General features: G+C 41.2%; 1 protein-coding gene across 2 annotated transcripts; it reads right to left on the bottom strand.

Annotated features, from left to right (window-relative positions):
- Window positions 1-15,997: 15,997 nt before the first annotated feature.
- Window positions 15,998-29,689, bottom strand: BLACAT1 (BLACAT1 overlapping LEMD1 locus). 2 transcript variants are annotated; one of them, XM_051998532.1, is made up of 2 exons: window positions 29,498-29,689; window positions 15,998-23,087 (listed from the first exon to the last, which is right to left on the bottom strand). In XM_051998532.1, exon 2 carries the CDS (start codon window positions 23,047-23,049, stop codon window positions 22,948-22,950), a length of 102 nt encoding a protein of 33 aa, XP_051854492.1. In that variant the 5' UTR covers window positions 23,050-23,087; window positions 29,498-29,689; the 3' UTR covers window positions 15,998-22,947. The 2 variants fall into 2 exon arrangements, with proteins under 2 accessions (XP_051854492.1, XP_051854493.1); XM_051998533.1 differs by having other exon boundaries at window positions 29,523-29,689.
- Window positions 29,690-60,948: the final 31,259 nt, after the last annotated feature.

Genomic DNA, 60,948 nt, shown 5'->3' with positions numbered 1-60,948 from the left:
TTGCATTAGAGCATGATATAAACGCTAGCAAATATTATTACTAAGACTGTGAGCCTTTCTACCTGAAGTCACTCCCTCTCCTGGGCCCGTTTCCTCCTCTGTAAAATGAGGGGGTTGGAGTGAGAGGTGGACCGGGCACTTTCCCAGACCCCTCCTAGCTTTAAAGCCGTGCCGCCAGCACTCGACAGACTAAGCGGGAAAACAGAGTCCGATACCGGGGTCTGAGAGCCCACGCCCCAGGAGCGGAAACAGCTGCCGCCCACCGTGCGCCGCCGCAGCCAATCACGTCACGTTTCCTGCGAATCTTGGTCCAGCCAACTGGGACTCAGTTTCCGGGGGTAGCGAGGAGAGAGCGACTCTTTTTCCTCAGACCACATGCCCCTCCCCTTTTACCCCCGTCTTAGGCCGTACCAAGTCACCGCTGTGGGATGAACGATTCCTCACAAAAGAGCGCTCCTTAATTCTAGGGGACGCTGCCACTAGGGTCAATCCTAAGGGGGGGGATAGAATAGAAAGGCATACTCTTACCACCAACTCACTAAAAATTTATTAGTTGAAGAAGATATATCTTTATCTTTATTTTATTGGAAAACTTAGGAATCATTACCACTGTACGTTTATTAATCAAAGCAAAACAAGAATCTTCGGAATCACGTTGTGTCCTCCCTATTTTAAACTTGGTATGTCTCACTTCCCTATAGCCGCCCTTTAGGAGTGCCCTAAATTTAAAGAGGCAGTACTAGGTTTCCAACGCTAGCCCTTGAATTTCCCACTAGGGGGAAAGAGAGAAGGGGCGGGTGCGTGCGTACGTATTTACGTTCCGCGTGCGTGGGGGAATATCCGATATGAGGAGGGCCTCTCAGGAGACTTGTACCTCGCATCCTTTTACTTCGAATTGTCCCCTTTTCCTTTCAGAATCTGAATGCTGGATAGGATTATTAGAAAGAGTGAAAAGGGTCATGGACTCCGATAGTCATCAAGCATTTATTAAGTCTTTGCTGTATCAAAAACACCAAGGAAACTCTGAGAATAAAAAGAAATGCAAAAACCAAAACAAAACGGGCCCTGCTCTGGAGGGGCTCATGTCGTAAGGAGATAGCCCATAAATAACTGGTACATACAAGTTAGACACGCCCAAAAGGGAGAAAATTAGCAGCTGTGGGGAACGCTGGAGTCCACCGATATTTATTAAGCACCTACTATGTGTCTGGGCTAAGCACTGGGCATCCTAAAAAAGGCATGACAGCCTGCTGCAAGGAACTTGTAGTCTAATGGGGGAGAGCACGCTGAGAAAGCGGGGAGGGGTTCCACGAAGTCCTGCACCGAGGTGGGAAATGATCTGACGAGGGGCGAGTTGCAGCTGATTTTGTCGTGCACAACGATGAGCGTCCAGGAAAGCAGCCTCTTGGAAAATGATGAGAAGTCTCTGGGTGTCCTCCCCTGGTGGAGAAGCTGGCTGTAACTCTCCAGAAAGAAAAGGTGGACATTTGAGCTGAGTCTGGTAGGATTCAGAGGAAGACGTGGAGGGGAAATCTCGTAGGCAGAGGGAATAGTCCTCAAAATGAGGGCTCCTTGTGACCTGGGACTGTTTCTTTGTATACCCTGCACTTTGCACAATGTCTAACACATAGTAGCCTCCCTTTAAGTTCCAACAAAATGCCATCTTCAACCGGAAGCGTTCCTCCCTCTTAATTCTAATGTCTTCCTTCTATTAGTTATCTCTTACTCATCCGAGGATTTTTTAGAATCATGCAATATTCTGCTCTTCTCCTCCCTCTTCTGTCCAATTTTAAACTTAGTATGTCTCACTTTATTGTAGTCACAAATTTATAAGCAAGTAGCTTGTTTTATGAGTATTTTCATAATTGCTTTTAATTAGATAGTAGGTGCTTAATCAATATTTATTGATTGATTGGTTATCCTGCATATTTTCTCCACTATTAGATTGTAAGCACCCTGAGGACTGTGCTTGTCTTTTCCTTCTTTTTGTGTCTCTGGTGCTTAGCACAGTGCCTGGCACATAGTAGGTGCTTAATCAATATTTATTGATTGATTGGTTATCCTGCATATTTTCTCCACTATTAGCTTGTAAGCATCTTGAGGACTGTGATTGTCTTTTCCTTCTTTTTGTGTCTCTGGTGCTTAGCACAGTGCCTGGCACATAGTAGGTGCTTAATCAATATTTATTGATTGGTTGGTTATCCTGCATATTTTCTCCACTATTAGATTGTAAGCACCCTGAGGACTGTGATTGTCTTTTCCCTCTTTTTGTGTCTCTGGTGCTTAGCACAGTGCCTGGCACATAGTAGGTGCTTAATCAATATTTATTGATTGATTGGTTATCTTGCATATTTTCTCCACTATTAGCTTGTAAGCATCTTGAGGACTGTGATTGTCTTTTCTCTCTTTTTTTTTGTCTCTGGTGTTTAGCACAGTGCCTGGGACATAGTAGGTGCTTAATCAATATTTGATTGATTGGTTATCCTGCATATTTTCTTTGTAAGCACCCTGAGGACTGTGATTGTCTTTTCCCTCTTTTTGTACCCCATAGTGATGAGAGTAAAACTCTGCTTCATCTGAGTGAACCCTGTAAAATTATGTAAAATCAAAATGTCTCCTTTGATCTATAAACTCAAATGGTCTTGTATCCTCTTGGAGCAAGATAAGCCTTCTTGGAGGAAGCCATGAGACCTGGCAGTATTTCACATCCACTTGAGACTTTCCTTAGACTCATACATAAAATGGATCTTCAGAAAATGACTGCAGATCACTTCTCTCTTGAGAATGATATGCCCTCTAAGAGAATCCCTCTTGGTGTTTCTTTAACAATAAGCTTTTTGCCATAGTCTTTGGGTTTAGCAAAATTCCTTCGCCCTAAGTCGTGCCTTGGATAGCTGAACCTCACCCATTTCTGCCAAACCTCTTCTTCAGTACCCTCAACCCTCATCAATAACACTTAGCACAGTGCCAGGCACATGGTAAGTGCTTAGTAAATGCTTATTGATTGACAGTAAACTGACAGTTCAAAAGCACAGAGATGGAAGATGGGATTTGTGAAGGACATTAGTTCAGTGTGAAATGATTGAATGGAAGGGAATAAAGAGTAAGAAGACTAAAGAAGTAGGAAGAAGCCAGATTTTGTAGAGCTTTAAATGCCAAAGGAAACCATTTGCAGGGGTCCTCAAACTTTTAAAATAGGGGGCCAGTTCACTGCCCCTCAGACTGTTGGAGGGCCAGACTATACAAAAACTAAAACAAAAACTTTGTTTTGTGGGCCTTTAAATAAAGAAACTTCATAGCCCTGGATAAGGAGGATAATTGTCCTCAGCTGCTGTATCTGGCCCTCGGCTGTAGTTTGAGGACCCCTGCTAGAGTTTATGTAGGAGGGGACATGTGACATGAGTAGAACAATGTTTTAGGAAATTTCCTTTGGTACTTGTTCAAAGGATAGCTTAAACTAAGAAGGACTTGGGAAAATCAGTTAGAAAGCCATTTCTTTGTTTTCTATTTTTAAATTTTTATACTTGGGTCAGTTAGGTGGTGCAGTGGATAGAGAACCAGCCCTGAAGTCAGGAGAACCTGCTTTCAAATGTTCCTCAGACAAGTAACACATCCTAGCTTTGAGACCCTGGGCAAGTCACTTAACTCCAATTGCCTCAAGAAAAAAAAATTACACTTAAATATAAAATTGGGGGGGAGGGGAGAAGCATTAGCAGACCATAAAAGAGGAATCTAAAAGGCCATTTCAATAATTTAGGCAAGAGTTGATAAAGGCTTAAAATAGGGTGATGGCTATGAGTGGAGATATTATGAAACCTGAAACAAAAAGACCTGGCAAAAGACTGAACATGTATGAGAGGGAGTGAGGAGTGCTGAATGATACAAAGGTGTCTGGAAGGATGATGGGGTTCTTGACCGTAACTGGGAAATTTGGAAGAGATTTAAAACTAGAAAGGACCTTAAAGATCATTTAGATCAACCTCTTTGTAATGTTGCTGTTCAGTTGATTTAGTCAGGTCCAACTCTTTGTGACCCCATTTGGAGTTTTCTTAGCAGTAGGAATAGTTTGACTTTTCCTTCTCCAAATCCCCTCCTTATACAGATGAGGAAACTGAGGTCCAGAGAGATTATGAAGGATTTATTCACGGTCAAGGGTTCTCATTTTAAGTTTGAGGTGAATGAGTAGAAGGGAAAAAGGAAAAAGGGGTCACACAATTCAAGACAACACTAGTAGAGACTGGTGTCTGTTCCTGGAAAATAAAATTTATTTATGTGCCCTCCTGGCTGTGTTTTTATCTGTTTTTTTTAATCTGTCATTCTGTGTTTTATCCTCAAAGGGCACTTTCCTAAACAGTGTTTTTTGATGGTGGGTGTCGGGTCATTGCTTGGGATTGAAGCCTGAGGAGAGAACGGTGGGATAGTGATCACTCTTCAATGGGAATCATCTGTTACCCAGCGTGGGAGGAAAAGCAGTCAGGGCTGTTACTGGCTTAATGAAGACGGAGAGGCGTTTCTAGCTGTGCACAGTTGCATCTTCCCCCATTAACAGAGGTGACATTCCCACTCACTGCTCATTACCCAGAAAAGATTGGACAGGAAAGGGGAGACATATTGATTACACCAGAGCCCTCCAGCTTCTGTCTTCAGTTAGATTGCCACTAGTATCAGAAGCCCCCTCACCCTCTCTGATTTTGTAAAAGAAAATAATAACTCTGACATCTGAGGTCATCTCTTTCCTACCCCTGCTTTCAGACCCTAATAGCCTTTGCAGACAGACTTCAATATTTTTAGGATGATCAAAATATTGACAAGCCCATGAAATGTTTTCAAAGCCTTACCAAGCTTCCCAGTACTCTGGAAATGAGGACTCGAAAGGCAGGTAATGTGTGTGGGGAGGGGGCAGAGGGTAAGGAGAGACTGTTAAAATGGGCAGTGACCCTCACTTCCAGGCACTGTCTGGAATCTTTCCTATAGATTCAAGAGAAAAAATAGATATAAGGTGCAACAAGAAATATTTGAGTTCCAATAAGAAATTCCTGAGTTCTACTGTTGTAGGATTAAGGTAAATTGTGGAATTTTCTTCCCTAGAAATCTTTTTAAATAGGACAGAAGTCTCTACTCTCAACCACCAAGACATATTTGTGTAGATCAAGTCAACATTTAAGCATTTATGTGCTAAGTACTGTGTTAAAGACATAAGAGGGTATACAAAGAAAGGCAAAAGACAGCTCCTGCTCTCTAATTAGGGAGACAACATGCAAACAGTTATGTTAAAAAAAAATGTGTTTGGTGTGTGTATGTGTGTGTGTGTGTGTAAAATTGAACGATTAAGGGGCTAAAGAAAGAACATAGGATTAGAGCTGAGATTTGAAGGAAGCCAGGAGGCAAGAGATGAGAAGGAAAGAGCATCCCAGAAATAGGGAGACCCGGTAAAAATACCTAAAGCTAGGAAATGAGGAATAAACAGGAAACCAGTGGCACTGGATTATAGAGCCTGTGGAACATGGTAAGGTGTGAGGTGATTGAAAAGTAGGGAAGAGGCCAGGTCACAAAGGGCTTTAATAGACAAATGGAGTCGTTTGTATCTGATTGTGGAAGTGTTGGGAGTTATTGGAGCTTAATGAATAGTTTGGCAGTGGATGATCTTGGCGTCTTCAATGTCCAACCAGCACCCATTCTATCAGGAAGAATGGCAGTTATTTGGGGTAGACATCCCCCTAATTGACCAACATTCTGACCTGTTCAGTACTTCTATTTTTTGCTGAGGCAATTGGGGTTAAATGACTTGCCCAGGGTCACACAGCTAGGAAGTGTTAGGTATCTGAGGCTGGATTTGAACTCAGCTCTACATACTGCACCATGCCCCCCAGTCAATACTTTAGAAAGATCACATTAGCTGAGTAGAGGAAGACCCGGACACTTTGAGAGGCCACTTTGCCTGAAAGCAGAAGAATGAACTTGACTCCCTGAGTCCCCTTATTCAATTAGGTGAACCAGACAAATCAGAAAGTTCTCCAACTCCAGAAGTTTCAGTAGCCTAAAATGACAACACACACACACACACACACACACCCCACATGTTCACATGCATGCATACGTACAGAAGCCCAAGAATACACGTGCAGAGAACCGGCTCACGGATATCCTCCCATGCAGGCGTATTCCAGCAGCCGCTGGCTCTCTGTGACTCCTCCAGCCCTCACGTCTCAGCAGGCGCCCCCGCTGTCGCTCTACTTAATTTTAAACTGGCAGCAGACGGGACTCCACTTAAAAATAACTATTTTGACAGTTCAGATGTAAATATGTGAGTGGTGTGTGGGGCTGTTTTTCCTTCACATTCCCCCCCGCCACTCACCACCCTTCTCCAGCCCCTCATGTGCCAAAGCTGAGTTGGTGGGAGAGATTGCCATCTGCAGGGTGCTCCCTTAATCAGAGTTTCAATCAGTTATTCCCCACTTGGTTTCATCCAGTTTTCCTGGGGAACAGCCAGCCAGGCCCAGTCAGCTTTATTTCATAGTTTCTTGCCTATTTTAGGAAAGGGGGATCATGGAGAAATCTTCTTCTAGGACATGGATGATTTTTAAGATCCTTTTCTAGCCTTTACATCCAGTGACTAGGGTTCTAAAATAGAGATTGGGGACTGAATCTGTGATTTCAGTGGTAAAAGGAATTTTCCAGTGAAGAACAATACAGGTCAGCACCTCAGCAACTTAGACTGTTAGAGAGTTATCCACAAGAATTCCTTTTTATTCCATGGTATGTTCAGTTCAATTAATCAATTACTGCCCAGTATAGTGAGGGTTACAAATACTTTTCTATCTCTTACCTGTTCTAATGTGAAAAAAGATTTCCCACATGTTGTAAATAGAAAAACCAAGATAAAAGGGCAACAGAGAAATCAACAAAAATCAAGCAGCATGAATTTATTCATCACCTGCTATCTGCCAGGAAGGAATCCCATATAGATTGTAAGAAGGACCTGGGTTCAAATTTTGGCTGTGATCTATCTTCCCCATGACTTTAAGCAAATCATTTTACCTTCCATGTCTTGTTCTGGGAAATGAAAATCTAGGACTGGATATCAGCATTAGGTCCCTTTGAACTCTTAATGATCCTACCTTTTTAGCTCAGGAAAGGACAATGATGAATCTAAGAGCCCAAGGCAAATCAGTATAGAAGTTGAGACTGATCTTGGAGGTCTTTTTTCTATTGGAACCTCTCTTGTACCCAGCGTTTCAGGGTACGAATTCCAACAATACCTTTATCATGCCCTGATGTCCTGTGTCCTGACCCTCTGCAATTACAACAAGGAATCTAGCCCCTAAGCCTTAGACCATATCAGTTTTTCCAGGCCCCAGGTTCCCTCTTTCTTATGGAGGGAATTATTGCCCTTTGTCCCCAGGTTCACTACTTTTTAAACTGCTGATCTCTGCACCTTGGCTCCAGAAACTAAGATTCTTAGATTTACTTAGTCTCACACAGGCAACAAGGTGAATATAACAAATGCTGGGGACTCTAATTTAATATCCTAGTTCTGCAATTCACTTACCCATATGACACTTCATATTTCTGAATTTTGATTTCCTCATCTATAAAATGAGAGATTAGACTACCTGACTTCTAAAATACTCTTTTAAACTAAAGAATAGTAAACTAAAGAGTTTAGTTTGTGGTTTTATGATTTCTGCTTTCATAAATGTACTGCATCTGATTCTTGATTATTTGTTTGGTTTTTTTTTTAATGATTCAATTCGTTTTTTTAGAGATAGCATAGCCTTGAAGTCAGGAACCCTAAGTTTAAAACCTCTGTTTGACACTAGCTATGTGACCAAGAGAGGGGGGAGAAAGGAGGAGAGGAGAAGAAACTGGGAGAGAAGGGGAGAGGGGGAGGAGAGGTGGGAAGAAGGGGAAGAGATTGACTTAACTTCTCTAATCTTCAGTTTCTTCATCTGTAAAACAGGGATAAGAATATTCTTAATCCTATCTCAAAGGCTGTTGTGAAGCTCATAGGAAATAATGTATATAATGTACTTTATAAACTTTAAAGCACATTGTAAATGTCAGTTACTGTTATTATTAGTTTTGCTACCTTCTATTGCCCCTCTCACTAATTCTCACTTTTATTACCCATTTTCTTTCCACCTCCAAGCAACCTTAGTCTAAAGCAGGGGTGGGGAACATCCGGCCAGTGGACATATAAAGTCTGCAAAATCATTTGCTAAGGTGATGATGAGCTGAAAGCTAAGTATAATAACCTCCCACTGCTTGAATTCTACAAGTTGATAAATTTGTATGGCTCATGAATGATGTTATAAACATCCAAATGACCCTTGGAAGAAAAAAGGTTCCTCATCCTTGGTCTAAAGCAAAGATAGTTATTTAAATAGTAAAAGAGAATATCAGTTCAGAAAAGGGTAATTAGAAATGCATGTGGAAGATTTTATTTAGCTCAGACTGGAGAGTACTGACTGAATGGAAAAATTCCTAAACTACTCTATTTAGTTATGGATCTCCTGGATTTAACTTGCATCCATAGACCTTACAATCCCCCCAAAAGGGTGATAGTTCATACCTTGAAGTACCACTTACACAGAGGCCTTAAGGACCTAGTTTATTCTGTTTACACTTGACTCATTTTCAGCCAATTAGGAATGAGTACAGCATTTATGTAGCCCTTCAAAAATTTTCAGTAGGGGGGCGCAGCTTTGTCATGCAGCAGATATCATACTGGCCCTGGAATCAGGAGGACCTGTGTTCAAATGTGGCTTCAGATGGCCACTTATTAGCTGTGTGACCCTGGTTAAGTTACTTATTCCTGATTGCCATTTAAAAAAAACTAAAATTAACAACACTTTTCATACCTTATCTGACTGGTAAGAACCCTACAAAGTAAGAACTAGAGGGATTATTATCTCCATTTTACAAACAAGGGACACCGATTTGTCCATGGTGAGACTTAAATCACATTTCCTAACTCAAACACTGGATCCTAGACTTTAGCCAGAAGGAGTCTAAGAGGCTGAAAATGCAAAATCAGAGAAATTAAGTGATTTGCTTAAGGTCACAGCTAGGAAATGTCTAAGCTGGGGAGTGAGAACAGGTTCTAGCCCTCTATCTGACCAAGTCATGATGCATTTTTCCTTGATGATCCATGTTTCAAATCCCATGCTCACTTCTTACTTATCTAACTAAGTACCTCCCTTTCCTCCTTCCAAAGGGATAGAAGAGATAAAAATAGCTATTGCAGAGCACCTTTGATTAATTAGAAAACAGAATGAATCATGACACTTAATTCACCCCTAAAGTTCAGATATTGTCCTTCATTGTATTTTACCTTTGGCAACACTGAAAAGGAGTTTTTGGAGAATTTGGGGAGGACATGGCTTTAACTGTGCCCAAGAGTAGGGGAGGATGGGTGGAGTGAGTGTACATCTGTGTTCTGTAAAGACTGGTCTTGGACAAAATTTCAAAGACGGCAGTTGTACTGGATAAACCTTGAATTGTAGATCTCCAGACTTTTGATTGTGCATGCAAATATGTATATATTTGTTTATTTATAAATTTTATTATTTATTTATTTATTATAAATTATATATGTGGAGAGGAATAATGGATAGAGAGCCAATCCTGAAACAATGTTTTGAGTTCAAATTTCACTTCTGGCATATATTAGTTGTGTGACTGGGCAAGTCTCTCAAGTTTCCACTAATCTAAGAATCTAGCTTGCAGAGAATTCTCCATACAAAAGGAATTCCAGGAATTCCAGTTCCTATCACTATCCCTATAAATGTGTTATCATATTAATCATTTATGGAAATTATAAACTTTGTACATTTTTTTTCAAAAAAGAAATAAAGAAGAAATCATATTTGATCCTATGCTTAGTAAGGAACTAATGCAATTTATTGAGTAATGTAGTAAAATAGTCAGCCCTGCGATTCAGGAAAATCATTTTGATAGCTATGTAGAAGATAGATTGGAAAGGAGGAGAAAAAGGAAGGGAGACCAATTTGGGGGCCAACTAAAGGGTGATACTATTTGAGGGAAGAAGAGGTAATTTGTGAAGACTCTGGGTGGAACGTTCCATCCATTCTAAGATTCATTCTGCTCCCCTCAAATTTAAAAGGAGGAGAATCTCTGCCATCTGAGCTAAGATATGATCAGGAGGGGTAAGAATAGAGGGTAGAATTTTCCCAGTGTACGGGGCAGCTATTGCTATGAGTACCTGTCAGCAATTCCAGGCTCAAAAGAAGGGGGGCTGAAAACTTGTGCATTGAAGGAAAGGGGCAAAGTAAAAGAATATTAAAAGTTGTATTGGCTTATGTGAGGAAAGTGGATGCTGCTTATCTTCCTACTTTTTTCCACCTACCTCTTGTCAGGACTCCCTAGTGGGGCTCATTCCTACTTTGTGGGCCATATGGTTAATGGTCGGTTTGTAGGGCTTAAATTTGAGAAGACTTGAGTTTGAATCTGCCTCAGGGACTAGCTGTGTGGCCCTGGGAATTCGTAGGCTCTCTGAGTTTTGGTTTCCACATCCAGAAAACGAATAAAAATAGTATGGACTTCACAGGATTATGAGATAACATATGTAAAAGGGTTTTTTTGGGGATTTTTTTTTTTACAAACCTTAAAGTGTTATATAAATGTGAGCTGGTTATTATTACTTGTTTGATGTAATATAATGAACAGTCACTGGGGAGACAGAAAATTTGGGTTCCAGGCCCAACTAAGCTCCTGACTGACCTTGGAACAGTTACACCACATCTCTAAATTATAAAATGAGACAATTACTACCTACTCTAGGCATATTGCAGTATTGTTGTGAGAATCAAATGAGATAATGAATATGGAAATTCTTTATCATTATTCAAATCTCCACTTTCCTTCTTCAACCTTTGCCTGTTTCAATATGCCTGCTCTTTCGATTTCTACTGTGCCCAGTATCTTTCTATTTCTCTCTCTTTTACCTATCAAAATCTATATTCAGGAGAAAGTGTGATGAGTTCATTCGCACTAAAATATATATGACAGAAAAAGGTTAAAATGGTACTCTTGTCTAAGAAATTAAGCTCTAATTGTGGGATCTCAGCATAAGACAGTTGGGTGATTAAGGGGTTTGAGCAAAGGACACTTCCAGGTATCTCTGAAAGCATGCTACCTATGGCACCACATTAGCCTACCTAGCACAAGGTTGTCACATATAGGTAAGGATGTGTATCTGAATGTGTGTTTGCATGTACATGTGTATATATGTACTTTGGGGTAGTCTACACCCGTGATTCCTCTATGGGAAACACCCTCAAAAAATACAGATCAAATAAATCACATTTTTTAACCTTACCTGTGATTTCTTTGCAGATTTTCCTGGGGGCACTGAGAGGGTTAATGAGTTGCCCATGGTCAAATAGACAGTGTGTATGTGCCTGCCTCTAAAGCGGGTTCCTCTATCCCCCTATGTCATGTTGCATCTCATTTGTATATACATGTCTACACTTGGTCTATTTTAAATTCTTTTAGCCCATCTGGCCAAGCAAAAAATGAGCATTTATCAAACTCCAAGTGAGCAAAGGTGAAAGACAGCCTGGAATTGTGCATAATGAGTTGGTCTCTAAGTCAACAACTAGATTCAAGTCCTTCCTCAGGTACAGACTGCCTGAAGGATCCCAAACACTTTCTGACTACCTTTTTCACACTTCTGGTATTCTGAGCATCTTCCTCTTCCCCTCACAAGAATTTTGTTTTCTACTCTGGGATCCACCTAGGGCTCTGGGTCTTCTACATCACTTCCTAGCTACTATTTCCAAATTGTGTCACTGTCTGCATACTCTCTCCTACCTTACATTTCCAGTTTCCCTTTGTGTGTTCTTATCTGTCTGTTAGAATGCAAGCTGCTTTATGAATGCAAGCTTACTTATATTTGTATCCCCATCACTTAGCACAGTGCCTTGTACATAGTACTCCTAGTAAATTCTATTTCTTTGGGTCTGTTCTACCTATTTATGTCCTAGGCAACTTTCTAAAACTATAAGGTACAGAAGCGATGTCAATCTATATTGATAAAAGAAATTCTTCAATATGAGCTCCATTCCTTGATGAAATAATAAGTTGCTTTAAAAACTATATCTGATTCTGCCCACATATATTGTATCTAGGATATATTATAACATGTTTAACATGTATAAGATTGCCTGCCATCTAAGGGAAAGGTTGAAAGGAGGGAAGAGAAAAGTTGGAATAGAAGTGAGTACAAGAGATAATGTTGTAAAAAATTACTGTTCTGTCAATAAAAAGCTTTAAGAATAATAATAATAATAAAAACTGTACCTGATATATGAATGTTATAGAATATTATTGTTCTATAATAAACAATCAACAGGATGATTTTAGTGAGGCCTAGAAACACTTGAAATGAGCAGAACCAGGAGATCTTGATACACGGCAACAAGATTATACGATGATTAATTCTGGCCAGTTCCAGTGGTCTTCTGATGAAGAGAGCCATCTACATCCAGAGAGAGAACTGTGAGAACTGAGTGTGGATCACAACATAGCATTCTCACTCTTTTTATTGTTGTTTGTTTGCATTGTGTTCTCTTTCTCATTTTTTTCGTTTTTGATCTGATTTTTCTTGTGCAACAAGATAATTGTACAAATATGTATGCATGTATTGGATTTAACATATATTTTTACCATGTTTAACATATATTGCCATCTAGGAGAGGGGATGGGAGGAAGGAGGGGAAATTTTGGAACACAAGGTCAAAACCTTGTCAAAATAAGGGTCAGTGTTGAAAATTATCTTTGCATATGCTTTGAAAATAAAAAGCTTTAATTAAAAAAAAATGTACCTGATACTAGACTATACCCTAGGGTTATGAAGATTTTTCTCTCCTCTTAAGGAACCTACAATCTGCTTAGTTTCATTTCTTTCCTAAATTTTATAATCAAACTTAGAAAAAAAATGCAATCTATACCCAGTGTCTCTAATTCTTCATCATCTACTCTCTCTTCAACCCCATGTGACCTAGTTTCCATCCTCACCAGACACTGCCTTCTTAAAGGTCATAGAGAAGCTTCTAATCATAAAACTGGTGGCCAAATTTCATCCTTCTTGACCTTTCTGAATCATTTGAAAGTGCTGAGGACTCCTGCCTTATAGATAGTCTCCTTCTGAGGTTCCGGAGATACCAAACTCATTCTTTCTCTGCTTCTTAACCTCTTCCCCACTCCTTACAGAGAATATTACCCAAGATTCCCTCCTTAACCTTTTTTCTTCCCTTTCTTGGACATTTTACCACCCTTAGGGTTTCAATTATAACTTCTATGTTGATGATTTCAGTTCTCATCTCTCTCTCATACTCCAGACATGTATCTTAAGCTGTCTATAGAAATTTCTCTTTTTCTCTAGAAATTCTACCCATTGACATCTTAAATGAAATATGTCTAAATCTAATATTTCTACCCCAGATCCTGTTCCTTTATTTGTCTTCCCCCGTGCTCTTATTCTTTCAGTCTCACATTTTAAAGCTCAGTCCTCTCTTTAACTCTTCCCTGTCCCTCACCTCTCATATTTAAGCAGAGATTCTACCTCTATTTTATGTCTACTAGCCATCCTCCCCTTTCTATTTCCATTGCCACCCACCCAATCTATGCTTTCTCCCCGGCTCTCCCCTTCCCTCCTTTCCTTCTGCTGCCAGACTTGGAGCTCTGAGCCTGAGAGAAAGATCTGAATGTGAATCTTGACTCAGATGAAATGAGTGTGACCTGAGCAAGTTGCATTACCTCTGAAAGTCAAGCCAATGAAGGGAGGTTGAATTTAATCTCCAGTCTCTTTTAGCTCTAAATCTAGGTCTAATCATGTTAATCCTCCACTCAAAACCTTTAAGTGACTGTTCTCTGTATACTCACATTCAAATTCCTTAGCTAAGTATTCAAAGGGAAAGGAGGGGAAGAAGCATTTATTAAACACCTAGTATGGGCTAGATACAGGGCTAAGTGATTTACAAGTATCTCCTTTGAGCATCCTCACTGCAACTAGGGGGAAGTAGATGCTATTATTATCCTCATGTTATAACTGAGCAAACTGAGGCAGAGAGAAATTAAGTAACGCTCAGAGATACAAACTAATAAGTGTCTGGGGCCAGATTTGAATTCATTTTTTTCTGACTCTGGACACATCACTCTATCCCCTGGACCTGAGCAGCCTAACTTTCCGTAATTGAAACCCTCCCCCCTCCCCAATTTCTTAGTTAATCCTTAGTGGCTTACAAGCCTAGGTCTCTCTTACCTTTAAATCAAACAAAACCCCTCATTTCATCCTACAGTTCTTTCAAATTTTCATACTATATCTCTTCTCTTTCATAACTAAATTTCTAGGAAAAGTTATAAGCACCTTTTGTCTCTACTTACTTTCTCTTCTCTCACTAACTCCTCTACCCCTTGCAAATTGATTTGTGATTTGCCTATTCAAGTGAAACTTGTCTCTCCAAAATTACCAAGGGTCTCTTAATTGATGATTCTAATCAATTTTCCAAAACTCAACACTTCCTTACAAATACTGTAAGCTCCAGTTAAACTAGACTGCTTTCCCATACAAATACTACACTTTCTTACCTGCAAACCTTTACTCACAGCAGTTCTCTATGCCTGAAATAGACTCCCTGGGGCCATTTATGTCACTTGTACTGGAATGATAGGTTTGAATGAGTTGATTTTATGGCCTTGTTTAACTTCAAATGCTTCTTTCTCTTGGAAATGTCTTCCCATCCTCCCAGTTGCTGGAGATTTCTTGTCCCATCCTCCACCCTATGACTTCAAATAATCTTTTGTTTGCATGTCCCTTATGCATTTATTCTGTATTACTTTATACTTTTCTTAGCAATGTCTAGTATCTCCCATTTTATGTCCTCCTCTGATTGTGGCATAGAAATAGTTCTGTATCCTAGAAGGCTGTGTGCCTGCTGAGTGAGGGCCCGCCTAATGGACTAGACTAACTAAGTTCAAAAAGCTTCAAAGGTTAGCTGCTAGGTTAATTTATTTAATTTAATTTTACAGTTTGGGTCAGTGAAATTCATTAAACCACCTACCAAGACATAGGAAGATTGGGATCTATGTTAATGGAAGGAATATTCATTTTAATAAAATAATAGATTAACTCAAGTCATACTTCCTTGCTGAACTATACACTCATAGATATGAACTTACTGACTGATCTCTGTCTCTGTTTCATGACTTATTCAGGGGAAAAGAATTTGATATTGGCCCATATTTGACATTTCAAGTGATCTCAAACTCTTCCTGAAGGATTAACAGATGCTGGATTAGGAGAAGGAACTGTGTGTGTGTGTGTGTGTGTGTGTGTGTGTGTGTGTGTGTGCTTGTGTAGACTGGGTGCCTTATTTCCTGTCATGGTTTTTAACATGTATTATATTCAGTTCTTTATCCTATATTGTCCCCAAAACTTTCCAATTTACTTTCTCTGAAACTCTTTTCAATTAGAAACATCTTCCCTTTTCTGTCTTTTTAACTCTGGGTCTGAAAATCTCCATTTCTAGACCCTTGTGCTATTCATACTTGGAATACCTTAGCCTAGAGTCTTTTCTTTTTTATGAAAATAAAGGATCTTTCATTATTACAGGCAATCATGTCCTGTAAGATGCCTTTCTTCCCCAGAGCAGTCAATTCCATCCAGCTGCTCCTCTCTGTGAAGAAAGGAGACAGAAAGATTGATTCTCCTCCAATCAAAGATAAGAGAGGATGAGGCTTGTAAAGGGGAAGGCCCCCCAAGGCCACACAGAGGGCAGGTCTCTTGGCACCTCAGCTAAGGCTTCAATTCAACTACCTCTTGGATTCTTCCAATTCTTTTTTCCCCCCTCCCTTCTCCAATAGCATTGGTGGCTTGTAATATTATGCTCTTCCTGCTGCAAAGGGTCGCCCTGTATAATAAACATGGAGGCCCCATCCACAATGACACCATAATCCATTTACTGCAAAGGGATATAATAAAGTCCATTTATTACAGCAATTAACAGAGCAGCATTTACAGGCATGTTTTTCAGCATGAATGAGAAAAGTGCTTACTCCAGGTGCATAGGTTCAGGAAAGGGACAACTTGAGCCAGAAGGAAACCAATTATTTGCCAAGTAAATGGGTCCCTGCTACCTCAGGAAAATGAATAATCAGAGACAGTTTGATAGAGGAAGATTTCAGTGCAAGAGACAGATCCAGTTTATTACTTTACTGGCTCAGGAACTGTCTCTGAGGTTGTGGCTTCACAGAAATGCCGGATTTGAGAGGGTTTGCATAAGAGCATCCTCACCCCAGCTCCATGTGCTGGGTTCAAGGGCTACTGACTAATATTGGAATAAATAATGAGGGGAAATAGTAGCACCATTGTCTCCCTAAGGTTTCCCTGCCATCTTGGAAGAAAGAGTAAGGGAAAGTAGAGAAAGATGGGGTCTAGGAAGAGATGAAGAGAGTGAGAGGGTGAATGGGAAGACGAAGAATACCTTTAGTACTGAGGAGGAAAGGGAAATGGAAGCATGGTTATTCTTGTGAAGGAGAGGAACCCATGATTCCATTTCCTAGCCCGAAGGGTGACTTCAAGCTTCATCTTGGGTTTTAGAATCCAACGTCTTCTTTGTTACCTGTTTTTAATTCTGGAGGACTAACAAATATATGTTCCCAGTAACAACCTACTTGACTACTAATCCAAATTAATTTCTCTATGTCCTTTCAGGACATGGACAATGTATTCCCTAGGGATGGCAACAAACTCCCTCAGAATTTGCTTGTTTAAGCATCAGGGAAAAGATTCCTCAGATTCACTACCCCAAATGATAACTCTCCTAGAGTGACAGCTGTTTTTCTCTGGGGTAACTGCCTAGAGAGAGGAGAAAACGTTTGATCACTTAGGAACTAGATTTCTAAGACAGACACAAAACCAAAGGTGTGGGGGCTGACAGTCCTCAGAACTGTGTCCCTCTGGAGTAGGATGCCCAGCTGAGAGGTCACCTAGCAGGCCTCCTGTCCCTCCATTTGTCTCCTCCACTTCAGGTCTCTGAAAGGAGGGACAACACAGAAGGATGAGGGCAGAGGCCAGTCTGGCCTCTCTGGAGCAGAGAGAGTCAGTGCTCCTAGCATCATGAGTAACTGGCTAAAAATAACTACGTTGCCATGGTGACGGAGGCTGGGAGAGTCCTGAGGATCTCGCCTGAGTCCAGCCATCTCTCTCTGACAACTGTTTTCTTCTGCCTCTTCCTCCCCCCTGCACTTTGAATCTTAGATGGAATATAAAAAGTGGTTGCCATAGAGGGGACTGCCTCAAAAGGGGGCAGGGAGTGGCCAGGTGCCCCACTAGGAAGACTGGGGAAAATTCACAGGATTTTTGCAAAATACAAAAGCTTCCTGAGGAAATAGTATATAGGAACAGTAAGATTATCCTTACTCAGAAAGAGACCATTAGGTCTAAATAGGCTTCACAGACCCTAGTCAGGATAAAGACTCTGAACTCATGCCTCCACCATTTGCCACCCAGTGCCTTGCTGATACCATCAGTCAGGGCTGCAACTCTGTACTTCACAGAATAATCTGTCTCTATTCCTCATGTTTCAGACCTATAGCTCCTAAAATTAAGAGCATGAAAAAGCAATTTAGAGAAGAGGACTCAGGTATAGGTAGCACATAAGAAGTCCAAGATAGAATTTTCTTCAAAAGATCAAAGCTCTAGTCCTGAATCTTTAACAAGCAGTGGGTTATTACATTTTCTTTTCCTTTTTTAACCCTCTTTCTTTTCCCAAAGTTGGCAAGGATGGGGGTGTAGAATGGGGAATCAGAGGATTTCAGTAGGCAAGGAGATGTGACTAACCCTTGCTCCATGGCTCAAGAAACTGAGCATTTCTTGAATCAGTCACATCAAGTTAATTATCTTACATGTAATTGATATATATTTTGCTATAAAAAGTTACTTCTCCTATGAATATTAAGACTTCATGAACTAGTAAAATAGCTCAAAGAATGCACTTAACCCACTCGAAGAGAAGGTCTTAGTAGCCATTTGCAAGATTATAAATTGGGGTGTATTCCATTGTTATGGGGGGAAAGACTGGATTTAGATTTGAAACACTTGCTGCAAGTCCTTGGTCTGCTACTTAACTTGGATTTCAGTTTCTTTATCTGTAAAATTAGAGGACTTCAAAGGTCCAATTTATCCTCTATGTGGCAAGTTACTCATTGTCCTTACCTATATATAAGGTATATGGTTCAAATCCCCCAAATCTAAATTTCTATGAACTGGGTTCCTGTAAACTTCCCACAAAATTATCTGGGTCATTTTGGTTATACTCTCTACATGTAAAATGAGGAATTTAGACTAGATGGTTTCCAACGTCCCATCTTGTACTAAATCCAATGATAGGCTATGGATTATTTCATACTCTTACTTTTAGACTCTTAATTCATACTATTTTAAATAATCTGTTCAAATTCAGTCTCACCACCCTTGCCTGGTAAAGGAGGGAATGAGAATCATTCCCCCCATTCTATAGATGGGGAAAACTGAGGCAGAGAAATGACTTTCCCAGACTCCACAGGAGAGTCACGAATAGTATCGCCTTGGAAACTGCGGTATTTTGATAACAAGTTCATTTTATGTCATTCTAGTCTCTCCTACTTCTATTCTCACAACCCTGCCACATTGTAACCCCATCAGTGGGTTACATGTGCAAAATGCATGTTTAGTCAGTAGAGGGGGCAGATTCTCAGACTTCATATTACCATAAATTTGTGCAATCACTTTGGGTAGGAACTCATTAGCAATTATGTAGTTCACTAGTAGTTTACTCAGATGGGGCAGAGGGAAAGGATTGAATAATTCTTTATTCTTTTAAGCATTTTCAGTAAAGACCCTAAAATATGTCAAAGATTGTTTCTGGGGTGGTGGGAAAGGTGGTAGGCTAGAGAGAGTAAAGTATCTAAGCATGTGAATGTGTGTGTGTGTGAGAGAGAGAGAGAGACAGACAGACAGACAGACAGAGACAGAGTGAGAGACACAGAGATAGAGAGAAAGATAGAGAAGGCAATCTAAACTGGCCATAAGAGCTTTTTAGGGACTCTTCTAAAGCAAGAAAGGAATGATAGGACAGTATAGAGCATGGATCTTTTGGAGGCATTCTAGGGACAGGAGCACCAGTTCTCTGTGTCCTCACCCCCTACCATGTTTTTACAGATGCTAATATAAATTTCTTCCCACAAATCCACCATGCCAAAGTAGCACAGAACGGCACTCATTCTGGTTACAGTACAGGGGATGTGTGGAACTAAGTATAGCTAAATCTTTATCTTCATATTGCAGCTGACTAAATTATTGCATTATGAGTTTATATATGTGTGCATATATACATATATAATATATACATATTCTCTCCCCATGTCCTTTACATTCAGAATTCCTTCCCTGGAAAACTGGAAAGGAAAATACTTTGTAAATACTAGGAAATTCAACCTGAGATAGAAGCTAGGGATCTCCAAAGGTCCCTTTGCCCCTCTGTTCCCTGAGCCAGGACCCTGGACAGCAATCAGATTCTAAGAATTCCAAATACTTAACCTAATCATACATATCATACAGGGAAGAGGAAAAGTGTGCAGGGTCAATTTTATCCCTTTCTTTCATATAGGGAAACCAAGGCACAGGGAGACTAAGAGAATCCCCTCAGCTCCCACAATGAATCAGATAAATGGAACTGAAAGGTTTGATTTCCCTCAGGTTCCCAAGACTCTTACCACATAACCCCTTTGACCCTGGCTTTAGTCATGGGATAAATGTGGAACAAAGTACAAACATTAATATGGAGACCATAATTGGAAGATGACCTTGACTTAGGGTAGTGATTCAATCAGGAAAGGGAATCAATCAAACAGTTTCAGCTCACTTTCTGGGAATAAAAGATAGACAGAGCAGGGAAGCAGGTGGCAAGTTGGCCAGAGACACTATCTCCTGAAAGGTGGAAGTGAAATCTCCGAGAGTGATAACAGAATAAAATTCCCATCATCTTCATGGACCACTTATGCCTTACTCTTCTAATCTTCTCTCCTTCAGTCTCCCAAGGGATCAAGAGCTGTACATTCATCTCCACCATTTTTCAAGTAAAAGAAGGAGAATGGTCCCCCTATTTTCACTGGAGGGAAACCAAAGTCCAGAAAAGCCACTAAAAATTGTTATCTTAGGTGGGCAGAATAACCTAATAGGCTATGTGTGACTCATTCTCATTTCAACTTCAGCAGCAACAGCAAGAGCAAGTCCACACTGGCCTTTTAATCTTCCTTCTTATTACTCTCATCCCAGCTCTGAAAAAGGAACAGAGCTGGTAGATGCTTCTCTTCAGGCTTGGCAGCTAAAGTACTATACTGCTTTCTATAACTGCCAGCTAGCTCTGGTCTCAGAAATACGACTGACCTTAGGGAACCTCTGTTCCCTCTATCCCGGCTTTGGGATTCAAGAGACAATCAGTGTATGTATCTCAAATCTGCCTTGTGGATAAAATAAGTGCCTTTTAACTCTTCTACTGGTATTCTCCTGAAGCCCAAGTAACCACCAAGATGTGAATTGTGTTTTAGAGGTAGAAGGGGGGAGGTTGGACAATCTATTCATGAGAACATTTAAAGTTACTGCACATACGAGACCTATTTTCACTGTGTGTTGACCTACGGAAAGTTTCATTTTCCTACTTGTTGAATGTTCCCATATTCAGAGCTTATTTACCATCTAAAAGCAAGAAGGAACTTTTAAGTTTCTCTTTTGGGTATCCTTTAAATGTTGCTTCTTGCTCTTTTTGGGGGGCAGCAGCCTCAGTTTAAACTATCTGGATCTAAAGGAACGAGTGTATTGCAGGATGAGAGCATGGGTTTGGAGATAGAAGAGGTTTTAGGAGTTGCCCCTCACAAAAGCAGCCTAAGGTCCATGAAGGCAATCCAAGTATTGCTTCCAAATGTTCCTGAAGGGGGAATGCTGAGACCTGATAAAAGAAAATTATGTAGGATTTGCCCCTACTTACTTCTCTTATCTTTCAAGGGTCTAGCACATGATCCCTCTCCACTCCCTGTTGTTCAAGAACTCCGAGAGATTGGCCTACTATCAAGGGATGGGAAATCACAGCAATGCTTTCTTTGACTGAATTACCCTTTATCTTGGTAAGTGGAGGATTTTTTCCCCCATTGGATACCAAAGATCTGAATTTTTTTTTGGAGGTACTGATCTACTTCCTATAGTGAGAAAGAGCATTCTTTCAAAAACAAGATCTTTCTATCTATAACATCTTTTTTCTCATTCCTTCCTTCCTTTCCTTCCTTCTTTCCCTCCCTCCCTCCTTTCATTCCTTTCCTCTTTCTTTCTCTCCCTTCTTCCTTCCTTTTCTCCTCCCTTCCTTTTTTTTCTTTCATTCCCTCTAAGCATCTAGAAAGGTGTCTCAGGCACAGTGACTGAAGTCTATTTGCATACAAAACAATATAAAGAAGGAATTATCTCCTTCTTTGCCTCCTTCATTCTGGGAAAGGAGGAATGATACTAAGCCCCAGGTAAGGGAAGGAAATCAAGAACGGCAAGGTATCTTGAGTCCCTCCTCACTCCCCAGATCTCCCAAAGGCACAGCATTTAGGCATTTTCCTATGGCTTTAAGAAAAATGAAAAAGGTAAACAAATGAGGTTAGGAAGCAAGAGGGGTCCCCAGCCAACCCCTGATAGATAGCCACCTGAGGGGAGAAGGGCTCAGTGGGAAGGCAGGATTGCTTATCCTGCTATCCCTGCCCTGGAAGCACAGAAATTGTAGAAGTGGATGATGACATTGATTGGCTTAGCTGGAAAAAAAAAACTCCTGCCTTCCAGAGAAAAGCCAAATTCTCAACAAAAGATGAGGAGAGAAAAAGAACCCTAAAGGAGTAGAGTCCATCTTGAGAGAAAGGACAGAGCCCTTTCTCTGCCAGAAGTTCTCCAACTGAAGCTCCTTAATTCTTTCATCCCACCTTTGACTACTCTACTTCCAGTGGAGCCTAAAACAGGAGGATCTGGGACAAATAGTTCCAAAAGAAGAATGGGAATACAGACACAGGGCCAATCCCTTTCTACTACCTTCCTATCTGCCCTTAGAAACTCCTCCCTAAAATTCTAAGCCCCAATTTCCATCCAAGTCTTTGGGAAAAATGTTTTCCACCCTGGTCCCACCAGAGCCCATCAAACAACATATTCCCTCTTTCTCCAATCTCCCCAGTCTAGATAAGAGTCAGTTTCATGTTTCTAATCAAAAGAAGTTGGTTGCCCATCTCCCCACCTTCTTGATTTTGCAATAATTGTCCCAGCCCATGACAATATGTTCTTCTCTCAGTCTTAAATGGGTTGACGCCAATGAGCTCTCATTCTCAGGGTAGAATAAGTATTCCATTTGTTGTAAAGTCTTGTCTGTCTCTTGATGGTCTGACAGAAGTTTCCATGCTTCAGTTGGCTTCATCCTATCTTTGTCCTACCTCCCCAAAGCAGGGAGGTTTCTGGGTATGGGCTGGAGGATTGGAGGGTACAGAGGAAAAGCAAGGGGAGAGGAGCCAGTTGGGGTGAAAAAACCCCAACTGGATTTATGTTTTGAATCAGCTTGAATAGGAAAGGACCCCCTAGCTTTGTCTCTGAGCTAAGCATCTACTTCTTCTCAAATCACCTGGGATCATCCCAAACATCTCCATTCTGCCTCCAGAAAAGTCCCAACATCCATTCAAGGGCTAAATGAGATGAGGCACGGGGATGTGAAGCATAGGGGAGGCCACAAATTATATCTTCTACTTCAAAGTCCCAACCCCCAGGTGGGAGCCTAACATCAGGAATCTGAAAAGGTGCCAAATGAAACAAATTCCTCAGGAAGGAATGAGGGAGTAACCTGACCAGGCAAATGGTACAGTCCCTGTTTCCGCTCACACTGCTGTCTCTCGCTGTCTGTGGGTATCCTCTTTCTTCTTCTTCATTTTGCAGAAGCCATGGAGTCCACAGAAGCAGGCAAAGGTGAACTGGGGCATTCCCTACTCCTGGCTGAGGGCCATTCACTGGAGGAGATCTGTAGGGAAGTAGGGGGAAGGAGGAATGGAAGAACAGGAAGACACAATGCAGCCTGGGATTAATGTTCCTAGAAGCCTACTGGTTGGGGCATCCCTACTATTCTCAGATGAGAGCAGTTGGATTTCACCTGATTCTTTCTTGCATCTCAGAACAAACAAAGCAGGGAGTGAGGGGAAGCCTCTGAAACCTGAATCTGTTTGCAGGTACTAGTTGCAAAACTAGAACACCAAGGCCAGCAAATATTAATTTCCAGTTTGAACCTGAATAAATCTGGGATAGCCAAGAGAAAGACCTCTATCTCCTTCTCCTAGCTCACTGATATACACAGTATCTGTGTGTGTTTCTCTGGTTGAGCGATGGAGAAATAAGTTGACAGAAAATTAATTTTGACTTTCAAAGACCTACACAAGCTGGTGGTACTGTTCCTGCTTCCTTTTTTTTTTAAAACAACATGGCTTAATGAATGGTGTTAAGTAGGAAAACCTTAGTTTGAGCCATTCCCTCCAATTTTGTGTAGCCATGTGCCCCCTTCAGTCTTGCTTTCCCTCTCTGTAAAATAAGAATAATAATACTTTTATTTCTATTGTGAAGAAAGTGTTTCACAAACAAGAAAGTGCTATATACATGAAAGTTGTTATTGTTTCTTGGGGTACAAAGACAAAAAAGTTAAATGATATTCAGGGGCCAGAAGTGAGTAGTTGGCTGTGTAAACACTGCTAAGACACTTGGAAGTAAATTTTGGTTTTCATCTTCCTTTTCCACCAATTTCAACAATTGCAGCTAGTAAAAAATACTGTTGGAGCATTTTTTAAAATAAATTCTAGTAAATGCTGCCCTCCTCCAACATCTTGATATAAACCTGGAAGAACATTTGTTCATTCAACAAGTATTTGCTGAACCCCTCCACTCCAGATAAGACCCCATGCTATGAACTAAGCAAAAATGACTAAGACAAAGGTCTCTTTCCTCCAGCAGCAGAAGAGTAATCCCAACTCCCAGCAGAATGGGAAGCAGGGCTCCTTTTAGATTTGCCTCTGTTTGAGCAAGTATCTTTACCTGGCAGGATCCTTAGTACAAAAAGCTGGAGAATTCTTGTGCTCCTCTCAGTATCAGTGATGGATGAGGAGTCATCACAGAGCAGCCTGCTCACTTTAGGAATGTCACTTTCTCCTGGACCTAATAAATGGCTCTGGGAATCAACTTAACAGGACTATTCCCTTAAACCTTGGTCATTTTGTGATTCCACCAGAGTGGTTTTCCACTCTGCCTCTACCTGTACTCTGACACAGGGAGAGCAGAGTTATATCCAGCCAAGTTCTGCCTACAGTGGTCTTCCAAACCCAGGTCTGTGGTGCTCACAGAAAGAAGGTGCTGTTCATGGATACATGCAAAGGGGAAATGCTGGGAGATTTTCCTGAGGTGTCTATCTTACACTTCTTCGAATAAATGAGAGAGAAAAATAGTATTTGACATTTATGCAGCAACTTCAAGTTTGCAAAGTACTCTAGATAATAACAGCTAGCATTTATAAGAGCAGCTTTGAGGTTAGCAAAGAACTTTGCATAAACTTCACAATAATCCTGTGAAGAGGATGCTATTGTAACTCCATTTCACAGATGAGTAAACTGAGGATCAGAAGGTTTAAGTGACTGGCAAGTAACACAGTCGAGTAAGTTTCTAAGGGAGTGGAGCATCAGCTCAGGTCTTCCTCACTCCAATTGTGCCAATTGTCTTCTGAGATCTATTGAGATGTCCTGGGAAAGAGTTCCAGATTTGGAGTCAAAGGATGTGCCATTTTCCTGGATCTGCCATTTGGCATCTATATGACCCCAGCTGAGTCATTTAATCTTATTTGAGAGAGCTGCATTAGATGCTCTCCATCTTTTGATTCCAGGCACTTTTTCTGGCTGTCTCCCATGCCTGGAACATCCTCTCCCTCCTCCATTCTGACCACAGATCTCCCTGACTTCCTTCAAGTCCCAATTAAAAGGCTCCCTTCTACCAAAGCCTTCCAGTGCCTTCCCTTCTGTTAGTTATTTCCCATATATCTGTATATAGGTATATTACTGTTTGCATTTGACTATAAGAACCTTGAGTGCAGGGACAAGCATTTAGCACAGTTCCTGGCATACAGTAGGTGCTTAATAAATGTTGATTATTTGATCAATTGATCAACCTCTAAGGTTCCTTTCAGAGGTAAAGCTAGAATATCATTTGATGCTCACAACTGCCCATGAAATAGTCTTTGTAGATACTATTGCATTTTACAGATGGAGAACCGGCTTCAAAGAGATCAGAGGTAAGATACAGACACATGCATTTTTAACTGCAGGTTCAACACTGCCTACTATACCACCCTGCCTCTCCCAGAAGCCTATAATTAGCCATTATCAACTTCACTTCCCTGTTTTATAACATAGGTTGCAGCCAATCCTCCCAGCTACCACCCCTCAAAGCCCCACTGAGCCTACAATATCCGGAAACTGGTTCAAACTGGATTAACTACAGAGGTGGTCCCAGGGGCTGGGCTTGATGTCAGAGCCCTTGTTAAGTCCAAAAGTTCAAGTCTGCCCTTGTCTATTTTCTTTTTTGGAGGGAAAAAAATCCTCACGTTTCTTTAGGCAGATGAAAAGAGACAGGAACTTTACCGATCAAACGTCACCCACAGTGGAGACCATGGTGCCGGTGGGATGCTTCCCCTCCCACCCCTCTCACAGTTAATTTGCTGTGGGGAAGACAGAGTCACCAGGGTCCTTATAAAAATTTCACCAGCTGTAGTTAATGGTTGTAATTAATAGGTACAATAAATTTCCAATGGCTGACTGGGATGGGCAGGCAATTGAGTCTTAGTGAGTCCAGGAAGGGAAACCAGTTATTTAATAACCCATTTTCTAGTGCTGTTCATACACCCACTCACTTGGAATAAATTTAGATACCAGAGAGCAATCTCCAGGATATATATAGAATGTGGAGACAAAACTACTATATTTCTAGATGTACCTACTGTAGCTATCTAAGGAGCTTTCCCATGACAAACCTAGAGAGAGAGAGAGAGAGAGAGAGAGAGAGAGAGAGAGAGACAGACAGAGAGAGAGAGAGAGAGAGAGAGAGAGAAACAGACAGACAGACACTTATTTAGACACCCGCGCATACTAGGAGTCAGGAGACTGGAAGGTTATTCTTGGCTCTGCTGCTGAGTCACTTTGGGATTGTCATTGAACTTCTTTGAGTTTTGGTTTCTTTAGCTAGAAAATGCCAGAGGACAGACCGACTGTTCAGGTTTTAACATTGGGCATTTTTAGGACTTATCTCCACATGGGATGGGAAAGGGAGTAGGGAAAGTGATTTGACCATGTCCCCTTAAGACTTTTTGATGAGGGTACAGCTATACCCTTGAAATTCTCCAATGTCTCCTGCTTGGGCCAGTCCATCTCTAACAACAAAGTATTATTAAAATTGTAAGGTTTCGTAACAGAAGGAAAACCAGGAACAGAAATCCATTACAATTAGCTATCAAAATAGTGTTGACAGTAATTCCCTCCCTACTCTCCCCAGACTTTCTTTTGACATTTCTGCTTGTTTATGTACTGATCCCTCTCCTGTATCTCCTTCTCTGTCCCTTTTTTTTTTTTTGCTAGTTCAATTTCTTACTTAAAATATGACCTCTTTCTAGATCCTGCCCTATTAACAACGTACTTTCCCTGGGGTCTTGCATGGGGCAAAATATGAAAGTCTCATCCTTTTAAGAATAATCTCACATGACTCAGTTAGAAAGGTTTGGAATGGCACGTTGGAATAAGACATAGCAGTGGAAAGAAGCAATGAGCCAGCAGCTCTGAGCTGGGCTGGAGCTCCTGAAGTTTGGTCCAACATTCTCTGAAATGTCAATGCTCACTTTCTGTGCTATAGGAATTTCAGGTCTGTAGGCTAGATGGGAAAGGAAGCATCTCGTTGGATGATCCACATGATTGGGGGAAAGGAGCCTTTAATGAAAAAGATCTGGTTATTTTGACCTGCTCTCTAGCCTAGGACATTGTGTGAATGTGTGTCAAGGGAGAAACAGGATTCTCTCCCCCATCTCCAGCTGTATCACTTATGAGCCTAAAATAGAGAAAGCTGCTTTCTAACTCCATTATTCCCCCACACCTCTTTTTTCCTTTTATACTGCCTACTTCTCTAGACATGTCCTTTCCTCACTATATCAAAGGAGGCTGGAAATGAGAAACAAAGCTTTATTCACCAGATAGTACTCTCAATAAGCCTCCTTTAAAATTTAACCCCTAGTGAGGCACAAAATCCATGCCAACTGTCCTGGTACAGACCACTGGACCACCTCATTGATCATCTCTCCAGTTGATCCTCAAGTTCCTGGTTGAGGGGAGAATCTAAAAGACCTGTTTTGTCCCTCCAACTGACCCTCATACATAATATCAAGTAATAGAATCCCTGAGGATTTAATGATTCATAATGGGAGAGTTGGTTTAGAAAGACTTAGTTTCTTTTTTTTTTTTAAATTTTTTATTTAATAATTACATTAAATTGACACTCGTTTCTGTTCCGATTTTTTTTCCCCTCCCTCCCTCCACCCCCTCCCCTAGATGGCAAGCAGTCCAGAAAGACTTAGTTTCAAATATTACTTCAGATATGTATTAGTTTTGTGGTCCTTGGGTAAATTATTTAATTTCTTTGAGTCTCCGTTTCTTAATCTATAAAACTGAGATTAAAATAGCACAGGATTAAGGAGAATCAAATAAGATGTATATAAAGTGATCTCAAACCTTACAGTATTATGTAAATTCAAATTTACAACCTCTTTTCCAGTTTCCACTGGCAGAAATCATTCTAAGTTGAGAGAAATTCACCTTTATGGTGATTTTTTTTTCTTTTGTCACTTTATTGTGGAAAAGTAACAGAAGCAGGAGTTAGGCACTAGGCTCAAACCTAAAGAAGCTTGGATTCTCTTTAAAGATTAACTCTTCTTGCTGAAAACACTCTAATTTCTCAGGAATTTGGGGGTTTTTCCTGGTTCTATGTGAAAGGTTCCCTCTCTTTCTCTTTCCCTCCTCTCTGCCTCTCTCTGTCTCTCCTCCCTCTCTCCTCTCCCTTTCTTTCTCCCTCCTTTCTCTCTCTCTCTCTCTTCTCTCTCTCTTTTCTCTCTCTCTTTTTCTCTCTCTCTCTTTTTCTCTCTCTCTCTCTTTTCTCTCTCTCTCTCTCTCTCTTCTCTCTCTCTCTCTCTCTTACTTTCTCTCTGTGTCTCTCTCTGTCTCACTGTCTCATTGTCTCCATCTCTCTCAATCTCTCCTCACATTTTCAGGGTTTTAAAAAAATTATTTGAATTTATACGGCAGAAAGTCTGAACATTTAAAATTGACAAATAATAAAAAAACAATCTCCGTTCATCCAGTAATTTCAATCTATTCCTAACAACATATCGCTAACGAATAAATAGCCCCAAAGCCCAGAGTAGGGGAGACTGAGGAAATGCAGTGGGTTGGGTGTATGTGACTAATATGGAGGTATCTGGATAATTTCTCCAATAGAGAATATGACCCTGGGCAGTGGAGAATAAGCTCTCCTCAGCAATGACTTGTACCCAGCTTTCCTTCCCAGATTTTTCTTTTAAGGTTTTCACCAGAGCAGCCTTTGATGTGGGGGTCTAAATTACTTTTCTGCCAAATATACTATTATATTAAGTCCAGCCTAAGAGATGGAATGGGAAGATGGAAAAAGCACTATTTCAAACAGCCAGGAGAAATCACCACTTATTCCCTCTCTCCCTTAGCCCCTTGCAATTTAATTCAATATAATCCAGCAGATATTAGATTGCTTGCTCTGTGCACCGCACTGTGCTGGGCTAGGTGCTCCCTTCTCTTGCCCACCCCAGTCACCTCTCCCTTCCAGGACAGATATTGTCTCCATTCCTCCCCCTCCCTCTGCCTCCTTCTGTCTCTGGCATGAGTGGGGGGATGGTATGCCACCCCCATTGTGCAGATGGGAAAACCTACAGAAAACAGGCTGAACAGGCTCCAGGCTAAGCCAAAAAGAAAGCAGATCCTCAGACTCCCAGGCACTAAAATCCAGGATCTCTCTGATATTAGATATACCCCTTTTCAAAGCCTTGAGTGTGTCTGTGTTAAGGGGTGGGGGGATGGGGATGTTGAGAAGCCAGTAATGGGACATGCATTAAATTAGCAGAGAAGTAAGAGACACTTCTTTCTCAAGACAGAAACACAGTAGCTCCCTGTAAAGACAGCACCCTCCCCACCTTCTCAGGAGTCAAAGAGGAAAGGGATACACCTAAGTGAAGGGAGGGAGCCCTATGGTCATGCACTCATGCACAGTGCTAACTCTATCCCCCTCCCCAGCTCTAGAGAGGCAACATCCCCAAGATCCCCCTCGGTACCGCACCTCGGTAATTAAAATATGAATTCACCTTCCCTCCCTGAGCCATTCATCACTGCGGCAGGGAAGCAGCTGCAGCTTAGGAGACCGGATTTGGGGGATTAGCCGGGCGGTGGAGCAGACACACCAGAAGAAAGAATTAAAAAGGAAGGGGGGAAAATTGGGTTTTGTCTTGCCACCTCCTCCCTCTCCCTTCATCTCCTGCTGCCACCGCTCCCCATACACCTCCCCCACCTTGTTCCCCCAAAGCCTATTCAGAGTAGGTTTCTGGGAGCTGTAGTCTGCAAGGCAGTGTTGATAAACTGTTAGGCCAGGGGTGGGTGGTGGCACTGACTACAGATCCCAAGGCTTCTTCTCCTAGTTGGCAGGGGCTGGGGCAGGAGCTGGGCACCAGGCTCAAGTCTAGGGAAGCCGGGGCTCTCTTCAGAGGTTAACTCTTTCTCAGCCCAGCTGAGACAGGGCCCTGACTTCCTTCTTACTGAAAACACCCTAATTCCTGAGGGATTTGAAGGTTTCTTTCTGGTTAGGAAAGACCCCTGAACTCAGTTTAAGGACAAGCCACCTTTACCCATCTCGACATTTTGGCACCCCTTTCCCACCTACTCAATCATGGAGAAGAAAATGGAGAGCTCTCTTTCTTGTTTCTACTAGAGAGCACTCTAAAATCCCAAACTTTATGCTTCTTTCTGATCCTTTACATTATCCCTTTGCCAGTGCCTGCTATTTCGGTACTTTGTGGGGAACGTGGATGCAAGAGGGGTCCTAGACTGTGGAAATTCTGCCCTTATGTGTTGACATTCTGGGTTTTTTCCTTTCCTGTTCAGTGAAAGTTGGCCACACCCTTCTGAGCTCTGATCAAAGCATGATACAGAGCTGCAGCTAAGAATATAGAATGTGGAATTTTAAAAACTAGAAAAGAGCATAAAAGATCATCTAGACCAACCCTTTTTTCCTAATCAATTTTCCCGTGGGGGAGATATCATTTTCAGACTTTGCCCAGAGTACACAATGCCTTTTTTCCAACTCTGTTCCTTCCGCCATGATCCCCATACCTTCAGCTTTGGGTTCTTCCTTTATTTCTGAGAGCTCTAACAGGTATTGGCTCTGAACAGTCCTTGAATTCTAGTAGACTTATCAGCAAGCTCAGAAACAAGATTCCTGAGACTCAGCCTACCTGGGAAAGTAGACCCTGATGAGTGGTGGGGCAGGAAAAGAAAGCTAGAGTTCATGGAATGGAACAGACCATTTGACAGGGACAGGAAGACAACCATATTAGGGAAGGCACAGATTTCTGAGAAAGAAGAAACTCAAAGTATGAGAGACATTATTGGATAGTGATTTCTCTCTTTTCCACCATTTATCCTTGGGAGACTCTAAATCAAAGAAAGGAGATGAGCATCATCTGGGTCTAATCTCAGTCAGTTTTGAATGGGGTATCTCTCTAATTCCTTTTTGTTTTTATACTTAGTCCCAGAAAAGAAAAATAGATGGTAAATGAAGGGCGATGGAGTTGATCCTTTGAATAACATTATGAGCAAATGCCTTCCCTCAAATTTCCTGGAAAGTATATCCCCTGCTCATTCTCTCTGACAGTTGCTTATAGCACAAATGAATAGGAGGTTGGGAGTGATTTCTGTAGTCACTCATCCTGGGTAACCTAGATCTTTTCTGTCTCCTGAAGGTCTCTAGGTTGAGAAAAAAGTTGCTCAGATCAAAACAGGAAAGGGATTCCCTCAAGAATAGCTGGATGGTAGGGATGCTGGGGCAAGGGATCAGTTTCCAGTGCAACATAATAATATTGGTATATATTGATATTGATATTTATATACCATTCCACATACATTACCTCATTTGATTCTCACAACAGTCCTGCAAGATAGGAGCTACAGGTATAATCCTCATGTGAATTTTACATGTGAAAAAAACCTGAAATTCAGAGAGAAAATAGCTTTCCCAAGGTCACAAAACAAGTGGCGGAAGTGAGATTTGAACATAGCTTTTCCTGATGGAAGTTCAGATTGGAATCTAACCCCTGTTCCATGCAGCTATAAATACAGAGAAACAGGAGGGTGTAGGAATGGAGAGTGAGAGAGCAAAGAAGGATACTTTACTGCTACAGTTTACAACTGTACATATTTTAATGGCAAGAAATTGTGCTTTCTATATCAAGCAGGTATTTTATTTTGTGGTGAATTGAGTTGTATTATATACCAAAGGTTCTAACCATTCAATAAAGAATATATATTCAGAGAGGGGGACAGAAATTTTCAAGCCTTGTCTGAGGTGCAGAAATGTTCTATGTGGGGAATATCTTATGTATTATGAGAAGGGCAAAGGAAAGAAAATTCCCTGAATGGGGTGCACCAGAATTCTATAAGCAAGAGCTGAATGTGCTGTCTTTCCATAAGACCCTCAGTACAACCACTTCTCTAATTCCATTCTGGGTCTCTTTCTTCCTATGTGCCTCTCTTTTCAACCTCTTATAATACTGAGTGTTTCACCCCAGGAAGATATTGAAGGAATTTAGAAGACTCTATCAGTGATCTTGGGAGAGGGGAAGGGGTAAAGACCAGTCAGCTAAAGTTGCTGTTCTATTCCCTATTTTTATCTATAAATAGATCTATGTGGATGACATGCTCACCAAATTTTCAGATGATTTGAAGTTGGAAAAGATGGCTAATGCATGACAGAATGGCGCTCCAAAAGAATTCTAACAAGCTAGAATTGTAGGCTGAGGTTAAGGAAATGAAATGTAACAGGGATAAATGTAAAATCTTACACCTGGGTTCCAAAACTCAATTGCACTAAATAGATAAGATACAGACAGCAACATAGTAACTGAGCATATAGTTCATGTTTAACAGAGTAGAGTTGGGGGAGTTTCATGTTCTGTGAATTAGTAGAAATTCACAAATGTGACATTGCAACTAGATGAAAAGCCTTGCCCTTGTTTAGGAGACATGTTGCATACTAACATCCTGTCTTATCTGTTCCTGCATCTTCTTCTGTATTCCCTTAAAGAATATGGCCTTCTCTTAAATAGTACACTAAATAATAGGGCCCATTGCTCTCTGGACTGGCTCTTCTAATTCTTTTTCAAAACCCAACAAATTCCTTTTCACCTTTCCTTGTTAGAAATCCTAGGTCTTTTCAAGATTTAGCTCATTGGCTGCCAATGGGAAATCTTTCCTAATCTACTTAGTGATTAGTGCTTTCTCCCTCCTCAAATTATGGCGTGTTTGTATAACATAATATAATATGACATGGCATGACAAAACATAATATAATATGTCTGCTTACATGTTGTGTTCCGCCAAATGAATATAAACTCTTTACGGACATGGTCTGTGTTTTCTTTGGTTTTTTTCTTGATGTCTAGTATCTAGCACAATGTCTTACCCATAATTAGGTACTTAATAAGTATTTAATGGATTGGCAGATCTGAAAAAAAAACTCTATAGAAGTAGATCTTCCAGAAGGAACACAGTGATAGCCCCATTAGTCCTTGTCCTGATCAGAATATATCTGGGGGATTCAATTCAATTTTCAATGTTATATTTTAGGGGAAAAAATTGACCAAGATTCTATACAAGAAAAATTTAGAAAAGAAATGGAAAATACAATCAAGTATGTCACAATATCACAGTGTCTCAGTTTCAATAGAACTCAGTGACTGAAGCCAACTCATACCTGAAAATGTCTCTCTTTTTCAACATGGCCTTCAAATAGTCATTGAGTCCATGTAGGATTCATTGGGGAAAGCCCATTACATCCTGAGGAAACCCATTCCACTGCTGAACAGTTCTGCTTAGTAGGGATTGAGTCTAAATTTGCCTCTCTGCAACTTCTACCCATTGGTTCTAATTCAGTATTTTGGGAACAAGCAAAACAAGATTAAGCTCTCTTCTATCTGACAGCCCTTGAAACACTTGGAAGATTGATACCATTCTCCCCCTCCCTCTAGTGGCTTCTCTTCTTTAGGTTAAGCTTCCCCAATTCCTCCAGCAGGTCCTCAGGTGGCACAGTCTCCAGTCTTCTCAACATCTTAAAATCTCTCCTGGATACTCTCCAAACGATGCAGTGTCCTTTCTATGCTGCATCTTCCTCCTTCTGGACACTATTCCTCTGATGTCATTTGAACAATGACTCATTTTATTTGGTCCTAGGAGGCAGAACTGGGACTAAATAGGTTAAAAGCACAAAAGGTCAATTTGGGCCCTAAATATGAGGATGAAGATGAGGATGATGAGGATGGTAGTTCATTCACAAATATAGTATTTCCTCATTTACAAAGAGCTTTCTTAAACCTTAGAGTTGTCCATTTAATCATCCACTAAACGTAAAGTGATAGAAATGTTTAAAAGTACTTGTACTCAAGAAGCTTGCTTTCTGTTTGGGGAAGGAGAGTAAGGGAACAACCATCAGATTATAGATTTAGGATTGAAATCAATTTTAGATGTCATCAAATCTAATTTCATTTTTTTAACAGTTGAGGAGACTGAGGCACCAGAGAGTTAAAAAAATTTGTCCAAGATTACACAGATAGTAAGTGACAGAGCCCAGGATTTGAATCTATGCCTTTTAACTCCCGGTGTAGCATACCTTCCCCCTTTACCATATTCATAAAAGTAGAAAGGATTATAAAAATCTAGTTCATGTAAAGTATGAAAGCAAATCAAAGCATATTATTTTCAATTTTTAATTTTTTTTATAACTTTCCCCCTTAGTTCTGTCTCTTCTTTTCTCCAACTTGACTAATGTGGAAATATGTTTCTAGGATTGCATATGTATAACCTATATCAGATTGCTTGCCATCTAAGGGAGGAAGAAGGAGGGAGAGGGAAAAAGAAACATTTGGAACTCAAAATCTTATGAAAGTGAATGTTGAAAACTATCTTTATGTGTAATTGGAAAATACTATTTACAAAAAAAGTAAACTACTTCAACCCACCCATTTCATAGATGAGAAAACTGAGGTCTAGTGGCTAAGGCACATTCATTGAATTGGTGACAAAGCAGGACTAGAACTCACAGCTTCTGACTCCAGCATTCTTTATGCTACTGCTATATGGCTCATTCCTTGCCCCAGTCCCATCATCCCATCCAAACTAGAACCCTGGGGGTTCCAGTGTCCTTTTCTCAATGAGGCTCAGAACTTGGGTTCCAAGGGGAGACGCAGGAGCTGTCGCAAGAGGAGGCTCTCCCCTCCCTGTAGCCCATGGCTTTTAGCCCTACATGAGTTGGGAAAAGCAATCACATAGGAATGAAAAGCCATAAGCCACAGCAGAGAGCTAAGGGAGGATCCATCGGTGGGAAATCCAAAGAAAATGGGGAGCTGGGTATACCTGAGAAAATTCTCCCTCCCCACCCATTCCCAGCCTCCCAGAGCTAGTTTAGCCTGGCTTTAGTTCAAGACCCCCCAAGTGTTATTCTTCACCTTTGTCCCCCAATCCTCGCCCCAGGAATACTAAAGCCAGTCTTGTAATGAGTCTTCAGTTCTCTGTCCCACAAAAGCTTCCACACAATGGTACTCACTCTGGGCTTTTGGAGGTGGTGGTAGTAGCTTCCTGGCCATAAAGGACACTTTCTAATTCCCTTAATTAGCTTCCAACCCCCTGCTTTGGAGACCTCAATGTTCCCCCACCCCTTTCCCCCAGAGCATGGAGATGGATTCTTTCAATGCTGGCTGCCCTTGTGCCACAGATGCTACAAGTCCTTACACACATTAACCCTTTCTAGTCCATGGTGGTGATATTGGAATTAGAAATAGGTATCCCCTATCTTTTTTTAGTTCTATAGAAATAAACCAAATCTCCCCAAGACTCCCAAGCTTTGTGAAACCTAGGAATGACTGCCTACACCAGGAGGTCTCAACTTTTTGTATATCATGGAATCCTTTGGCTGACTACACTAAAACCTATGATCCTTTCTCAGAATAATGTTTTGAAGTACATAAAATGAAATTCAAAGAATTGCAAAGGTAATCAATCATACTGAAATATAAGACTCAAAATATTTTAAAATGGATTCACCCATATTAAGAACCCCTGCCCTAGACTTTCTAGCCATTTGATTAAGATAAATGCAAATTTTACTCTCTCATGGGCTTCTCAGAAGAGAAGTTTATTTCTAACCTTGAATGAAAGTAGACAAAGTGAAGAAAAGTTGATGGTGTTTCTAGGAGGCTTAAGATGGCTGGTAATGGGAGGATATTAGAAGATCCAAAATGTCCTTGACAATAGTGGTGGTGGGAAGTAGGTGATGGTAGTGAAGGTAGTGGGGGGCTTTGCTTTTTGGCATTATATAATTGACAAGTAGGAATGATTAAGCCACTCTCTTCATGATATCAGGGTTGAAGCAACAGGCAAAACTAGAAAGAAGCCCTTACCAGGTTCCAAATCTAAAATTACTGGGGAGACCCTTATTCTCGACTCTGTTAGTTGGATAGCATCCTGGAAAGCATGGCTCTTTCCTTCTTTCTTATCCTGATAATATATTGTTAACAACAATCTCTCAGAAACTACTAACTAGGTACATCACAGACACACACACACACACACACACACACACACACACACCCCTTCTCCTCATTTCCAGGAATGTCCATAGGATCCTAAGTTCCATGGCATGGCTCCTTATGTCCCCTAATAATGGCTTAATAAGAGAGATAGCTGGGCTCCTAACTCTGGCATTGTATGCCCTCTGGAGTCTGGGCACTTGTTACCAGCTGCCCACCAAATGGTTCCCACTACTCCCAGGGAGACATCTACTCTAGAAAAAGACTTCTTCCTACCCCCAGGTTTGCAATCAATGTCTAGACTCATGGGCACCCCCTCACTGCCAAACTTGCTAAACTTTGGCTGGCTCCTTTCTAATGGGATCTCACGTTTTCTGCAGACTCCTTCTTAGCCTGAACAGCTGACCTCAGGACTCTCCTTGTTCCTCATTCATACCATCTGAGAATAGGAACCCAATCCACAGATTTCCCACTCCTTCAGTTCTTTCTTCTCCGTTCCTGACTGCTTCAGCATTCACAAGCTCCAAGATTCACTCCAGGATAGAGAGCAAAGGCTCTCCAGAAAACTTCAGTCAACCCTCGGTCCCCTTTATCCCTCCCTTTCCTTCTTCTTTTCCCAACTGGCGTATAAAACAGACGATCCCGAGGGTCCACAGTTAGCTCACCTGGCTCCTGGCAACAGAAACAACTCCCATGAGGTCCCCTTGAATTGCTTGCTAAAGCAGTTTTCTCAGCTCTCCCTTCTTCTATTGCTCTTAATCCCAAACTACTACATTCTCTCTGGACTAGGGATGAGCGGACCTTGGCCTGCCAGTCCTGCTTTACCTCCTATGCCTTTTCCCCTCCCTCCAAGCACACATCCAATCTGAGCAATGCCTAGATCTACTTGACTAATTTTTTAGACATCGACCCCTCCCACTCTTTCCCCTCTTGAATCCTCCAGTGAACTGGGAGCTTGGGCTTCCAGCAGCAGAGGGGCGGATACCAGGGAGGAGCCCTGGTCAGGTATTCCTTGAACCCTGATTCTAGGGTACTTCAATAACAAAGATCTCATTGAGCTGCCTTCTGTTTGGTCTGTGAAGCACAAACCTCTGTATCCACTCCCTTTTGATCTCATTCTCTCTGTGTCCTGTGTATTATTCATTTCTCCCTGCTATGCTATTGGGAGAGGGCTTTTTTTTTTTCTTTCTTCCTTTCAGAACTACTTCCCCTCCCCTGCTCCATGCCTTTTTATTGTGGTGTTGTTCTGAGCATGCGAGCTAAGGCACCTTTCTGGTATCCCCCAACTCTTGATCTTCCCCAATCCCCCCAAAACCACCTCCTGCTTCCACTCCTCTGAGTTTGTATCCTCTCTCCCATTCCTTGCCTTTCCCTAATTAGTCTTCCCTCCAAATAGATATATAATAAACTAATCTGCCCAGTTAAATAATCTCTTTTTATCATTCACCCATTTTGAGGAGTGATTGGATCAATGTTTCTCTCCATTATTATATCCCTTTTTCTGAGCACCCAATCTTGAGTGTCATACCCTCTCCTCTACTCCCTTCCATCTCTATCCCTTCCTTCCCTTCCTCTCAGTGTGACTAAGCATCTTGAAAAATCTATTGAACCCTGGCTTTGAATCTTAGGACATTCTGAAATTAGAAGATGAGACAAAATAGGAGCTTTTCCCCGCAAAGGGAGTATTTGAGCAAATGGAAATGGACCTCCATTTCCATTCTTTGACAAAAATAAAGTCAAGGTTCTGACTTGCCAGGTACACCTTTGATGGGCAGCTGCTTCTTTTTTCTGTCCTGAGATCAGATGGACTTGGGCAACAAGTGCTCTTTCTAGATCTGAGGACCTTGAACTGTTTTGGCAGGGGGAAGTTATTCAAGCCTAATCCCAGTGGAAGAGTATCCTTTACTTCTTCCAAAAGTCATGGTTAAAGTGACGATTCTCCAATTAAGATCAGGGTTCATATTCACAAAAACCATTTAATGACTTGTCTGCTCAATCCCTACTGCTTCTTGGTTCACAATGATTTTCTCTGACCTCATGGTCATCTTGGTACTCCAGTTAATCTCTAGATTCCCAACCACAGCTGGTAGTAGGAAATGGGAGACTGGGAAACATAGCTCAAAAAATCTCACAGGCACCAATTAAAGGAAAGTGATTTCAGGATCACTTATATCTGCCCTTCTCTTCCTTATCCCTTAGCAAGCTCTCAGCTTTGTGGATTGCACATTCCCTGTTCAGACTTCCTGAATCACAACCCCACCTTCTCACTTTCTATCTAGAGATAGAAAGACAGAATTCTGAGTATTTTCTTGAAATTCTAACAGATGCCCATGGTCTCTATCTTGGCTGACTACAGAGGGATGCCTGCTCCCCATATCTCCCAGCTCTGCCCTTCCCTCCTCCTTCCCCCAATCTCTCAGGTGCTCCCATTCAGCCCAAACCCAGGGATTTAGGAAATTGCTCTTGCCTCGACAGAGGCCTCATTCTTTCCTCCTGTTTGTTCTTATTGTTCTTCATGACTACACATTCTCAGACCTCTAATGAGATAGCAGACTGCCCTGTCTACTAGTCCAACCCCAGTCCTGTTGCCTTAGGAAGGATGGGAGGGGAAAGGGAAGGAGCATGGTGTGGTGTGTGGATAGCTCAGAGGAAACTGGATTGAGAGAGAGCAGCTCAGAAGGGAGAAAAAAGGAGGTGGGAGACAAAGGAAAGAAGGAAGGATGGAATGAGAAAAGCAGAAAGGGAGGTAGAGAGAAAATGGAAAAGGAGTAAGCTAGACAGAGAAAGCTTGGGAAAGAGCAAACCTAGACAAGCAAGAGGAAAGCAGGAAAAAAGAATGAAAAGCAGCAAGAAGAAAGCTTGCTGGAGAAAAAATATATAGAAAAGGAAACAGGAGAAAAATTGAGAATGGCAAATATGAGGTATAGAGGTAGAGAAGGGAAATTGAAAAAGCAGCAGCAAACAGGAAGGGAAATGGAGAGAATGAGAAGACAGAACAAGGGAGTGGGGAAGGGCTATAGTGACCCTGACTGCTGTTAGTTCTCCCTGATGGCAAAGCAGGGACTGTGAAGACAACTCTAAGTGGTGATCTTCCTCCCCTATTCCTCTTCCTTACTAAAAAAGATCACGATTATGTCTGATCCTGCAGGGAGCAGTCAATCCCCGGCACCCTAAGATCCAGCCTTAAAGCTAAATCCTCTTTCACAAGAAAACCCCAAGATCCTTTAATAGGAGTCTGGGAAGTGCCCTTGGCAGGAGCTCTCTGGGAGCTATCTTCCACCTCACCTTTGCTAGACTCAGTGGGTAACCTGATTTTTTTTGTCTCTAAGATATTGTATGCCCTTAGATGTACTAATTGTCATTATTGCTGATAATGACTCACACATATAGTGCTTTAAAGTTTGCAAAACACTTGCTCCTTCATCCCACCCCCCAAGCCCATCTCAAATGAAGCAGGACTAGAAATGACTCCAGTCATCCAAAAGGGAGAGTAAGCAAGAATGGGGAAGGGGCTCTGAGAGAGGGAATCCATCTCTGGAGGAGAGAGAAACAAGAAGTGTAATGAGCCTTAAATTCTTCCCAGACATGAAGCTCTCATGTCTCATAAGGGAAATGTATAAGATGACAGATTTTGACTCACTAAAAGAAAAGAAGTCTCTAACCACTAAAAATTACCAAAGCACCTCATATTTGTATGGCAGTTTAAGATTTACAAAGGTAACTAGTCCAAGTATTATCCCCATTCTATAGATAAGCAAATTGATCATAATTGAGAGGAGGAGATATAATTAGCTCAGGTATTTTAATCCAGGCACCTAATTCCCAAGTCCAGTGCTTTATCCATTACAAGTAGACTTCCTCAAGAAATAGTGAACATCATTGGGAGTCTGCAAGGAAAGGCCCCTGTCAGAGATATCATAGAAGAGATTCCTACATGGGATGGGGATTGTATGGGATATTTTCTAAGACTTAGCTTCTTAAATTGTGATTCATGACCCCATATAGTCATTGATCACTGAATATCGGGTTTGCAAAATTATGATTTGTTATCAATAAGTGATTTGTGCACCTATTATATATACTCTTGGGTCACGTAAAAATTTCTCTCTCGAAAAGGCATCATAAGTAGAAAAAGTTTAAGAAGCTCTACTCTAAGGTACCTTACAACTCTAAGATTCTGTGATTCAAAGTCTTAACTGGAACCTTTCCTCTTCCTGGAAGTATTTCTTCCAGATGCACTAAACCTGGTAACTCTCTCTACTTCAGTGACAAAGATCAAAAACTGACCATCTCTCCTAAGAATATGGGGCTGGGGGCACATAGGGGTAGATTGTGTGCAGATTAATGTCACTTAATCTAGTAGGATTTTATCCCAGGGATGTAAGATGAGAGACAGTCAGTATCTTACAATACTAAACATCTATTGAATAAATGAAAATATTTTTGTACATATAAGTTCTTAACCTTTTAAAAATATCTTTAAGATATAAACCTAAAAATTAGTTGGATGGAAAATGAGGAAACTAAAGGAAGGGTAGGGCGGGAATGCAGTGGAAAGAGATAGTTTACTTATGAAGGCCCAGAAGTAATCTGAAGCCTGAGAATTCAGAGAAGTAGAATTTGTTAATGCTAATAGTTGTAGAAAAGGTGGATAGAGTAAAAATTTCAACAATACCTGGAAGTCAATTGACTCTGGTTCAACCCCATAGAGGTAATGGAAGGTGCCCAAGTTGCTGCTATCTTTCTTTCTCTTAGTTTTGAGATGTCATTTAGGAAGAATCTTAGAGTTCATTTCCTGTGAATTCCCAAAGATGAACTGGAACTAGATGGACTTTATTATGATTTAAACCCTGGGCAAGGTAAACCAGGGTGCCTATGCCTAGATTGGATTAACATCCCCTACTAGTTAATTTCCTAATGCTCTAGTCCTTACTAGTACCTTAAGGAGAAAATAATTCAAAAAGATTCTTCCTGAAAATCCAAGACAACCTCTGGAGGAAGAATTCCTCAACTTCCCTGTTGATTAGGAACCATGTTGGGGTTCTAGGAAACTAGGAAGCATCAAACAAGGCTTTCTACATGAACACTTCTTCCTCTTCTCCACTCTGGCTCTGAGTTTTCCTAGGACAAAGGGGCAAGTTACCAATCTGATTCCCCACAAGGATACTTGGCTTGATCTGACCCAGAAAGCTAACAGAGCTATTGAATTCTTTAGGAGAAGGGAAGGCCAAGAGATTTCCCCAAAGGGGATAAAGGCAGGCAGAGAGAGACTCAGAGAAAGAAAAAAAAAGGAAGGTAGAAACCAAGGAATTCTGTCCAGCCCAGACTATTCTAGCCCTATATTTGGTTTGTTATTTATTCCTTAACCTGTTTTTCTGGGATGGTAGTGGGAGTCACTCTAGCAGTGGTCTGTCTCCCTCCATAATTCTTCCCCAGACAGTTTTGTTACCCAGAAGTTCCAAGCTATTGGCCAAAACCAAAACAAAACCCAACATCAAATCCAAGGTCTTTGACTTTTTGCATATCTTTATCATTCATCTGGGTAAAAATAAATTTAAATCTTCACAATATCTATTGTCTCATCTCGTACCCTATTTTCAGACTCTCCCCTTCTCCTGGCTTTTTTTCCCTTTTCTTCTAATGCTCCCACATCCAGACACATCGAGATGCCATCTACTCCCTATCCTTTCCCCCCACTACCCCAAATCAAATGGTTTTCATTCTTACTTGAATGCCTGAAAGTCTTTCCAGAAAGTTCTTCTCCACAAGGGGAAGGTGACATGGGTAAGTTAAGGAAGAGACTTTGGGGAGGGGACAGAGGTAAAGGTGGGTTGGGAAGCTGGGCAGAAGCTCTCCTAAGGATGATTTCTCATCGTTATTCTGCCTCATTTGGCATTGACCACCTCTCCCCTGGAGTCATAATTCCATTTTCTTTCCTGGAACTGCAGTCCTAAGGACTATCTCTGGAAGAGGGAGCCCCAGAGTTGACTTCCCAGAAAACTTGAAGTTATTAGCTCTAAGGAATTAGTTCTGGGTGGTTTTATGCCCCAGATCTGTAAGAAATATGGGCTGATGGATAGAAAGCTAGTCATGGAATAGGTAGGATTCAAGTTCAGCCTCAGGATGACATTCTGAATGTTTGACCTGGGCAAATCACTGAATGTCTCAATGGCCATCACAATTTTCTAAAACTATAATTTACAGATGATTTGATGAACTGCATCTATGAGAGGCATTTACATGCTAGGTGTTTTCCCCATTCTAACGAAATCTCAATTGTGGTGAATTGACTGGAAGTTAGAATTGACCTAAGGAGACAGACTAATCCTATCCACTTTGATTGGGGGTTTTCTTTCCTCCCCCACCCCTAGGATGTGCTAGAGAGAAGAGTCAGGAGTTTCTATTCTTTAGTGCTCTCTGCACCTGCTTTTTGTAATATATGATCCATAAGAGTAGGTCAAAGGCAGAGATAGCAGGAAGGAGTCAAATTAGATATAAGAAAGAACTTCTTGATTGGGGGAAGGGCAGACCTCTGCCTGAATCAGAAAATAAAGGGGATGGACGAGGACTGTGGAAGCGTCTTCTCCAGAGAGTTTGGCATCTCTCCTACAAATCCGAATTAGTCTTTCTTGGGTGAGGAAGAAGATGGTCACACCCTCAGAGAAACTGCAAAGAACAAAGCCCCTTCTTTTATCCCTAGCTTCTGAGGAGCCCAGAGCAAAGAAATCAATAGCAAAACAGAAACCCAGGGCTAAGGCAAGTAGAATTTTCTTTCTCCTGGGCTCCAGAGCACCTCCTTCAGGTAATCTTGCTAAAGGCAAAGAACTAATGACCAGCCAATTTTTGCCCAGCAGTAGTCAGGCAAGGTAATGTAGTCAATAGTAGGCTAGGTAATGAACTCTCATTCTCTGGAAGAGGGGTAGACCAGCCCCAGCCCTCATTTCCCTTCCTAAATCCCAAACTTCTACCCACCTGTGTATTCTTGCTTCTTTTATCCTTGGGGAACCCCCCACACTCAAGTTTCTAAAACCTCCCCTTAGGTATGCTGAAATAGGGAGTATCCTGAAATGTCAGAGATGTAATGAAGCATATTTGGGGTTGGGGTGGAGCTGGAGAAGAAGACTGGGGCACTTATAGCCGGGCTAAGACATGTTAGGATAAGGCAACAAGAGGAACATTTATGTTCTGTCCCTCCCCCATGATATTGCTGCTTGCTATATAGCCCTAGTTAATTAATTTTGTAACTAAGAATGATTATAAAATTGTTGTGCTCTCTCAATATCCCTAGAGACCACCTGATTGACTGTCCCTGGAGAAAGGACATCTCTACTTTTTCCCTTCTTGAAAGAAGCTTATATGCAAGTATCTCTAAAAGTCTTGTCCACATCCCCTATCAACACCTGACAGCAAGTCCATATACCTTACCCAATACCAACACCACCCACCTCCCTGAGGGGAAAGGTAGAGAAACCAGCTGAGCACCGGCATCCTGAAACATGGCTACTTGTCTCACCGGGGGAGACTCAGTTACCTCCTCTCCCACACTGCCCTCTGAATTCCACTAGCAAAGAAATCTTAAAGGGGAACAAAGACAATGTGAAAAGAGAAGATTCCCGGCTCCCATTGGCAAGCTGAAGAGAAATTCGGGCTAGCACTAGGGGGGATAATCAACAGCCTCAGAGCGTCTCATCCCCAATTCCTTTTTACCCTTCTCACGCCTCTCCCCTTTTCTCAGTCAAACCCCAACTGCACAGAGTCATTTCTAGCCTCTTTCCCCCTCCCCTCCCCGGCCCAATCCCAACTGGTAAGTCCCTGACTCTCAGCACTTTCTGTTTGTTTTCTCTCGATACTCACAGTTTCTGATGCTAAGTCGTCTCTTCTCTCTCTTGCACTCACTCCCTTTGTCTCTTCTCCTCTTCTCCTCTCTCTCTCTCTCTCTCTCTCTCTCTCTCTCCTCTCTCTCTCTCTCTCTCTCTCTCTCTCTCTCTCTCTCTCTCTCTCTCTCTCCTCTTTCTTTCTCTCCTCCCCTTCTCTGCTCTCTCTTCCTTGTCTGATTTTCTGCTGTAGCTTCCAGTCGAGAAAAATAATTATTCTTCTCAATGGGTTAGCACGGGGCACACACACGCGCGCGCACACGCACACACAGCAGTGGTACCCAATCAATGCACAAATCTTTGGGGTCCCTTTAACCTCTGCGGATGACTCCAGGAGTTAATTATGAAACCTATTTCAGTTCAGACATAAATATGTATTAAGGTATGAAATGACAAGCGATGCGCTGAACTTCAGGGAATTGGCATTTAGACAGATTCAGTCTCTCTCCCTCCGCCTTCCTTCTCGCCTCCCTCCACCCTAACCACCCCAATCACCCTGCTGGTAAAAAGGACTCTACCACACATCCCCCTCCGATTTCCATCTCTGTATGTGGTAACTACTGCTGGAAACCCTACACAACCTCTCTAGTTTCACACCACACAGCAGCTCCGGAGCCCCGGGGAGCAAGCTTCCCCCAGGTGTTTTCGATCCACACCACGTACCCCGCCTCAGTCCCCACAAATCCCCCCCCCAATTCCAGACCCACCCTGAACCTTCTCTCAGAGCCAACTCATACCCCGATACTCTCTGGACCCAGACAACAGTGGGATCGCAACCCGCCCGCAGTTCCGAAGTCCCAGTCAATTAGAGAAAAAGCAAAAATCCAATTCAACTCGAATCCAGCCAAAGCCACATCACCTCCTCATCATATACCACCTTCCTCCCTCCCTCATCATACACCACCTCCTTCCTTTCCTCCCTCCCTCCCTCCCTCATCATACACCAGCCCCCTCCCCTCCCGATCTCACTCCACACCGTTTTAAAAAGACTGGATTATAACAAAGGAAAAGGAGGGGGAAACTGCCTTACTTTTCTTTTTCTTCTTCTCTTTTTCATCCCCTCCCCCCCGTGTATCACCTCTGCCCCCCGACTTCCTCACCCCTTTAGCTCCCCAAGTCTCCCTCTCTCGCCGCCCCCCTCCCTCCCTCCCTCCCTCCACTCTCAGGCTCCCGGCGGCCGTGTTAATTTCGAGACTTCAGCCAAGCCGGCATTCCTAAAGAGAGCTTCTCCAAAGCAACTTAACAGCCTCAGCCTCAGCCCTCGGACCAAACCAGGCAGCAGACAAAAGCTGCGCCGCTGAGCGCGGTGTTGGCTAGGTGTGCTCCCTAATTGTCAGGAAATGTGTGTGTGTGTGTGTGTGTGTGTGTGTGTGTGTGTGTGTGTGCATGTGTGTTCGTGCGCGCGCCTGCGAGGGAAGGGGCGGGGTATGGTGGGTGGGGGTGGGGAGCGGGAAAAGCGGAGGGTGGACGGTCCTTTGGGTTGGAGAGGGGTGGGGGGCGGGGCAGATACAGGACTAAAAGCTTCCCTCCCACATCGCCAGTGTGGTGGAGCCCGGAATCTGAATGCGGGATTAGAGAATAAATTATCTCCTCTCTCCTCATTGGGCTGTGGCCGAGGGAATCTTCGGCGGCGCCGGGGATGGAAGGCGCGCACCAACAGCACACGCTGTTTGCATTCACTGCACAGCTCTGGGCTCTGGGCTCTTCGCGGGGACCCGGAGCCCTGGGCCTCTGCTCCAGACGGCAGACACAATCTGGCTTTTAAACGATCCTCTCCCCCGTCCCCATGATAGGGGACCGCTCCCGACCTCCACACACCCTCGTCTACCTCAGCCCGCCCACCTGCTCCCTCCCTCTCCCATTCTAACTGGTGTCCTCGGGATTAGGAGGCAAGGAAGGAGAGGGCTGGGGGCTCGGGATTTCGCCTTCTCCGGTTAAGAGGGAAGTCACCACCCTCAGGAACCCTCAGGAACTAGTCACTTTGAACAGATTCAAATGGGCAAAGGCGAGGAATTAATGGACATCGGTAGAATCAGTCACAGTCTGCCTCCGTCCCTCAGCGTAGACAACAAAACAAAGAGATGCTCAGCGAGCAGATCCCCTCTCTCCAGGCCTCCAGCCACAGCTTCATCTCCCGAAAATCCACAATGCCCCCAAACTAGGGGCTCCGATCACCCCTGGCTCATCACCCCCGCTGGGAGTGAGCAGATAGTAACGCTGGACAGACACCTTCTCTTTCCCACTCCCTCCCGGTTCAACTTTATCACCCTTCAACCACGGCTCTCTGTTGAAGAGTCATATTATTCTTTTCTTTCTTTTTTTAAGGTGGCCAAACTTTGTTTTAAAGGGAATAGTAGTCATTTGCATAGATCTGGGTCTCTTTTAAGAAAACCTGTTCTACTCTTCTCCCTGTATCGAACTGAGAAAGGATGGCTGTTCAGTTTAGAGGAACTCCAAACGAGGAAGATACGACTCCATGGACTGGGAAATCTCTGTTCCTACTTATTCCCTTCCTGCCTGCCACACACAATGACAAACCTAGTAAACCTGTTCTGTGGTCATAAGTACTCCAATAGATCACCTTACCAACACTGGTTCCATTTTTCCAGTTTTCATTTAGTTTCATTTTCATTACTTCCATTTTTCCAAAACATTTCTACAATTATTTTTAATTCCTCACATCAATACAGAGTAGATAGAGTTGAGCTGAACTCAGGAGACAGAGATTTTCTTTCCCTTCTCCCATCTACCCTACACACAACCCCCTACACTGACTAACCGTTTGACTGCTAATCCAGTTTTTACACTTTACTTCCCTCAAAACACTTTACAATTCATCCATGCTAACTTCCTAGCACATGCCTTTTCATCTTCTGATTGCCTTTGCACTGGCTGTCTCTTATGCCTAAAATTCTCTCTTCTCTTTCAGTTCTTATTTTCTCTTCCTTTCTTCAAGATAGCTCAAATCCCACCTTCTTCAGGAGAACTTTCTTAGTCTTCAGCTGCTATTTGCAGATTCCCTGGATTCCAACCAGATTGTAAATGTCTTGCATATATCTCATTATTTACATGATGTCAACTGGATTGTTAGCTCCTTGAAGGCAGGGATTTTGTTTTCTGCCTTTCTTTGCATCTAGGCCCTGAGATTTAGCACTTTTTGTTGTTCATCCATTTCAGTCATGTCCAGCTCTTCACGACCTCATTTGGGGTTTTCTTGGCAGAGATTGCTATTGCCTTTTCCAGCACTTTTTACAGTTGAGGAAACTGAGGCAAACAGGGTTAAGTGATTTGTCCAGGATCCTTAGTGTCTGAGGCCAGGTTTGAACTGGGAAGATGTTTACCTAGCAGTAAACACTTAAATAAATGCTCATTGACTGGCTAAAAGGGTCCAGAGCCTTGTTTTCCTCATAGCCCAAATGGGAATAATAATATTTCCAATGTCTACCTGAAACAATTACTGTTAGGAAAGTCTTTTGCAAATGGAAAGTATGTCAGTGTAGGGAATCCTTTCCTCCAAATTGTCTGTGATTAGTGGATAAATCCTGCGGCATTGCCTGAGGCACATAGAGGTTGAGTAACTTCTCCAGGATAACAGCCAGGAATCCTGTGAGAGACAAGATTTGAACTCAAGTAATTTTCATTCCAATCCCAGAACTCTGTCCATTATGGCAAGTAACCTCTATGCATTGCAAAGCTTTAAGGCGACATAGATATGTATCCATATCGATGTGTATTTGTACATTAATCTATACATATACTCACACTCAAATGGTTCTGTGATTGCCAAAGATGCAGATGGACACTGATCATCCTCAATCCCTAGTGAGTAATCCACTTAGGCAACTTTCTAAAGAGACTTTAAGTGGCTGGGAACCTGCTTGAGGGAGTTTCCTATACCAGTGAAATCACAGGTCCAGTATTTGTCCCTATTTTTGGGGTAATATCCTTTACATTTTTTTTCTCCTTGTCCATCCCTTATTGCAGCTGTCTCACACTTATCACATGTTTCTCCGTTGCTGTTTGGGTGATTTTTTATTTCAACACTTCAAGACTATATATAGTTTTCCATGATTCATAGATATACAATAACACTTGATAAATATTGATATTTTTAAAGTGAGCTTTTATTCCAGGAGAAGCTTGAGGTCATTTTTAAAAAGTCACCCATTTCCCAAATGCAGTTCAGGCATCTTTCTTCTTCCTGTTCAATTCTAGGTCTAGTTCATTGTCCATTTTCAGTCTTTGTGTAAAACATATACTTTGACTAAAGAATTCTACAGCTTGTTCCTACAAACCGCATGTCATAGTCTGAATAATACACATTCTTTATCCACTTGATTTTTCCTATGTGAATAGTTGAGCAAAATTACCTTAAGAAATTATTCATTTAATTCAGCAGTTTCTATAATGTTCCAGGACTTTATTCACTCTGAACAATGTCATTTGCAAATGAGCATTTGAAATTTTCTACTACTTGGTGCAAGAGTCTGTAACTCTGTGTGTGTGTGTGTGTGTGTGTGTGTGTGTGTGTGTGTGTGAGAGAGAGAGAGAGAGAGAGAGAGAGAGAGAGAGAGAGAGAGAGAGAGAGAGAGAGAGAGGAGGAAGAGGAGTGGGGAGGGGAGGAGAAAAGAAAAGGGAGAGGGAGAGGGAAAGAGAGAGTCTGAAGAAGCTGACTACCCCTTCACAGAATAATGTCAAGTGCCTACCTTCCTAGTTGAAGGACATAACAAATTTCAGTTAAAAAGCAGTGACAATAAAGAAATATAAAGAATTTTTTTCTCATCCACATTTATAAATCACTTGAAACTATTTGTGGACTATAAGACTTCAGATTTAGAAGACTTATCTAGAGGAAATCTCTTTGGCTTGCATTGGATATCAACCAGGACAGTGGCAAACCATATTGTCAGTCACATCTTCCTGTTTAATGCATTTACATATATTACCTACATGCCCACATATATATACACACATTCATATTATGTGTGTGGTATATATATACATCTTAATGTATATATGCATATATATACATATATATGTATATATATTATTATTAATGATATTAAGAGGCACACTGGAAAGAGCATGGACCTGGAATTAGTAAAGCCTGGATTCAAATCCTGTTTCAGACATTTACTATTTGTGTGACTCTGGGCAAATCTCAGTTTAATCTCAGTATCAGTGTCCTTATCTTTAAATGGAGATAATAATAGCACCTATCTCCCAAGATTGTTGTAAGGAAAAAACATTTCTAAAGCATTAGTATGCTTATTATTATTATTATAGATTCTATAGGTCCACAGATAGATTTCAGGTGATTTATAAACTTGAAAAATTCATCTTTATTGTCACTGGCTTTTAACTGAAATTTATCATGTCCTTTTTATAGATCTATATGATTCCATCCATTAATATATGTAGAAACAAGGGTTGGAGAAATTTAATAACTAGTTCAAAGATCATGGATTTTAGTTAGTGGCAGAAACAGCTCCAGAACCTCAGTCTCTCAACTTCTACTGAATTTTCCGCTGACCTTGGCAAGAAGCCTTTGGGTATTTTAACTATGTTTTCTGACTCTTCTTATATGACTCCGCACACAGTGAGGCATTCAGCAAATACTGCTTTCTGCCATAAGCACTATAGCAAAAAAAAAAAAAAAAAAAAAGGAATGAGTTCAGAAATGAAAAAAAAAAAAGGAAGAAATAAAGAAAAAATGGAAGGAAAACAGATAGGGAAGGGAGGGAGGGAAGAAAAGAAGGAAGGAAGAAGGGAGAAAATGAAGAAAGGAAGAAAAAGAAAGAAAGAAAAAAAGAAAGGAAGGAAGAAAAAGAAAGAAAAGAGGGAGAAAGGAGAAAGAAATATAGAAAGAAAGAAGAAAAAAGAGGGGGGAAAGCCCACCAAAGCTGCCATGGTTTAGGAGGCTGCCATGAATTATGGAGGAATATAGTGGAGCCTCTTTTGGAAATTTCTAAGAAAAAGGAGCTTAACTTCTTGACTCAGAAGATTTGAACACCAATTTTCCAGTTTGTTTGTAAGCACAGATAGGGATCAGAGGGTGTCTGGAGGTATCTTTCAGCCACAATATTCTAAGCTTGTAGCCCTTTGTCACACATCATGGAACCAAATTTGTAGCTGAGATGGTAGGGAGAGGGTCATGGAAACAGGAACAGGGCCAAAGGATCTGGACCAGACCCCAAGTGTATTCTAACCAAACCAGGAAGGTGTTATGAGAGCCAGGAACTCAAACTCCTGGCTTTGCTTCCTTAGCATTCTTCCCAAGGGCTGGCTGTCTCCCCAAACATCCAGAGGCCCCCAAGGAAAACTGAGAACACCTGGTGTGGAGCAGGTGCAGGTCTGCAGAGGGGATCAAGCTCTCTCTTGTTACTCTCCAGGTATTGAGGGCTCCGCTTGGGACAGTAAGACCATTCATCTTGCAACACAATAGGAGGCTCTCTGAGCTGCACAAAGGCCAGGCAAGGCCTCTTTAGACACGCCTCATGGCCAGAGAAACAACCCTGAAGGTGGGTGGGGAATGGAGAAAAGAATCAGAGATTTGGATTACCTTTCCCAGTGGGAGATTGGAAAGGCACATTTTTAAATGGGAGAAACTGTAGGTAGATGGAGAAAGAGGTCCTAAACCCTAAGCATGAAGAGGAGAGCAACTGGGTCAGTCACTTGCTTACAGAGACAAGATAAGAGAGGTGCAAAACCCCACAAATCCCCAGAGGGGAAAAAAGGAGGCAAAGAGGGACCAGAAATCAGCTATGAAGAAAAGGTCAAGGAATTGGGATGATTGATCTTGAGGAAGAAACAAAGGTAGGAAGGGCAAAAGAACCAGAATCCAGGGCCAGAATGGCAATCATCTAAGAGTCTAAAAAGTTACGATGTAGACTCACTGACCACCTCTTTTCCTTCACTAAGGATAAGAAAGAGGATCTGGGCTAGCCATGGAATGAGAAGGCAGCTGCCATCTGAGAGAGAGTGGGAAAGGGGGTCATTTCTGCAGCTATATACAGTCTTGAGATCCCTTAACTCCATGTCCTGCCACCCAAATTTACACAACAGTATAATAATAAATCAATAAACAAGCATTTATTAAGATCAGCTATATGCCAGACACTGTGCCAGGCAAAATGAAATGGTCCCTATCCTCAAGAAACTTTCATTCAATTGGGGAAAACAACATGTACATGTATATTATACTTTGTATAAGTAGGCTGGGACTAGATTGTAAGTAGGAGGATGATGCTTAAAAAGACAAGAAAGGCAGGTTGGAGCTAAGTTGGGAAGGTTTTAAAGGACACACACAGAAATTTGCACTTGATCCTCGAGGCAATAGGGAATCATTGGACATCACTGAGCAGGAATGTGACCTGGCCAGACCTATACTTTAGGAAAATCTCTTTGGTAGTTATGTCGAAGATAGATTGGGAAGGGGAGAAGTAGAGAGAATAATTAGAAAGTTATTGTAATAATCCAGCTGAGAGTTAAGGAAGGGCTGAAATTGGGGTGATGGCTGTATGACCAGAGAGAAGGGAATTGATATGAGCTGTTGAGATAGACTTGGCAACTGATTCCATATATATTATGAGAGAGAATGAGGCAACAGGGATAACTCCAAGGTTTTGAACCTGGGTGACTGATACTAATAGCTAACATTTATATAGGATTTACTATGTGCTAAGTGCTTTACAATTACTTTCTCATTTGATCCTCATGACAATCCTGGGAGGTTGGTGCTCTTATTTTACCCCATTTTACAGATGAGGAATCCAAGGCAAGCAGGATTAAATGACTTGCACAGGATCATGCAGCTAGTAACATCTGAGATCACTCACTGTCTTCCTGAGTGCCGATCCAGGGCTTTCTCCACTTCATCACCAGTTGCCTAGAAGGACGGTGGTATTCTTAATAGAAGTAGGGAAGTTTGGGCGTGGGGGGAAGATGAGGCTCTAAGGATAAGATCAGGAGTTCTGTTTTACCCATATTGAGTAATAGATACCTATGGGACATAGAAGGCAGCTAAATATCTGAGTGAATGGGGTGCTGGGTCTGGAGTCAGGAAGACCTGAATCCAAATCTGGCCTCAGACACTTCCTAGCTGTGTACCCTTGGCAAGTCATTAACCCTGTTTGCCTCAGTTTCCTCCTCTATAAAACAAGCTGGAGAAGAAAATGACAATCTACTCCAGTGTCTTTGCTAAGAAAATCCCAAATTGGGTGATGAAGAATCAAATATGGCTGAACAACATGGGACAGCTATTTCAAAATGTTCAGTAGTCAATTGGTGATCTGTTCCTAGAACTCAGGAGAAAGACTGGGGGTAAATGTAGAACACAGAGTTGAAGTCACAGGACCTGATGAGATCACCAATGTTGACAGGATATAGATGGAAGAGAAGAGGATTCTATTGTTTTCTATCAAAGAAATTATAATTTGATTATTTAAAGAAAGACTGAGATACAGAGACAACATGTTATAGTGGAAAGAGTTTTGGCTTTGAAATCTAAGAACCAAGATTTAAATCCTCATCTGCTCCTACCTTTGTGATCTTGAATAAATCTTTTTTTAATCTCTGTGCCTCAGTTTCCTTGTTTATAAAATTCAAAAGTTAGATTTACATGGACTTAATCTAAATTATAAGATTATAAGTGATATGTGCCAACTATTTACTGGTTAGACAACTATTGTTACATGAATAAATAAACTTTTTCAGTGTCAGGCCCTCTTCTGTAAAATGAGGATAATAATTTCATTGTTCAATCATTTCATACTCTTCATAACATCATTTGCCAATTCCTTCTCCATCCTTAACAGGTAAGGAAACTGAGACAAATAGGATTAAGTGAGTTGTTCAGAGAGCTAGTAAGTGTCTAAAGTTGCATTTGAACTCAGGTCTTCCTCACTCCATGCCCAGTACTCTATCCATGGGCTATTTAGATGCTCTGAGGATAATAATAATGCTTCCTTTAGCTGTTATGAGAGTTAAATGAAATTTTACATACATTACATACACATATACACACACACAATCCATCCACATATATCTATAAAGACATGCACACACATATATAAAAGAGAGATATATGATATATATATATACTAGAGAAATAGTACATATAATATACAACATAACATTGATATATAAGAATATTGAATATTATTACATGTAATATTACATATTATTGCATGTTGTATATAATATTGCATATAATATGTAACAGTAGCTGACATTTATATACTGTTTTATGGTTTAGAAAAACATCTTTTACATATATTACACAAAATATAGTATGTACTATGTTACTATGTTATAGTACATATAAATATGTAATATGCATACTGTATATAATATAACATAGTAAATTATCTATAATATAGTAAGCATAACACATATCCTTATATGTTGATCCTCAAGGCAATAGGAAAGATAATACATAGTATATTAACTATAGTATATGTAATGTGTCTTTGCAAATCATAAAACACTATATATATTATATATGATATAATATAATTATTATATTAATACATTAATGTAATAATAATATATTAATACATAATATATTAACTATATTATAGGTAAAATGCCTTTGCAAACCATAAAACACTATGTAAATATTAGCTATTACTAAATTTTGCTGCAGGTAGAATACTGAGCTAGACTCTGAGGATACAAAGAATTATAAGGCATTGGATATTGAATCCAGTCTGGGAAAAAAGCTCTTACTCTTTCCTTTCCCAGTCCTAGACAAAACTCCTCCTCTTCTCAGACCAACTAGTTTCTCCTATGATTATCTGTTTGTTATGCCTTCTAGAACCAAGCCAATTACAGTTAGTATATCAGGTAAAACTAGAAACTTCCTGGTGAATTGTAAGGAGACATAGATTGGAAATCACTGGTCCTGGATTCAAATCCAAGCTCTTCTTAATATTAACTGATTGAGTCACTTGCCTCTTACATCAGTTTCTCAACCTGAAAAATATAAGGATTGGACTTATTTATTATTTTATTACTAGATTTATTAATAATTATTAGATGCTCTTTTGGGGTATCATTCAATCACAGGATTCCTTTGTTATAACTCAGAAAAGAAAGCCAGCTTGTTCTTGTCTTAATAGCTAAAGACCTAGGATTGAAATCAATAAATCCCGGGTTCTAATTCCACTTTTGATAGTTATCTTGTGATATCCTGGGCAAGCCACTTAACCTTTAAGTATCCCAGGCGATGTCCTAGAAGTTGTCTTAGACAACTTGCCATAGAACTGTTGTGATCTCTGTTGGCAAAAGGAAATCTTTTGTTGGGAGTTCCCTGTGATCATAAATCCTTTGTATAATCAGATAAACTCTTTCCCTGTGAATAACCATTTATGCTTAGCCTGCTATATGCTAGGTACTGTGCTAAATAATTTACAAATATTTTCTCATTTGATCCTCACAACAGGGAGGTAGATGTTATTATCCCCATTTTACAGTTGATGAAACTGAGACAGAGTTGAAGTGACTTATCCAGAGTCACATAGCTAGTAAGTGTCAGAGGTAGGATTTGAACTCCGGTTTTCCTGACTCACCTAGTTGCCTCAGTCAGAGAGGGAAACTGTATTCCTGGCTGGCAGTGGGGAGAGAGGGCATGGAAAAGAAAGAAGGGACACAGGCTCTGACTACACTTAAGGAAGGGCATCCCCATTGCTATTGGAGAACAGAATTCCCTAGTTTTGCTTCCTTAGCTCTGTTCCTGCTCTCTTGCATCCAGGAGCCAGCTGATGCTGGCTCATGCAAAGTAGGAACAAACCTGCTAAAGATGCTAACTCCTGTTACCCTCCGGGTACTGAGATTTCAGAATAGGACAGTAAGTCCATTCATCTTCCCTCCCAACTAGAAAATTCTAGTACCTATCACTCATTAGAATATCTCATGTGGTCTGGGTCTGTTTCTGCCTCCTGCCAAGCAACAAAAACTCTTTCGGCACACATACTGAATTTCCATCTTCCTCCTCCCTAGACCTTCTCTCTTAGGGTGTTTCTTTACCCTGCTAGGAATACGTGATGATTTCAGGTGGCAGGTGAAAGATTTCTGGACCTGTAGTCCAGTGAGAATTTGATTCCACTTCTATCTGACCATGGCAGACCTTTCTGAGCCTCAGTTTTTTCATCTGTAAAATGGGAATATTGATACCCCCAGAACCTCCCTCTTAGGCTTTTTTTTCCCCCTGAGGATCAAATGAAGCCATGGTTTCGAAGTGCTTGGTAAACCTTAAAGCATCGTGTAAACATCAGCTATTATCGACAAAACTGGGAAGTTCCTCTGTTCCCCTTCAGGGAATAGTCAACTCTATTTATAGTTCTTCTTATTAACACAGAAATAAATTAACTGCTGAACGATGAATCAAATCACAACAATTCATTTCATCCTGCCCCACTCAAAGTTTTAAACGGGGAGAAGGAGGCACTGATGGACCAGCCTGGGTCCTTCTACTCTTACCTATTCAGCAGGACCTCAAATGGTTTCTCCTTGCCTCATCTGCACAGCTCCCAGCATTGCCCAAGGGAGGGCTTTGGATTCAAGTGGGAAGCAAAAAAAAAATGTTGTTTTTGGATTTGCTCTGATATTTTATTTCTCTTTTTAAAAATGCAATTGGCCCCAGGAGGTTTAAAAGTGGGGCCGAGTGCAGGGAAAGCAGTGTCTCTGCTCTCTTGCTCATCATTTCCCAGATACGCTGACACCCTGAGGCCCTGAAAATCTGATGAGTTGGAAGTTGGGAGCCCGCTGGCTGATCAGGAGAAAGAGAAACCGAATTTTTTTTTCTCATTAGGACTGAGAGAGAAGGTGGCAGACTGAACACTGAAAAATACAGATCATCCTATCTTAAGATGATGAGAAGGAAGGGTCTCAGTTTCCTCCTTTGTCAAATGAAAGGGGAGGACTAGATGAGCTCCAAGGGCCCTTTTTAGCTGTACTAGAGTAATAAAGTAGGCATAAAAATAACTACAAAGCAAATTAGAATATGATAAATGTAGATGATAAACCTAAAGTGTTGTGGGACCCTGAAGGAAAAGGAAGAGGAGGAGGAGGAGGAAGAGGAAAAGGAGAACTAGAAAAAGGAGGACCAGGAGGAAGAGGAAAAAAGGAAGGAAGATAAGGAGGAGGAAGAGGAGAAAGGAAGAAAAAGAAGGAGGAAGAAGAAAGAGGGAAGAAGGAGAAAGAAAAGGAGGAGGAGAAAGGGAAGGAAGAGGAGGAAGAAGAGGAGGAGGAAGAAGAGGAAAAGGAGGAGGAGGAATTTCAGTTGGGGTGAGTAGAGGAAGAGATTCATGAAAGAGGTACCACTGAAATTTAAAAGGGAGGAGAACTGGACATGGGACTGGTCACAACCCTTGCTAGATGTGAGGAGAAGACCAGAATTTGGGAAAGGTCAAAAGAAGGAGAAGGAGTAGAAATGGAAGGAGGAGGAGGAAGAGGAGGATCAGGGAATACTAAAATAGCTAGTATTTAGCTAGTCACTTAAGATTTGGAAAAACACTCTACTATTCAATTCTTACAACAACCCTGACAGGTATGCATTATTATTATTATTCTTTTATACATGAGAAATCTGAGGCAGACCAGTGAAATGACTTGTTCAGAGTCACAAGACTGAAGCAGGATTTAAACTCAGGTTTTCCTGATTCCAGGTCCAGAGGTCTGTCTACTGAACCTAGCTGTTTCAGTAAAAGATAACTAGGCTTTTTTTTTTTTTTGGTTTGGATATAGTTAGTTTGGTTATAGCATAAGTTATGTACCTTATGTGGGGAGGTAATACTGAAAGGCCAGAGGACACCTTAGAATAACAGACCAAGGAATTGAATGAAAAAGGCATGGATGATGATGATGATGATGATGATGATATAAAAAGGTGTCTCTCTCCCCCCACCCTGGAAATTGGGGTTAAGTGACTTGCCCAGAGCCACACAGCCAGGGAGTGTTAAGTGTCTGAGGTCACATTTGAACTCAGGTACCTCCTGACTTCAGGGCTGGTGCTCTATCCACTGCTGCTCTATCTAGCTTCCTCGATGTAAAAAGTATTGAAGGCAAAAGAAGAATGGGACAGCAGAGGATGAGATGGATGAATAGTGTCATGGAAACAATGAGCATTAGTGTAGACAGACTTTGAGAGATAGTAGAGGAAAGAAGGACTGGGTATATTGTGGTCCATGAGGTCACAAAGAATGGGACATGACTGAACAACAGTTGTTGAAGAACTGAAAATAAGAGCAGAATAATAAGACAATCCCTACTCACGAGGGGCTTATATTCTAATAATGGCTGACAACACAGAAGGGGTGTTTCATGGGAGGCACAAGAGAAAGTGACCATGGTATAGTAGCAAAAGTAGATGATAATGCTTCCTTAAGTCATTCTGCTGGTAAAAATCATCTGATGGTGAACCATTTGATGACAAGAATTTCTTTTGGTGTATCTTCAAAAACTGCTTTTTTGACTCTTTTTGTATCCCTAGTACTTAGCATTGGCCCTGACACATAGTTGTTATACAATCATTTTCAATCATGTCTGACTCTTTATGACCCCGATTAGAGTTTTCTTGGCAATGATCTTAGAGTGGTTTGCTATTTCCTTTTCCAGATCATTTTACAGATGACGAAACTGAGACAAACAGGGTTAAGTGACTTGCCCAGGATCATGCAGCTAATGTCTGAAGCTGGATTTGAACTTAGGTTTTCCTGACTACAGGCCCAGAGCTCTGTCCATCGTGTCAGCTTAACTGCTCCACTGGCACATTGTAGGTGCTGAATAAATGTTTATTGACTGTAGTTTCAGGAGCAATTGTCAGGCTGCATCTCCACTGGGATTGCCTCCCAGGATGATGGATGAGGACACTGGGCTGGAAGAATTGCCTTAACAAGATTTTTGAGTTGTCTCCACTGGATTCTGAGGGGAGATGGTTGTCAGTGGTGGTAGTTTGATTTGTTTGGCCTGTGCTGCCTCCTGTCTATCCCAGAGAGTCTGGCAGTTTCAACTAGGCTGGACTTGCCCTGTAGGTGATGACTGGTAGAAATGGCTGGACCCTTCCTCGCAGAACTTGCTTCCCCAGATGAGGAATGTGGGGGGCTGGCCTGGAAACAGCAGTCGGTTGCTACTGCCAAGGCTCTTGTGCTCATCTGCCTTAGTAGCAATTGGTGTGAAGCTGCTGGTGTTGATGAGGAAGGTGAATTCCTTCTTTATAATGATTTCTTTTTCCCTGGGAATTAGGAGTGGGGCTGGACTGGAAGCAGGTGTAGAAGTTTGTGAGGTCCTGCTTTTTCCAAGGTTCTTGTGTTTATGGTTCATCAAGGGCTAGGAAAAATAGTAGCTAAGGTGATGACTTGCCTGGCACGTAATGCCTACTGGCTCTCCCTCAGAGTGCCTTGCTGATTCAAATACTTCAGGAAATTAAATGATAACAACAAAAATAAAACGACTATAATTACTACTAATATCAGCAGAATGGGATGTTACAGTGCCATCAGACTTGACTAAAAAATGGGGATCATTAATCCATACATAAGCATCGCTGTGAATTGCATTATTGAGTTTTAAAATGTAATATTACTTATATTTTATTGTATTTTTATTTATTTTCTAAAATATTTCCTAATTCTATTTTAATCTAGTTCAAGCCATACTTGGGATTATTGTGGCCAAAACTCTATCTGGATCTTGTCCTATACACCTCTAATATCATGGTTAGACAGCTGATCTCAAAGCCACAAGTGCCTTAAATTGTGTGGCTATAGGCAAGTCACTTTCTACGTTGGGCAGGAAGTTGGATAAGATAAGTCTATAATGTTGGTCTCTTCCAATATTGGCATCCTATGACTTGATCAAGGATATATAATATAAAGAAATGACAGAATCAGAATCCAAATCCTGCTTTTAGGATTCCATCTTGTTGTTCTTTGCATTAGCCCATGATGGAGAGATTGTGGATCTGGACTACCCTGTCTAGTATCTCCCAGCATACAACATGGGGTGAGAGTTGGGAGGAGTGGTTCTGGAGTTAGGGATCCTATCTTTCCTTATTACTCCAGGCATTAAAATGTACAAGAATCATAAAATTCCTGAGCTGAAAAAAGATTGTCTTTATTTTTTTGTGTGTCATAGCACCCCTTCAGGCTAAACTTGTGGCTCTTCTCTCAGAATAATGCTTTGATCCATAAAATAAAATCCATAGGAAACCTACTATATTGAAATACAAATAGCAACAGAAAAATTACAATCATTCATGGACCCTAGACTTTTATCACATTTTCATGAGCAGAGTATTTATGGAGTACTTCTAAGGTTCCCATTGTAGACCCTATGGGTAATACAAACATCTAGAGCATATTTCTGGCCCTTTATAGACTTACAATCTAGCTAGGAAGCCAAAACTGATAAAATGGAGCAATCACCCAAAAACTGAAAAAATTATCTGGTTCTTACTTTAAGAACAGAAGAAATTCAGAGAAGAGGGAGCTCAGTGTGGGTTGGAGCAATTTCCGGAAGTTTTCATGAAGTAGATGGGACTTGAGTTGGACCCTCAAGGAAAAGTAAAATTCAATTTGATTCAAAGTTATGTAGTTATGATTTCCAGTCTCCCATCTCCAACTGTCTATTGAATATCTTAAACTCAACATGTCAAGACTGAACTCATTATCTTTTCCCTAAAACTGTACCCATCTTCCTAACTTCCTTATTCCCTATTACTCACAAAAATCCCAGGTATCCAGTCTTGAAATCTAGGTTTCATCCATGACACCTCACTTTTTCACTAGCACTCCCCATTTTCTAATTTATTGCCAAATCCTATTGATTTATCTTTGTAACATCTCTCGCATATTCCCTCTTCTTTCCTCTATGTCATCTCCCGTACTAAATAAACTCCAGTGGCTCCCTATCACCTCCAGGATAAAACAAAGAAGTTTGGGATCCAAAGTCCTTCATAATCTTTCCCCTTTTCCCAGTCTTCTTACACTTCACACCCTGACACATACTTGGAAATCCAGTGACACTGTAGCTGTTTCTTTCACAAGAAACTGTTTCTCATCTCTTAGTTCCAGGCATTTCCACTGGCTCCACTCTAAAGGTAGAATGCTCTCCTCCTTATCTCTGCTGCTTAGTTTCCTTCAAGTCGCAGCTGAAATCCTATCTTCTGCAGAAAGTCTTTCCTGATGTTAATACTAGTATCTTTCCTCTGTTGGATGCTTACAATTTATCCTGTTTGTATCTGGTTTATACATAATGATTTGCTTTTGGTCTTCTCCATTAGACTGAGCTATTGAGATAAGGAATGTCTTTTGCCTTTCCTTGAGCTTAGCAGAGCCTGGCCCATAGTAGGTCGTGACAAATGTTTATTGACTAAGTATCCTTTCAGGCTCATTGTTCATTCTACCCTCTCATACATTCCACTCTTCAGCTATACTGGCCTAATTACTTTTCCTCAGACTCTCTAATTCATCTGTACCTTTGTTATTGCCCATGTCTGAAAAATTCTTACTTCTTACTTCTGCCTCTTGGAAGCTCTAGCTCCTTTCAAGTACCACTTTCTTCAAGAGATAGTTTTTGATGCCCTCAGTTGTTTGTACTCTCCTCCCTCCCTATTATGGTGTTTTAATTTTGTATGTATCTTATATTTGCTTCTCTGTGAACATTAGTCCTTAGTTCTCTTATGGAGATGGAATTGGTCCATTCTCTTAGTCCATTTGGAAGAAGGATTTCAGACCAGCCATCCTTTCCAAGCTACGTTTTGAATTCTCTGGATATGACTATCCTGTCTTTCCTTTCCTTTTCCATTTTTGGTGTTATCTTTCCCCCTTAGAATTTTGTAAGCTTTTTGAAGAGAGGGATTATTTTTTGCTTCTGTTATTGTATCCCTAGTGCTTAGCATAGTGTCTGTCACATAATAGGAGCTTAATATATATATATATATATATATATATATATATATATATATAATATATATATATATATATATATATATATATATATATATATATATATATATAGTTGATTTAAAGGCAGAAATTGTATGATTTGGGGGTTTCTATCCCCAG

The sequence above is a fragment of the Antechinus flavipes genome, chromosome 4, assembly GCF_016432865.1.
Source record: "Antechinus flavipes isolate AdamAnt ecotype Samford, QLD, Australia chromosome 4, AdamAnt_v2, whole genome shotgun sequence".
In the NCBI taxonomy this organism is placed as follows: domain Eukaryota; kingdom Metazoa; phylum Chordata; class Mammalia; order Dasyuromorphia; family Dasyuridae; genus Antechinus; species Antechinus flavipes.
Note: the sequence above shows the minus strand (reverse complement) of the source record. Positions and strands in the feature narration are given on the sequence as shown.

Excerpts from the sequence above, each read along its gene's own strand:
- BLACAT1 (XM_051998532.1), bottom strand. The coding sequence starts at position 23,049 with ATGCCCCAGTTCACCTTTGCCTGCTTCTGTGGACTCCATGGCTTCTGC.